A 70,158-nucleotide genomic window follows, 5' to 3' on the forward strand; every position below is an offset into this window, starting at 1 on the left:
CCTGGAGATCACTGGGCTCAGGCTAAGGGGCCGTTTAATTGTGGTGTAGGCGTTTCACCATTCGGGCTGCAGCCCTAGCTCTGGGACGTTCCCATCTCGCAGGGTCCTAGAGCCCGGGCGCCAGCGTGAGCCTGAATGTCTGCACTGCAATTAAACAGCCCCTTAGGCCAAGTCAGCTGGCACTGGCCAGCTGCAGGTTTTTAATGGCAGTGTAGACATACCCGCAGGTGCGGTTTAAACGTGGCTTCAGCACCATTCCAGCTCACTCTTAAGAACCGTTAAGAAGGACACGTTGCCTGGCTAACCGTGATTTGGTAAACTTTGGTTTCTTTTGGTCAGTCCCTGCCTCTGTGCCCTTCAAAACTGGGCAAGGGTTCGCTCCCACTGGATCAGTCAAGATAGAGATGTAACGCTGGTCAAGGTGATCAGATGCAGCTAGGTCTTGGGAGAGCTGTCTCGCTTCTCAGTCAAGATAACTGGCCATATTGTCAATGTCAGACAATGGTTTCTTGAGCAATTGGCCCATCCAGGCCTCTGAGTGTGCTGACGTCTTGATCTCCTTAATGGCGAACCTGGTCAATTCTACCAGTAATGGATCCAGCAGGGTGGGACGTGGCTCTGGAACACAGCCTTGTGCTACAGAAGTCACCAGTGTGGCCCCTCCCCGTCCCCCCCCGTACTTCATTGAGCAATGTAGTCTGAAACTTCAGCAGCAGGATGGTTGTGGTGGCGGGGGAATCCTCTGCAATAGAGCTGGTTGATAAATGGAAACCCATTTCACAAAAACTCTTGGAATGTCAGCATTGTTTTCCTTGTGAAATGTTTGAAATGAGACCCATTTCTTTTAACGTTTAGCGAAATATTTGATTTTTGTTGTTGTTGAAAAATTAGCAAAGTGGTTATAGAAATTTTACATTTTACCATAATCTGCTTTTCATCCTCCCTCTTTCCCCCCCTCCCCCATATACACACACTAATTTAGATAACCATTTTTGGAAAACACCTTAAAAAAAGACTGTTTTTAATGAAAAAAACAAGTGTTAACAATTGTGGGGGGGGGAGTCATTTTCAAAACAGACCTTTTTTGACACACCCATTTTGTTTGAAGAATGTTAACCAGCTTTATTCGAAATAAATAAAATATTTTATTTAAAATCGGTGGCCCAGGAGATGCACAGTGTGTCTTCAGCTCTTGCCGTGCAGTCTGTGGGATTTCTAGAAAACTTGGTCCAGCAGCAGCACTTCATGTGAATAATCGTATTAGTAACTTCTGAATGTGCCTTACCAATAGGACCTGGTATTAAAATGGAGGGGAAATAGTCAGCTAGAGCTGAAAAATGCAGGGGAGATTTCTGCTAAAATCCCCAGTGGATGAAATACTGTAGATTTTGAATAAATTCTGCATGGATTTTGTCGGTATTCCTTGCTGGCTTCTATTTCCCCAGCTACAACTTGATTTGTTCACAGCTGGAATGGGCACAACATTACAGGCAGGGTCACAATGCTATTAGAAAAGGAGACAGTTGACCCCACCTACCCTTGAAAAGGGCCCTACTAGCTGTGATATTGAAACTGAATTTTTTTCCTGCAAATGCACACCAGGGTCAAGTACAGCCTCTTATACCCTTCAGCAGACAGCAATGGAAATCCCTCTCCAGGGAGAAGCAGCCAAGGAGATGGTAAACGTGTAGGTGGCTTGCAGCTTCTGTTGGATGTTTTACTAACTCATAGAGTCCATGCGACAATACCTGGCGCTTCTGTGGTGTCTTCCATCCAGGGATCTGAATGCACCTTACACACATTAATTAAATAGTGCTCACAACAGGCCTGTGATGCAGGTAAACGATCTCCCCGATAAGCTGTGGTGTGGAGGCCAAGACTTTCAAAGTGACTTTGGGTATCGTGGCTGGAGAGTTTGAGACCTGGGCTACACTAGAAAGCTTTACCAACCTAGCTCTGTCTGTTAGGAGTGTGACAAATACACCTCTACCAGACCGAGCTGTGCCTGCAAAAGCCATAATGCAGATGCAGTTACACCAGTGTAAAAGTCTGTTTGCTGGTTTAGCTTGGGAAACTGGTTTAAGCTATGCTGGCAAAAAACCTGTTTTGTGGGTACAAACTGGGTCCCAGTGGAGCAGGGGGCGTTGCCAGTCTAGCTGTACTAGTTTATCTATATTGGCAAACCCTGTTAAATGTAGACAAAGCCTAAGTAACTTGCCCTAGGGCACGTCGTGGGTCCTGACTCCACGTCCTATGCCTTCACTCCAAGGTCACCTTTTCCTGTAACCAAAGAAAACACATTAATTCATTTTCCCTTTACGCCTTTTGGGTAGCAGGCACAGAAAACCACCCTCCCGCATAGGCATGGGAAATAGGGTTGCACCCCCAGGTTTTATGTGGAGCTGTTGGTCCCACGCCCAGGGCTCCACTCTCTGTTTTGGGTCCTGGGGGCCAGCCCCGCTCCCCAGCCACTGGCTCCGTGCATAAAACCTGGGGGTGCTTCCCGCGCCTATGCCCTGCCCCAGCCCTCCGCCCACACTCTGCTTCCCAACCCCTCACCTGGGGCTCGGGTCCCGGCAGCTAGCCCCACTCCCTGGCCGCTGGCCTGGGGCCTGTGCCCAGGGCCCCACTCCCAGCCCCGCTCCCAGGCCTCCGCTCTTGGCCCCGGCATGTGGGGTTCCGTCTGCCGGCCCCTGCCTGGGGCTCCGCTCCTGGCCCCACACCCGCCCCCAGCTGTGGCCTCGGCCCCTTTACCCCGTTCCGGGTCCCTCCCTCCCAGAGACACAGCCCTGCTTGCAGCCTCAGCTGGGGGGCAGGGGAAGCGCAGACCGGGTTAAGGGGGCTGGCTTTCAGCACCCCCGTTACTAAAAATGTTCCAGCACCACTGTTCTCCCGTCCTTCATAAAAGCACCCTAGCAGTTGTTTGTTTTATCCTTTGACTTGGGATAGCTATTGTTTGCTCAGCAATTAAGAAGTCCAAGTAATCTCTGGCCAAGACGCTCCTTTTCTGCCGTTGGGGAGTGGGCAGTCCGATTGCCTTGGCGAGTGTTCCCGAGAGGGTGGGTTTACTGGTGAGGAGGGCAGAAATTAGCTGTTAATGTTTCCTTCCCCTTTGAGTACACCGGATATGTAACTGTAGCCTAGTAAAGCACTTCTCCTCTTCCCGGGGCTTTCCAAACATTAGCTGCGGTGTGCACTGATTATAATACTGCCCAGGAGAGGATGTCACTTGGGGATTGCACGCCACCACCTAGAATTTAAATCTCTCTCTAAAATGTGACGCGGGGGATTTAAAGGCCTGTGTGGATTAGCCTGGAGACCCAACTCCACGGCACCCGGCCTTGTCTATGGAGTGCTCTCTGGGCTTATGGAGGCTAGAGACCTCTCCTTTGGTTATGTTCTGGCAGACTATTGGAGGTGCTGAGCAGTGTTGGCATCAGCCATGCTTCACTGCGCGTGCTGGGCGAGCGTGTCAACTTCCACCCTGTGATGGAGATCTTTCCCAGGCTGGCTGACAGCAAAACACCTAGCAGAGACCAGATTAAGCATCTTTTGGGGGTGGGGGGAAGGAAGGAGGAGTCAGCATTTGGAGCAAATTGTTTGTTCTGCAGGGGCCTTTTTCTCTTCCGAGCTGTCTGTACGTGGCAACTAGCCATGGAATTGGTGGTGGGTCTGAGAGTTGCTCCTGATGCTGTACGTGTGGATTGTACAATTACGGGTGGCAAATGGCTATCTCCCGCAGCCCATCTGCATCTGGGAGTAGCTGACAACTTCCGATTTGCTGGTTTCACTTCCCCTCCCCAGAGATTGCTGGCTGGGAGGGGAAGAGGCTGGAACGGGCCATCAGCATGCTGAGCCATGGCCTTCGAGTTCTTGACATAGGACAGGAAGGGACCTCCTGGGTCATCGGGTCCCATTCCCTGCTATCACAGACAACCCTGCATATCATCCTCTTCGTAAACTTCTCATGCTGCATCTTAAAACTGTCAGGTTGTTTGCCCTCGTTGGGAGGCTGCTCCAGAACCTCACTCCTCTGATGGTTAGCAACCGCCTCCTGGTTTGCAGTCTGCATTCATTCATTCATTCATTTAGCCCCGTTTGTTCTGGTGCCAACCTCGCCCTGTTTCTTAGATAGCTCTTCACCCACCCTAGGGTTTACTCCCTCTGGGTAAGTGTTTTTTCTGAACGTTTCACATTCCCAAAGCCACAGTCTCCTGCTCCCAGCCCTCTTAGGAACCTCTCCTCCGGCACTTGGGGGCTAGAGCATTTACCTCATGGTTAAATGGCACAATGAAGGTGAGAACCAGCTTTATCAAGAGATTTCCCCCAACCCCTCACGGTAGAGGCATGTGTGGGAGGAGAAGGTGGGGGAAGAATCCCATCACTTCCTAGCCAGTTGTTCGGCAGCACCGTAAAGTACTCGTCAACAAGACAAGTGTTAGGAGGGTGGGGACTTGGACACTAGCCGTAAGCGGGGTGGGTTTGGTGTGAGGACGTATGCACATAAATGCACATTGGGTCACTGTCTCAGGTGCTTGCACCTGCTGCTATGTAACAGTGTGTGCTAGCATCCAGGTAACTGCAAATGCCTACATCTGGCTTAGCACAGGTTTGTTTGAATGTGCCATCATTTAATACTCTTTGTTTACGAATGCTCCCGTAGCATAATGGAGGCCTATATACACATTTGAAAAGGCCCAGGGCTACTAGTCTTGGCCCATGATAGAATGTATTAGGACCATTCTTTACAAATAGGCTTGTTTTTCAGTATGATTTCAACTGGGTTTGGCCATAACCACGCTGACCAACCTTGGAGTGGTAAGAACAGTTTGAGCTGGGCGTGTGTTCAAACCTGGCTCTTGAGCTGTGTTCCCAGCCCAGGGTAGACATGGTAGTGACACTGTGGACAGAGGGCTAGCTACCCAGTGTGCGCTGGAGAATCTGTATCTCCCTTGTAGGTAGATACCCCGTATGCCTTCATGTTCACGGCTCTGGAAAATGAGTGTCTCTCCCTTCTAAAGACATAGCCCTGTGGACTGCAAAATGAGTCTCTTGCAAGATATCCAAGACACAGGTGAACAGACTAAGGTGTGTAACATACAGGGCCAGTCAAGGAGACAGTCTTCCACACACATAGCACGCTGCTGGACTCGTACCATTCAAGAAACAGTCCCAAATTTGGCACTGTTGACAGTCATCAAAGAAGCTTTTTATCTGAAAGGAAAACTAAACTTTCACGGGGTCCGTACTGACTGAAGGGTTGGGTTCTAGTGGTTGCAGAGATGAATTTGTGCCGATGGTCTATGGCCGATGCTGGTCTCTCCAGCTGAACCAAAGACAACCTGGTTATAAAACTGTGTTAGGAACCACGTTACACCTTTTCAGAAGTGACTAGGGATGCCTTAAAGGGGCTTGGTTTTCAGCGGGCGAATGCTCGGCGCTTTCTGAAAACCAGGCTCCTTTAAGGTGTGTCCTGTCGGTCGCCCAAACTCATTAGCTGCTTTTGAAAATCTTGGTCTAGGCTTTATAACAGAATTGTCCACTCCACACTACAAACAAGAAACCCTGTTTGCACACAGGCACCCCATTAATGCCAGAAAATCCTGCTGCTCCGGCCCTTTCTCTTGCTCCTTTCTACTGTGCACGCGCTAAAGGGAGGAGGAGGAGGAAAGAGAGAATTATAAGCTCATTGTTGAGGGCAGAGACCAATCCAAACCTAGCATCTCTGGGTTGATTTCCCACAGCAGTAGCGATAATGGCCCAGATTCTGTCTGGCCTGCTGGAAGGCTCAGCTCTGAAATCTCCCCTGGAGTTGTTTTTTTTATCCTGGCAGTGAAAAAAACACCTCCAGGTTCTTGCTTTTCAAATAAAAACCAGCTTTCTTCTACTTTCCCTAGTTGTCTTGGGGCTGTGTGTTGTGATGCGAGGTGGCTGGAATCTGCTCCAAGCTGCAGCCAGGGTATGTAATGGAATCGGGGGTGGTGGTTCTGAATTATTTATTAAGAACAACTTACAGAGTGACGGCCTAGCTGTTAGCGAACAGCAGAGCGCTCTGAACAAGGGGGGGATGAGGGACTTGTACCTGCCCTCTCTGTGGAGGATGTTGTTGTCTGGTATGGATTAGTGTCAGTGGGAGCATCGTGAAGCGCTTATTTGATACATGCAGGAAGTGCAGCCTGCTGTGGTCAAAGCTCCTTTGTGTTTATGGCCATAGCGCTTGCTGTCATGGCCTTCCTGTGGGCTAGGGACTAGGAACTGAGCACTAGGCTTGGCTTTGCTGTGACTCCCTTTGTGGGCTGGAGCGTCTATTTGCAAAGTGGCGGTAATAAATGACCTCTTCAAAGTACTGTGCAAAGATACCAGTGCCTCATGACCCCCACCCCACCCCCCCGCTGGATAGGGGGCAGGGTCTGAGTACCCCCACTCCAGCTAACTAAAGGGTGGTTTGTGCCCCAGGGTTCCACTTCGGGACTTAGAAAAAATCCTTATCTAGGAGCTTCCCATGAGCATTTCTCATTTCTTCCTAAAGGCTGGCTGGTTAAGCAGGACAGATTTCCATGCAGACTGGAGGTTTGTGGACACTGCAGCTGTGCCACCGTAGCGTAGCTGTTTCCTGCATCGATGGAAGGGTTTTTCGTCAGTGTCGTTAATCCATCGCTCCAAGAGGCGGTAGCTAGGTCGACGGAAGAATCCTTTCATCGACCTTGCCACATCTATACGGAGGGCTTGGTCAAACTAACTTCAGCACTCTGGGTGCAAAATTTTCCCCAGCCCTGAGCGACGTAGCTAGGTCAATTTTATTTTTTTAAGTGTAGTACAGGCCTGAGGCCCACACATCCACTCTGTTGGGGCCATCTTGACTCTTAAAAAAGCTTTTGGTGCCTCTTCGCCCACTGTAACTGTGGGTTTCCATTGCATTCGTTGAGCATTACTACAGCCTACGTTTTTATGCTGTCCTTCATCGCCATGATATCTGATTGCACAGGGAAGTTGTGGGGATGTACCGATTGTCTGAAGAATGCTTTGGAGATGGAAAAGCTGTCTGTAAGCATGAGGACGGCGATGCTTTATTACCCATCGACTCACACACTCTTCAGACTTTAGGGTTTTGTTCCAATAATAATTCTTAGCAGTGCTGTGCATCTTGAAACTTCTCCACAAACATGCAGTAAAACAAATGAACTCTTCTTCCCTCGATGGCTTTGCTTGACCAGCAAAGCAAAAAAACAGAGATAATGTAGTGATCGGAGGTCATGCACTCCATCCACACATCTGCCCAGCATTTGCACTTTGTAATGGTGCTTCCTCTTAGATGCTTGTACTTTCTTTGAATATGTTTCCAGTTGCCGCTTCGATTGCAGCTTTTGAGTGTTAGTCCTACACATCCATTACCCTTTTTGTAAAGAAGTTTCTCTCTAGACTCTTAAGTGCTTGGTCCTTTCTTAGCTTCAGTTTTTAAGCCTCTTTGGTTTTGAGCCCGTGGTTCTCTCTTGAGTGATATGGTGGCATCAACTTTTAACTGGCGGTTGGATGTTTTTCTAAAGGATCTGCTCTAGGAATTATTGTGGGGAAGCTCTCTGGCATGTGCTATGCAGGGGGTCAGACTAGATGATCATAATGGTCCCTTCGGGCCTTAAAAATCTATCACTCTTCTCCCAAAGCCTTGTTTAGACTAATGTTGTCGGAACGTAGTAGCTACAAAGTCCTAACATGTTTGAGATGTGCAGTGCACACGAGGCACGTGGCCTTCAACACATGCCAAGCTGGTTGAGTTAAGGTGTAGAGGGGACCTTAGTCTTTAACTCAACCAGTTTAGTGCATGTTCAAGTTGACCCTGTCGTGTTTGCACTGGTGTTTTCCAAGATGTTAACTGGCCTGTTAGCTAACACTTACTAACATCGCTCCTTAAATCCTACTCTAGATAAGACTTTCTGGTCTAGGAATGAAAGGAGTGGTGTCAAATCGTGTTTAAACCTTCTAACGCTCTAGTCAAGACAAGGTAGAGTGTGTACTTTTAACTCAACCATCTTAGCATGTGCTAAAGCCCAGGTGCCTTGACAGCAGTTTTAGAAAATGTTGGTTAATTCAAGCGAGCTAACCATCTAACATCACATCTCTAAATCAAGGTGTAACACTGATGAAACATGTCTGTCATGTCTCAATCTTGCATCTCCTCCTTTTCTGCTAAATATACCTGCAGTTGCTGACCTGCATCATTACAGTTCCTGAGATCTTTAATCATTCATGTTACTATCTTCTCTGCCTCGTCAGGATCCAGTTACTGTTTATTTCTGTGTAATGGAAGCATCAGAAAGAGATGAAACAAAGGAATCCTATTCTTTCCACTTGCCCTACTGCATTTTGGCTCCCAGCACCTCAGTCACACCTCCGGGGTTCAGCATATTTCAGTGTCTACCTTCAGCTTTTTAAAAATGAGTCAATATGTGGTTCTCTTGGGACCCCCTCCCCCACCGAGTGCTAGTCCAGACAAGACTCCCCTGCTGTCTCCTAGAACAGATTTATAGCTGGCAGGGGGAGGAGGAAGGGACACATGAAGGGCAGCGTGCAAGTTTGAGAGGAATTCTTTTCGTATTAAAAAAACCACAGGCAAAATTCACTTATGAGAAGGAGCGAAGAGGGCTGTAGCCTTGGAGGAGAGAGATGAAGGAATTTTGGAGGGAGGGGGATGTGGGAGGAACATATTTGGGTGAGTCTGACAGTGACACGCTTCTTGAGGGGGAAGGAGGAGTCACCGTTACTTTCCCCTTCCTTGGGGAGTGGTGCCCACCGCCATCCCACTTCCCATATGCCGGTTTCAAGCCAGCAGGATTGGAATCCGTACAGTGAGAGCCAAATTGCAATGGGAGATTGCAGGGTGCGAGGGATGGCAGCGGTGGAGCTGGGAAGTAGGGGAGACAGGAGGAGAAAGGGTCACTTGGATCAACTAGGGGTTACCTCCAGGGGAAAGAGCGTCAGTGGCATAAAAGTGGCCTCTTGAGTTGTCTGGCACAGGTGGCAGGGTTCTGTGCCTGCCTGGGATGAACACTGGGTGCAGATGCTGATTTCCCCCCGAAGTTGAGTAAGATTTGGAGACCCAGTTCCCTAAACTGAATGGAACTGGACCTCCAGCTCGACTAGATGGCTTTGAAAATCCCAGCCCAAAGAACCGGGACTAGACTTCTGTGGCCATCTCCCATGGATTCGTGTCCCACCCCCGGCATGGTGATCCTTGGATTGGCTTCGTTTACAGTCCCAGCCTTGTAAACCCGCCGAGCTCGCTGATTCCACCTGTAACTTTGGTTAATTATGCCCCCCGCCCCCCAAATCAAATATTTCCCCAGACGGTTGGATTCTGCTGCAGACTTCCAGTGAGATTCACCAGCCTTAACCCCCTGCACGCCCTGATTTATATTTAATCCCATCCTGAAAGGTGGGCACCATCCGGTTTAAGATGGAGGGGAAGCCCCGCAGCCAGACGAAGGATTTGGTTTCATACTTTCTGTCCCCTTTGTTGTGCCGCTAGCTCTTGAAGCTGGGAAGCGCCAGCGGCTCTCGCATGCTTTCAGCTGAGCAGGTCTCCAGTGAAGGCTGTGCGCGCGTTGGGGAAGTCAGGGTTTTCAAATGACGTTTCTCCCCTTTTCACTCTGGAAGAGCAGAATAAACCGATCCCATGTGGCCAATTAATGCAGTCAGAGCTGTTCTCCTGTTCGGTCTCCCTTTGAGGTGCAACCGCTGAGAGCAGGGCATGTGTGGACGTAAGGGAAGATTGGGGGGGGTGGGGCAGGGGGCTGGCTGAATGGGGCCATCCCCTGGGATTTGATTAAAGCGGAGGAAATGGTACCGTGCGGGCCCCACTCCTGGAGGATTCCTTGGAACAGGGCCGCTGATGTAGCGTGGCCGGGGGGAGGGGGGGATATTTTTAGGTGCTTTGGGCTATCTTCATTTCTACCCCTGCTTTCCTGGGGATGGTTGAGCTCCTGCACTGTTGTGGAAGGAGATGGCACAGCTTGGCTCATAAAGGAAAAGCCACTGGTCCCCTCTGGAGGCTTGTGGGTCTGGCCAGCCTGAGATCAGACGCATGCAGAGCAGACTTGGCAGTCGGGTGGGGGGGTGGGGAGGGGAGTTCCTGTGGCTCACTAATGGCGTGGTTCATTCACGTCCTGCACACCCACCCCAGCTGAGCCTCGCCCTGGGACTGTAGCAGCTCAGCTCTGCTGTGAGCAAAATCCTCACCTGAGCACCCAGCAGGAGCTGTACCAAGCTTTCCTCAGCTGAACATTGTCCTTGCCGTAGGAGCAACCTCTGGCTCCTCTGATAGCAGCCGCTCACACGTGGCCATGGCAAGTGGCAATAGCATACCCTCAGTGGTGCTGGCTGGGACCGCAGTCTGTCTCCTCAGTGGCAGTCTCCTTCTCCAGCAAACACCCACCCTGCCCCGTGCGCCCTAACTCCAATGACCTTCCTAGAACCCTTAATTTTTCTCAGTGGCTCTTGACTAATGGCCAGGCCCAGTTGAAAAGCACAGGCCCCAAACCACCTGGGCTGCTGGAGGATTCCAAAGGTTCCTGTTTTTTCCAGTGGGATGATCGATTGAATTGTGATCACTAATTTAAGTTTCAGAGGTGGAGCTGAGCAGCCAGGGAGTTCAGTGCCTGTTGTGGGTTGCTCGACACTTTGGAAAATCAGGCCCTATGTCCCGCCCTTCCCCCCCCAATGTTTGCAGCGACTGCCTTGTTCATTTGGCGCCTGTCCACACTACATATTGAATCCTGCCAGCATGCCATCTGTCTGGCACCTGTAGTGGGGTCTGGGTAGGACAGTATTAAGCCAGGCTGTTACATGGCTCCCCAACGTGGCTTTATAACGGGCTGACCCGGCCATAGTACAAACTAAATGCCGCCCCCTGCGCCCAGATTACCAGACAATTGTATGCTCGCCCAGTAGGACTTGCAGCCTAGATGTATGCTAGCCCAGTGGGACTTTGCAGTGTAAATGGGCCATTATGCCACCGCATTTTATGTTAAAGCATCCCCGTCCGCACCAGCCAGCCGCATCCTGTCGGAAACCATTTCAGGTGGAATCATATTTTAAAAGGGTTAATTACACCTCCTTCCCTTGGTTTGGAACCAACAGGCTCTGAGTTATTCTGGGACCTGGTTCCAGCCTGGCTAAGGGTTGTTACAATGTAGCTGGGACCCAGCTGTGTCCTCATAATTTGGCCCACGTGCAAAGTAGGTGTGAAAACACCGTGCAATTAGAAGGGCTGTGGCTTTCCCGAATTTCACAGTACAAAACCGTGGGAAATCAAATGGAGCCAGCAGCTTCATTTCGCTTTGCTTACGGTCTTCCCCAGCGGGGTTCCCATTCATGTTGCTCAGGCTAACGGGACATCGGGGTTTTCGCTCCTCTGCCCTCCTTGGGATGTTGACGTTATGCCCCAATCTCTTCTCCAGGTAGAAAGGACCGGGTGGGTGTCTGGCCATGTGGCCTCTGATTGAAAACTGCTGCTGCACAGGGGCTGTGCTGAGCCCTGCTCCTTCCCCTGCCCTGGGGACTGGGCAGAAAGACCTTTGCAGCACGCAGGCCTGGGGAGAGTTCAGAGCCAGTTGGTGGGGTCACTGTCTTTGTGGGCACATGAAGACGCCTTCCCGCTGCTCTGGGGAGACTGCTTTTGCATGGCTATGCCTGCTTATTTCCTTTTCTTGAACGCCATTTTTAAAGAGACAGTAGCGGTCGATTCAGGGGAGTAACTCTGGGCAGGGTGTGAGTGGCAGGCAAAGAGGAGGCAGCTGCTTTTCATTCTTTTTGTTTAATTTCCCGCAAAACCGGGAGAGTTTTCTGTCTCTGCCATCAGTAGTTTTCCACTCTCCCCCGCCCTCCCCATCCCTTTAACCCTAGCGTGGCACATCCCCCACCCCTTTTCTCTTTACTGTGAGCCTGAGTTCCCTGAGAGAGCAGTTGCCCCAGATCGCGAGGGAAGAAGACAAAGCAGGAGTGAGTTTGGAGCTGCTGTGTTAGTTTCATGATGACTGGCACACTGACGTTGGCTGGCAGTGCTGCGGGGGAGGGAGGGTATGCCTGGAAAGCCGGCGTGATGGTAATGCTGTTTGTCAGGGCTCTCAGCTTAGGAGTGGCTGCGTTAAGTACAGTGGCGAACCGCCAGCCTTCAGGGTACCAAATTGGGGCAGTGGGAAAGGTGCTTCCCTGCATGCTGGGGCGTGCGTGTGGGATTTTTTTTTTCTTCCCCCTTTTAATCCAACTTTCTGGCACTTTGCTCTCGCTTTATAATCTCCCCAGGAGCAAAACTTGGCTGCGTTTTGAAAGAGTTCCTCGCTTTGGCCGCGAAGCTGTAAAGACTAGAGATTTCCTGCCCTGTGATCTGTAACGTGAGTGGAGATGGGTTTGGTAAACGTACAGGTTTTACCACCAGCACATGCTGAGCAAGGCAGAAAGCAGGGGAGAGGGATACAATCAAAGGAATGAATGGACTGTTCCACTGGGCATTGAATGGGTGTCTGCCCAGAGGATGAATGGGAAATGGCTTTCAGTTACTTCTTTCCACAGCAGCATGTGTAATCCAGGTCCCGACATTGGGTGTATATTACAAACCTACCAGATGTCTGTGAAATTTAATGTCACTGTGGTTTGATCCCCACAGATAATATTTAGATCCTAATTTTCAATCATGTGTATTTAATAACCAGCTGTTGTTTGAAAGGACACCTGAGCCGGTTAAAAAAATGAGGTTAAAGTATTTTCAGGTGCTGCACCGACCCCGGCATCCGCCTGCCAGCTTTTGTGGTTGTAAAACCACAATTTCCTTTTTTAAAAAAAAAATGTTTTCTTCTTCCCTGCCACGTGACAAAGACCCATACAAACAGGAGACACTGACTAGACCCCAGTGTTGTCAAATGCACAGAGTAAACAGACTGAAAGAAATATTTGGTATTCCTCAGTAATTTTAGGGGTTACACAAAATAGCAGAAAGTAAAACTTTGCAGAGAAAAGGGTGATTTTTAAGGTGACTTTGTCTCTTTAAGAAAAAGGGTGACATGCAGCCCCTTGAAATCAGTGACAAAATTCCCATTGACTTCAGTGGAATCAGGATTTCACCCTTACAATCCTTGTTAAATCTAGAGTTGCAAGTTATTTAACTACCAATTGACCAGCAGAAATAGCTTCATTGTGACGGTTGGCAGACTTGGCAAATGCACCTTCTCGGACCTCGATGTGTGTCTGATCATCTGTGGTTATAGGCAGTAGGGTAATTGCTTTATTAAATCTAACGGCGCGGACGGCATCTGAGTTGGCGAGTTTACTCCTGTACCTAGCATACCGGCTTGTTTTTGGCAGGCACACCTGCCTAGTGCTGCGTTCCTGCTCAGTTATTAATGGCAGGCAGGGTGTATCGAAACGCACCAGACTCTCACTCCCTGAGGCCCTGCCTACGTTAGGAAAATCGTGCTCCATAATTCATCGCCGCTGCAGTTCTATCAGCAGGGAAAGCTGTAGTGTAGACTGGCTGTAGAGAGCAGAGTGCTAAAAACATCAGGGCTTTGTTTGTGCTACAGCTTCGCCTTTCGCTACCCCCCAGCAGAGAAACGAGTCCAAATTTTGCCCTCCTAAATGAACCGGTAGAGCAGGATTCTTGTATATTTTAGAGCTCGCTGCCTGGCTCCTGGGACCAGAGGTGGGGGAGAGGCTGTGCAGTCTGCTCTCTCTCGCCCCATTCGCACACCTGTCTGTGGGTGCCCCAGGAGCCCCGGTTCTCCGAGTTTGTGGCTGGTGGGCTGCCTCGGGAAGTGGTGTGTGAGCGCTGTAATAAGGTGGCAGCCTCCCTAGGGAGGAGCAGAGAGATTTCAGGAGGAGATTGAAAAGAAGCTGTTTTTAGCAGTAGTGGAATTTTGGGCCTATCAACCTTGATGGTCCCTTTTAAACAGACCCCTTGCCTTGTCCCCTCCTGTGTCACTTAGGGAGGTACTGGTACCGTATCGACTTCCTGCCAGAGGCGAAATGTGATGGTGGAGGGAGGTGCTCAGTGAGTCGGGCACAACATCAATAAACCAGCCGAGGGCCCTTCGGACTCTAGTCTCCTGCAGGGAGCAGTTCTGGGGTAGTGCATGGCATGGAGGTGGCGTGCTCTGGCACGTGTGTTCGACGGCGCATTGGGGGCTTGGAAAAGCTCACCAGGGTATTAAGCAGGGAGCTGCCGCGTCGTCCCCGCTGGTGGAGAACTATTGCCACTTGCTTCCGGAAGGCCGTGTCACGAGCTGGACTAACGCCTGTTGCGCTCGGCACGGCGGACCGTGAGCGTGTTCCAGGCAGTGACATGCAGAGGCCAAAAGCTAAGCGCGAGTTTCTTGCCTTAGTGGCAAGCCGCAGACCGGAAGTTGTGAGTGGAACTAATTTACGCCGAGGGAAAAGGCCTCGACACGTGCAACTGTTTTCCACTGTTCCATGGAGGTGGGGAAAAACGGATATTGAACTGTCCCGTGCTGCTCTGCTCGGAATCCGACCGCCCTTCGCTGGTAGTTTTCTTTCCCCTTCGCTGGGTCCGTGGAAATTCTTCTGTGAGAGGCGCTTCGGTTCCCTTTTCCACATGGAATCAATGGCGGCAGCCCATTGGATTGAGCCACCCTACAGTACTATTAGTTTTAATTGCACCTAGAGGCCCCAATCGCAACTGGGGCTCCTTTGTGCTAGCTGCTGTATGAACACAATGAGACAGGCCCTGCCCCAAAGAGCTCACAATCTAAATGGACAGGACCGAGGGTGGGAGGGGAAACTGAGGCACGGAGGGGAACTGGCTTGACTAAGGTCACCCAGCAGACTAGTGGCAGAGACTGGACTAGGAGGCTGATTTCCAAACTGCCTAGCTACTGTCTCATACTGTGCTCCTCAGTAGTGCCTGCCAGGTGAGGCTCTCAAAAGCACAGATGAACACTAATGCGTTTCACTCCAGGACAGCCCTCTGAGGTAGGGAAAGTACCGCGTTTTACAAATGGTGAAACCGAGGCACGAAGACGCTAGGGCCCGCGTCTTCAAATGTGGGCCCTAATTGCCTGTAGAGGCCTCAGTTTTTGGGTGGCTCACTTTGCAACACCCATCTTGGGGCTGATTTTCAGAGGGGCTGAGCACCCACCTTGAGGCGCCTTGAGCAGCCCGCTTGGCTTCCATGGGAGCAACCAGTACTCGCACCTCTGAAAATCAGGCCTGAGGGGTGTTGAGTTTGGCACCTACAACCCAGAGGCATCCAAAGCTCATGGAGACGTTTGAAAAGGTGACTCACAGGGAAAGCCAGGACTAGAGCCCAGTTCGCTTGACTCCCAGTTACGTGGTGCCTTAAAAGACCTCCCAAGGATAAGCCGATGGGCCAGATGGAGAGTTCTGCTCCCACTTGCGCCCACGTACCAGAGAGCCAGTCCGGCCTCTTGTCGCGAGCCAGCCACTCGTGAGCTACGCTAACGGTACGATGACCAACCCAGTGCATCTCCCCAGCTACTTGTGAGGAGCCCTAGGGGAGCCGACTTGTGTGTGCATGTGCAGTGAGGAGATGGAAAATTCCAGCGAGGAAGCAGCTCTCTGTGTCAAGATTCCAGTGGCTGATTGTTACAAACTGTGAATTAAAAAAAACCCCAACAAGTTCTTAACGTGCTGTGCGTAATGGGAGCTCCCTCGGAAAGCCCTGGCTGATTTGAATGTAACACTTCCTTACTCCCCACCCTTTCCCCCGGTCTCTCTCTTGCAGGTGATTAAAGACAAATGCATAATCTCTTCCTGTCAGTAACTGTCTCCTTTTCTGCCTCTCTGTGCATCGACATTCAATCGGTTGGCTGTCACTGCTCAGCCTGTAGCCATGGGAACTCTGATGTCACTAACAAGGGCTTGTGACTTTATTCCATGCAGGAGGAAGGATTGGTGGTGGCAGAAGGAGGCTGGTTGGAATGGTACGATCTGAAATGATGAAAGAAATAAGAAATCGAGGAGGAAATCGCTAGCGGGTCCAAGATGTGTGACTTGATAAATTATTCCATCTCTCTCTCTCTCTCTCTCTAGATAAATATAGATCTAGAGATACTCGGTGTGTGCGTGTGTACATATTTCCCATCAAAATAAAGTGCTGGAGTACATTGCCAGGAGTGAGGGAGTTTAATGGTTAACTAATATCTGATAAGCACTTGGGAGATTAAAAGTGCTAAGTATTATTATTGTGCTTCTGCGGAGGAATTTGTTCAAACGTGGCAGCACTCTTGTTACTCAAACAGCTGTCGCCCTGGGAAACCCTGTCTGACTGGCTGAATGGAGCTGCTAAGCGGGAGTTGCTGAGCTGGGCTTAAGGGACTGAGATCTGTTGTGAGTGATTGGAATGGGAGAGGTTGCAAAGAAGTTAACCTGCAAAGAACTTTTGCGGTCTGCCCTGACTCTGTGTTTGAAAACCCCCTGCTCTGAGGTGACCGGCCGTGTCTGCAGGTTGTATACCAAACGGGTATGTAATGGGCCTCAGTGAACACAAGTGAAGCCCGTGCCCTTGGAGGAAGTGTTGTCTAATGGTTAAAGCACAGGGTTGGTAGTCAGGAGATCTGGATTCTGTCCCTGGCTTCGCAACTGGTCTTGCCTTGGGTAAGTTACCTAGCCTCTCTGTGCCTTCATATCCCCATTAGTTACTTGGGGGTGATAATATCCACCTCATGGGGGGGGGAGGGGGGCTTCATTGTTTTTATTATGATGCTTTGAGATCCATTCAGGGACGACAATAAGTGAATTATAACCCAGGAAGCCTATGGAGCAGGACTGGAGCTGCTAGGCAAAATCATAGTGGGGTTAAGCAAGGAAAGCTGTAGGCTGGGTCCAGAAGGCCTGTAGGGAAGAAGAGCTTCTGGCTTCTCCCTGCCGTTGTTTGTCTCATTCTTCCTTTTAACATCTCCCGTTCGGTGCAGCTCTGCCTCTCACATAAGGGAAGGGCTGAGTGTATCGTCATCTCTCTGCGTTTATATCTGAGTCACCTCCTGTCAATGCAACCCAAAGCGTGTGGCATCTCTGCAGCCAGCCTTGGGAGCTCTGCTTGTCTGTGCTGTGTCGTGCCAGGGATGCATGATGCTTTACACACCGGTAAGAAGACCAGGCACCTGCTCTGAAGAGGCTTTGACCTAAACACAGGCAGGCAGGAAGAGCCAAGTGATGGGTTGCTAACAGATTGCACCTGTCTGGTTCGTTCCAGTTTTTTTGAAGATGAAAATGTACCTTGACGTGGTGATCAAAGCTAACTGTAAGGGCTCACGAGGCGTGGTAGGACGGTCTCTTGTGCCTGTCTAGCCTCACTCCTCCTCTTGGTCCTGTATCAGGATCACTGCACGCTGTCTGCATTGCACTGGAGTGCGCAGCTGGGCTGGCCTCGCCCAGGTGTGAGCGGCCCCACTGCAAAGCCCGACCTGCGTAGCCATGTCTGCAGTGTTTCTGCACTTGTGTGTCTGGGGACGTATCCCAGGATCCTTTGTTCTGAGATGCTCTAGGATTCTTTCCCAGTCAGTTGTGGGAACGCTTGACTGTCCTTGAGGGGGAATGGTGGGAAGGCATTGGAGGACTCTCACTATTTGAGTGGCCTTTTTGCCTGCATCCTTGCCGGAAAGTGGGTGGCTTCCAGCCTGAGTTAAAGCAGAGCCCGGCTTCTCGCCTGCACCACCCTGCTCGCCAGGTCAGCTAGCCCAGGCTTAAAGCGCCACCACCCCCAGGTCAGAGACTTTGCTCTGTGGATGGTAGGGGGCTAAGGACTGAAACCGTGGGCAAGAGCCTGAGTTAATGGGGCAGTGTAAACGCACTTTGGGAGCCTAAACGGGAGTGTTCACTCCTAAGCCAGTGGGCAGCTGTGAACTCCAGCAGGAGTGGAAAGTAGCCTCATTAGATCTGAATTTTCTATTGTAGAGACTGTGATTGTGTGATTTCTTCTGAACGCTCCCAGACTTGACACAGGCTCTATTGCATAGCAGGGATCGTGGCCAGCTGTTTCCTTTCCTTACTGTCTGTCCTCCGGCTAGTGGTGATCTTGCACTCCAGCCCAGAAGAAACTGGGCCTTGCCCTTCTCTTGAAAAGGGCAATGAGCCACAGGTGGGTGCATACACCGTCCTCCCCTCTCCCCTGCCCCTTCCCCACCAGTTTGCAAAGTGGAGAAGAGGAGGGTTGTTTTAGTGCAGGGTGTTGACTTTAACCTACAGTCAGTGAGGATGGGTATAGTAGTGTTTCCCAATAGTGTGATGTTGCCATGGTATCTCCATGGCCACTGGAGCATCTCATTCATTATCACCAGCACCTTGGCAGGGAGTGCTTGGTCTGCAGTCAGCTTAGGCTAACGCGAGGCGGTACTGTGCCATGGGGAGCTGCAGCCTGGGGGTTCCTAGAAAGCATAAGCAGGGTAGAGAGAGAAATGCAACTGGCTGGCCTGTCCTTGCCCTGCTGGGGCCCAGAGGGACATGCACACTGCGTTCTCACTCAGGGATAGTGGGGGATGGAAGGACTGCCCAGGTGTGTTTCAGAAAATGCCCTGCCTGTATATGAGGAAGCAGGCGAAAGGAATACTGATACAACATCGGACAGTTAAAATAACAGCTATGATTAAAACACATCTGTAGGGGAATCAGAGTTAAAAACTATTCTATAGAACAGCAAAAAAAGGGGGGTCTGAAAAGAATTTCTGTTGGCCCAGGGTAATGGTGGCCTGCTTCTGGGGTGTCTGGCTGTGGGGTGTTGGGGTTCTCTTTAACCACCACGTGCTGTTTTGTTTACTTGTATGGGTATAATCTATAGAGAGCCGTTATGCCTAAAAAGATACCTAGTCAGAGAGAGATTGAGGCAGAACAGACATCCCTGGTGAGTGAGAATTGCACCACAGTAGACAATTAGCATTTCTCAAAGATCTCACTCCTGTCCATTCAGCTGAACGGACTGAGTGCGGCCATCTGCAAGTAGCACATGAGATGACTCCCCAAAACGATGTATGTTCTACCTAAAAAGAACAGGAGTACTTGTGGCACCTTAGAGACTAACAAATTTATTAGAGCATAAGCTTTCGTGGGCTACAGCCCACTTCTTCAGATGCATATAGAGTGAAACATATATTGAGGAGATATATATATACACACATACAGAGAGCATGAACAGGTGGGAGTTGTCTTACCAACTCTGAGAGGCCAATTAAGTAAGAGAGAAAAACTTTTGAAGTGATAATCAAGCTAGCTCAGTACAGACAGTTTGATAAGAAGTGTGAGAATACTTACAAGGGGAGATAGATTCAATGTTTGTAATGGCTCAGCCATTCCCAGTCCTTATTCAATCCTGAGTTGATCGTATCTAGTTTGCATATCAATTCCAGCTCAGCGGTCTCTCGTTGGAGTCTGATTTTGAAGTTTTTCTGTTGTAAGATAGCCACCCGCAGGTCTGTCATTGAATGGCCAGACAGGTTAAAGTGTTCTCCCACTGGTTTTTGAGTATTATGATTCCTGATGTCAGATTTGTGTCCATTAATTCTTTTGCGTAGAGACTGTCCGGTTTGGCCAATGTACATGGCAGAGGGGCATTGCTGGCACATGATGGCATATATCACATTGGTAGATGTGCAGGTGAACGAGCCCCTGATGGTATGGCTGATGTGATTAGGCCCTGTGATGATGTCACTTGAATAGATATGTGGACAGAGTTGGCATCAGGCTTTGTTACAAGGATAGGTTCCTGGGTCAGTGTTTTTGTTCAGTGATGTGTGGTTGCTGGTGATGTTCTACCTGGCTTGCAGGGTGTAGGGGGTTTGGTTTTCTTCAGGGATTAAGTTTTGCAACTAAAGCTCAAAATGCAAGCTTAAAATAGCGAGGGAACATGAACTGTTTATGCTTTTGTTTTCCTTGCATGGAGATTGAGTGGGGATGGTCTGATTCTTCATACCAAGGTTGCTTGTCTATTACAAATAGAGTTGATTGAACTCAAATTTTTGAGCAAAAAAAGGGACATGCTTTTCACACAAATATTTGAAAAGTATTTGTTTTGTGACCGGCTGGGATTACAAGTGACTGGTCACTTTCTCATTGCTGGAGAGATGAGCCGCAGGTGACAAATTCCTCACCAACTCTGGATTTTCCCAGAGTTCGGGTGTGTCTGACCCAGGCCCCTCTTTAGACCTGGCGGACTGTGTCTGTATCATTCAGGTCTGGGAATTAGAGATGCCGAAACTCATCCTGCCTAACTTCCACCCTCCCACCCCGATCACGATGACTCTGATGATGTTTGGGCTCCTGCGCTGCTTAGGAGAAATGGCGAAAGGCAGAGCGGAGAGGGGGCCAAAAATAGGCTGAGGCTGGGGTGGAGTGAAAGACCAGTACCATACGTGCTGGGTGAGCAAAGCGTGCCTTCTCCGAACCTGGGTCGGGCACCCCAGCAGCTCTGAACTGCATTGGGAATTCCATCAGTATTCTGAAGTCTTGATATTCAGTATGAAGGCTGCACGGTGCAGAGAGACCAAGAAAAGGAGTGGGGGCAGGGAGGGGGTGTATAAATGTGAATGGGAAAAGCCGCATTTGTCTCTGTATCTAGTTCATTGTAATTGGGTAGGGGGGCAGAGGAGTGTCCCTCATTGATAAGGGGTGAGAATTCTCCCCTTTTATTTTCTACCAAGTTGGCTCTATTTCTAGTTGCTCTGTTCTGCCCCCAGAGCCAGGAGTGGGCGTTGCTGGTGGGTAGGGCAGAATTCAATTTATTTTGACGTCTCATGACTTGCCAGGGCACCTGTGGCTTCACCGGCTCTCGGGGCTCAGTTCTGGTCTATTTCTGACTCCGGTCTCCTGCGCGTGTCACATAGGAAGAGCCAAATTCAGAGGCGATGTGGAAGGTGGTGCAGCTCTGACTGCCCTAGATCGGCCTGTGCCCACTTCCCGATGAGTAAGGAAATCCAGGCTGGTGTCACTGACACGCTGGGAAGCCTGAAGAGGGGGTAGGGGTTGCTGTATTTTACATCCTTAGCTACTTATCCTGCTCCGCTCTTCTCTTCTGGCCCCTTGGCATGTGAGTCCCACTTAGTCCGGCTTGCTGGGCTGAATCCCGCGGTGATGCGTAAGGAAGGGGGGTACATTCCCCGTTGGTAGGTGGATGGGGGTCTAAGGGGATGTCTGTGCTGCAATCAGGACTTGTTATTGCAGTAGGTGTGGACGTACCTGAGCTAGCTCTGATCTAGCTAGATCAAAGCTAGCTTGAGGAACAACAGGAGCGTAGTGAACCAGTTGCCCGAGTATGTACGTGGGGTTCTGGGCTGGCAGGGCTAACCTGGGCAGGTGCCGGAGTTTCCCTGCTCTTGTTACTCAAGCTACCTTACGCGTGCTGAATCACGCCCGCAGTGCAGTGTTGACATGGCCAAATCCAGACAGCATCTGGATTAGCGCAATACACTTGTTAAAGGGGCAGGATGTCGACTCCCCTCTGAATTTGGCCCAGCGGCTGTGGCAGTGGCGGGCCTGTGATCGCCTGGCTCCAGGCTAAAGACAGGAATGACAGGATTACCAGGCAAAGTCGCAACGTATAATCCATGTTATTTTTCAGCCAACAAAAACTTAATCCCATTATTTCTCTGGATTATATTTTTAAAGCAACCATTCGCTCGCTCAGCGCGGAGTCCTCCACGCTGGATCCCAGGCTGCAGAGTGCGTGGAGCCGGCTTCCCTGGAGGTCTCTGCTCCTCCGGTCCCTGCGGGGGTGGGGGCCCGCGGCATCTGTCTGTGTGCTGCAGACGTCGGTTGTGTTTGCGAGCGCTGGGGGGGGATGGGGCGGAGAGCTGGAGGCAAGCAGCCTCCGAGTGATTTACATGGAAGATGGGGTTGTTCAGCCTTTGGAAAAGCCTTCCCTGTAATGCTGGTGACTCATCAGAGTCTATTAATAGCCCGATCCACCTGCTAAGGTGTGAAACCCGAGGAGAGCCACTGACCTAGTTCTCTGTCCTCTCCGGCTGTCTCTGGGCAGGTTTGATCCATACAGAGCAGGGCTGGGGGCACCCCGGGGAGTGAGAGACGAGTGCGGTCCGCTGCACGCCGCAGCTAAGCCAGCACAGACGCCGCTTGGCTCTGTAGATCTCTGCCAGATCCTGTGTGATGCTGCGGTCTCGCAAGAGAGACAGGCTGAGGCCCAGGTTCTGCAAGGCCCTCCAGCGTGTGCCTGGCTTGAAGCACATGAGCAGGCTGACTCGAGGCCTAGGACAGTAAGCAGGAGCACTGGTTGAGTGTATCGGTCAGTACGTACACACGCCCCTTGTGTGGACGTCCGGGAAGCACAGATTTCCCGTCCCTGTGGGGTTGATGCTTCCTCCCTCTGAGGTGCAGAGTTCCCTGCAGGTGTCTTTCAAAAGTAGATCTTTAAACGCCGAGGCCCTTTCTGCTGCCTGGACATGAACGATCCTGCCGTCCTCTCCATCAGGGGACGCGCTCCCTCCCTTCTCAAGCCTGTGTTCTAGTTCTTAAATAAACCGGGGGGGGCAGATGCGGAGGTTGGTATAAATTCAGAATAACTCTTGGTTTCAGTAGTAGATTTGCCCCAGTGTCAATGAGATTGGAGCCGGGCCCAGAGTATTGGAAAAGCATTTCTCTGCACTGCGCTTTTTTTTCTGCATTTTCAGTCATTTATGATTCTTTTAAAAATAGCTGAACTTTGGGGATCTATAAGTATCTGCGGTGTCAGCCCCTTCATGTGACTCCTCACCGCTCCCCAGTGGAGGCAGGGGGTGGCTGGGGCTGGCACCGAACAGGTGCTCGAACGCTTCGTGGACATGCTTTGTCTTCCCAGCACCTCAGTGTATTGCTGACCTCAGGCTGCTTGAGGCAATTTTTGTAGGTCACCCGAAATCCTGAAAGACCCAGGCCTGGGCTGAGCGTTCAGGGTGAAATACAGCTGGGCTGAGGGCCACTGCAAGGATTAGACACCACTTCGCCCGTCCGTGGCAGTGAAGCACTGCAGCTCGGCAGGCAGAGCTGAGAAAATGGGGCCAGACTGGTTTTTAAATGGCACCACGTGTGTACGTTTAAATTGCATTTGACTCTGAACGGATTAAACTGGGAGGAGATTCCCACGCTCTTCTCTTACTGTCTCCCTGCAGCTGGTTGGTAGGTAGCTGGTATTATCCCCATTTCACAGATGGTGAAACAGAGGGACAGTGCAATCGTGACCTGCCCAAAGCCAGACAGTGAACCAGCAGCAGAACCGGGATTAGACCCCAGGAATTCCTCATTCGCCACCGTTTGCTCAAACCACAAGACTGTGCTGCCTCTCAGATACACGCACAGACTCCCTGCTCTGTTCCCACAGCTGATGCACCAGCATGTTGGGAGCTTGAAAAGCATTCTGGGTACTGGCATGCAAATGAGCACACGGAGGGATCCGTTAAATGGGATCCACTGTGGCATAAATAGAGGGTTCGGAGCAATGCAGCCTCCATGTTTGTTGCACAAGGATCAGAGTGACGCCCCCGCAGCACCTACTTTTTAGGCAGCCCCCTCTGCGCGTTCTTTCCAGGATTACTTGCTTACACCCCTGTCTCCCCCCTCTCTCTCCAGAGCGCCCGGAGCTGCAGGAGAACTGGGCCACCATGAACGGACCCGGGGAGCCGACGCACCCTTGCGCCCCTTGAAAGAAACGCCCGACCCCGAAGAGGCAGCGAGGTCGATGCCAGGACGTTGCTGGTGTTTCTGCTCTGCCAGGGGACTCTGAATGGATTTGCCATGGTGACATGAAAAAGACAGGGGGATACCCGACTGCCGGCTGGGAGATCCTACACACGCACACGCAGCCTGCTAGTATTTTAATTTATTACTGTGCTTTCCTGTGAAGGGGGTTGAGAGCAGGAGGGGAGGGGGGGGCGGGGGTGGGGGTGGGGGGGAGGAACCTGCAGTGGCTTCTTGGAAGCAAGGATGACCGTGCTGGGGAGGCTCCGGAGGGGTTTCCGACAGGTGTCTCCTCAGGTGGTGCTGCTCCTGCTCTTTGCCTTCTGCCTGCTCAGTGTTTTCATCTCGGCATATTATTTATATGGGTGGAAGAGGGGCCTGGAGCCCTCCGGGGAGGTCCCGGGCCCAGACTGCGATGAACCCAAGATTGCCCCTTCCCGCCTGCTCCCCTTGAAGCCCCTCAAGGTGGCCGATTCATCCCGCACGGACCCCTTGGTGCTGGTGTTCGTGGAAAGCCTGTACTCTCAGCTGGGCCAGGAGATCATTGCCATCTTGGAATCCAGCCGCTTCAAATACCGGACAGAGATTGCCCCCGGGAAGGGGGACATGCCCACCCTGACCGACAAGGATCGGGGACGCTTCGCGCTCATCATTTACGAGAACATCCTCAAGTATGTGAACTTGGACGCCTGGAACCGGGAGCTCTTGGATAAGTACTGCGTGGAGTACGGCGTGGGGGTTGTCGGCTTCTTCAAGGTACATGGGGACCCAGCTCGGGGATGGAACGGGCCATCCGGGGAGACAAAAGGCCAGCCAGGCTCTCCGTGTAGGGCAAGATGGCCAGAGACAAGCTCTTTGGGAGGTATCCAGGGTCTGTTTCTGTGCTGGGTCCCCTGCCTCGCGCAACTGGGAATCTCGGCTGGGGTCCCGTCACATTGCTCTGCAGAGACAAGTCACTGAGGCGTAGTCAATTGATTGGCAGTGGGAGGAGTTAGGTCCAGCCCTGCTAAGCTAGGCAGCTGATGGCAGAGCTCTGAGGGAGAGTGCCTTGCTAAAGGGGTGGGTTAAATAGGTGGAGAAGTAGATGGGGACCTTCTGCGTGAGCTGGGATTGACCCATCAAACTGTTCCACTAGCAGAAGTTCTCCCCAGGCCTTACTGGGCCCTGTGCGTTTGTTGTGTGATTAACAGACTCCCAGCTGACCGGAGATCATTGTGGTTTGCTCACAGGAAGGATCACATGAACAGCAGGCCCCTCTGCTCCGGGCATGCTCCATGAGGACTGCTGCTTTGTTTTAGGTGTCGCCCTCAGGGGCCTAATAAACCTTGGGGTGTGCTTTCAATTGGTGCCAAGTGAATAGCTCCGTTGGTGACGGCACAGGGAGATGGGATAGTCCCTTGGAGCTGTCTGTCCATTTTCTGATCAGAGAGCTGGGAGAGGTGTCTCCTTTTGGTCTGCAAGGGGGTCACGTATCAAGGACAGGTGCAAAGAGTTAGCTGGGTCTGTCCTGTGATCCTTTGAGTGTTGGAGAGGATCACTCTTGCTTTCTGTCTCTTTGGATTTCAGTCAGCTTGGCCAGGTCATGGGCAGGGGCGGGGGACTTGGCCTTCCCAGTAGAAGGGATGTGCTGTTTCCTTCTGTTCCAGATGTTTGGGAAGCACAGCTGGGTTCCCTGGTGGCCAAGTGGCACTGGGAACCCTTTTCTGTTCACACCAAGCTCCGGTTCTGTGGTGCCTCTGGTTTTGTGCTCTTCTGTTTGTAACTAGGATTTCCCAGCTTAAGGCAGTGGGGGGAGCTGGACCCGCTGGAGCAAACTGGGCAGAGTCCAGCCGCTTGGACTGAATTTCAGGACATAATAAATCCCTGTGAGCAGACAGAGAACCCAGCCCTCTGCTGCTGGGAACAAGAGGAGCCTCACTTAAGCTAATGCAGATACACCTAGGGTGACCAGATAGTAATTGTGAAAAATCGGGATGGGAGTGGGGGGAATAGGCACCTATATAAGACAAAGCCCCGAATATTGGGACTGTCCCTGTAACATCAGGACATCTGGTCACTCTGGATTCACCTGTTTACACCAGAGAGAATTTGGTCCAGAATTGACCCCCCAGAAGGTCATAAATAAGTAGCTGATGAGACACGTTTTAAGCAGTGACCCCTGAGATGTAGAGACCCTTCACCCGGGAGTGCTGTAAAGCCTCCAGGCCCTTTGGCCGAGCTGTTGCTGGCCAGAGGAGAGGAATGGGAGCAGACGCTAGACAGTGTATTCAGCCTCAGGGCCAGTGGTAGAGGAAACCCCTTGCTGCCTATGAAACCAATAGGCTAAATATAAAATACCAGCCCCGGGGGCTGCTGGCCTGCGTCCACCGGCGCAGCTGTTTTGGGAGGACTCTGCTGGGCCGGGAGTGCAGGCAGGATGCGGGCGGGCTGGGCCCACCCGTGGAGCGAGGCCATCAGCATTCCAGATGTGCTCCCAGCCCGCGGGGGGACTCTCTGCTCCCCTCACACGCCCAGTGGCCTCCTGTCGACCCCACCGCCCCTTCGATCGAGGAGCCTTCCCCTGCTGAGCAGCGAGGGCCGTTGTTGAGTGGGATGATTGGCGCCCCCGCACCCTAGCAGCAAGGCATGCCCCTTCGTAGCACTCCCAGCCTCTGCTGTCCAAGGACGCCAGGGCTGGGGGACAAACCAGCCCCGCCCGCCCAGCTGGGCAGAGACGCCTCTGGAGCAGCCCTTCAGGCGCGCAGCTATTGGTTTCAGTTAGCAGCTCGTGTGCAGATGGACGGGCTCCAGACCCCGTGTGGGTGTGAATGGTGTGGAACAGGCAGCCCAGCTGCAGGGCTGAGCTGTCCCCAGCGTTCGCATTCCCCAGATCGGACTGTCCAGGAACTCGGCGAGCTGCGCGCTGGAAAACTCCCCCTGCCGAGATCCCGGTGCGGTAGCGGCTGCTGAATCAGTGGGGTTTATCAAACGCCTTGTCCCGCAGTTCTGCTACCTGCTTTCTAATTGTCTGCTGCTCAGTGTGTCTGACGAGCCAATGGGATCCTATTTGGGATCCTCCATCCACATAGAGAGCGCTAAAACCTGGCAAGGGAGAGAAGCTTAAATGTCGGGCAATGTGTCTGTACAACAGCCCTCCCCCTGGAAATCTTCTCTCTGCTCAGAACGGGTGTGTGCGCAGGGGTCAGAGTCCAGCAGGCCTGGGAGGTGCAGGGCGCAGCAGGAAGGGGGCTCTCAGTTTTAGGGGTAGGATAAACACTCTAGGTTTGGTGCCCCAGCGGCGTGACAGGCCATGTCGGCCGTGGTGCCTTATTGCAGGAGAGCACTGGGGAATGCAGACGGCAGAATTCACATGTGGCTGGTGGGGGACAGGCCAGCTCCCTCTTTTGCGGAAGAGGAGATGGCACTTGCTGTGTAGCGTGTGGCTGCTACTGTGCTCAGAGCCTGAGTGTGTGAATCCAGGGGGTTCCCCAAGTGCTGCTTCTAAGGGGGTTGCTGGGAAGCAGCTTGTGATGTGCTGCCTTTCCTGCTTCCCCAGCTTGTGTTCCTTCAGCTTGTCCTGCCCGCCCCCTCTGGATCTGACCAAACCGTCCCCCCACCCTCCCGTTGGCCCTGCATTGCTGCCTCTACCTGTCCAGCTGATGCAGTCTGGGTACGACTTGCTTCTGAGCACAGCAGTGGCCTGGATCAGCCAGAGGGGAGCGTGGGGGAACGGCACGCAGGGTGCTGCATGGGAGGCATGGGGATGTGAGTTGCACACTTTTAAATGCCATGGTGCAGCCTTCCCCTCTCCTCTCCCTCTGAGGCCTTTCTCATTCAGTCCGCGGGCTCTCCCCTGGCAGGCCAACGAGAACAGTTTGCTGAGTGCTCAGCTGAAGGGCTTCCCACTCTTTCTCCACTCCAACCTCGGGCTGAAGGACTGCAGCATCAACCCCAAATCCCCGCTCCTGTACATCACGCGCCCCAGCGAGGTGGAGAAGGGCCTGCTTCCAGGAGAGGACTGGACCGTCTTCCAGTCCAACCATTCCACCTACGAGCCGGTACTCCTGGCCAAGACCAAGTCAGCAGAGTCCATCCCGCACATGAGCGTCGATGCTGCGCTGCACACCACCGTGGTGCAGGACCTGGGCCTGCACGACGGCATCCAGAGAGTTCTCTTCGGGAACAACCTCAACTTCTGGCTGCACAAGCTGGTCTTCGTGGATGCCGTCTCCTTCCTGACCGGCAAGAGGCTCTCCCTTCCCCTCGACCGCTACCTCCTGGTGGACATCGATGACATCTTCGTGGGCAAGGAGGGCACTCGCATGAAGGTTGAAGACGTAAAGGTACCACTGTCCCAGCTCAGCCAGTCAGTGCTCTCGGGGCGGGATTCTGATGTGACTAGGGATCCCTGGCCTTGGTGCACTTGGGCACAGATCCCATTGTGCTCAGAGCAGGGGCTGGGGGGGTGTCTGGGACGCTGGTGCACAAATCCCATTCTTCTCGGAGCAAGGGCTGGGGGTGTGTCTGGGATGCTGGTGCACAGAGCAAGGGCTGGGGGTGTGTCTGGGGCACTGGTGCATGGAGCAAGGGCTGGGGGTGTGTCTGGGATGCTGGTGCACGAGCTCGGCGCAAGGGCTGGGGGTGTGTCTGGGATGCTGGTGCACAAATCCCATTCTGTTTGGAGCAAGGGCTGGGGGTGTGTCTAGGACGCTGGTGCACGATTTGTGGCCCTAGTGAACTGACGTGTAGGCTCTAGTGCCCTCAGAGCATCAGCTGGGGGTGTGAGCCCTTCCATGGGAGTGCTGTTGCTAGAGTACACGAAGCAGAAGTCGCACGCGTGACTCCCGACCCCAGTGCGCCGAAGGTGCGGGTTACTGCGTGATGATGTGTGTCGGGTACCAATGATGTCTCTCTCTCCACGCCACAGGCTCTGTTTGACACTCAGAATGAACTGCGCACCCACATCCCCAACTTCACCTTCAACCTGGGCTACTCAGGGAAATTCTTCCACACAGGTGAGGCAGGGCAGCTTTGCCTCCATAGGCCCTCGCTGGCCCTCTCCATTTCGGAGCTTGCTGAGCTGCGGTATCTATCCGGCGCAGCTTAAAAACCCCTCCGCCCCCGGCCGTCCGGGACTACGGAGACGGCAGCTGTAGAATGCCCCTTCCCAGAGCGCTCTCTGTCTCAGAGATGCAGGCCTCTGCAGTGTTGTATCATGGGAGGAGCTTGAGAGAAGGGGCTCTGCCCCTTTAGTCTCTCCTCTGGAAAACCAAACGAGCAGAACTTGAGGCATTAGCTGGCAAAGGCGTTTGCTGGGCTTGGCCAATAAGAATCCCTAGGGCTGCTCTGGTGTTGTCGAGCCGCAGATGGCAGAGTACTTCCCACCATTAGCCCCGTTTTACAGCCCGAGAGAGAGCAAGTACCTTGGCCAGTGGCAGGGTGAGAAGCCAGGCCCGCCCCGCTGGGCTCCGGCTCTCTTGCCTTCTTGGCACTTCTGGCACGTGTATTGCTGAGGTTACAGGCCGTGTGAGTACAGTCGCAGAGTCACCATGTTCAGCAGTAGTTTCCCCTGGGCAGCGGGCAGCTGAACGTGAAACCTAAACAGAGGCTTCGATAGAGGCTCGAACCTGTTAACAGTATCCCATCTTCAGCAATGTAACAATATGAAGCCGATCCATCTTGGGGGCTGGGGACTCGTGCTCCGCTCTAGTGGCTTATGCCATCCATCATGACCTTCCGAGCTACTTGGGTGACTGAAGAGCTAGCTTTCTCCCTGCTCTCAGAGGCAGGGCTAGCAAAGGTGGCCAAGCCCCAAACACACCTTTGGTCACTGGTAAAGATAAGGATCCACTCCAGAATGACAGCAGTGCCCTGGGGGTTCTCCCGCGGCTGCTCCTTTCCACTGGTCCTCCAGGGGTCCGAGCGGCAGCAGAGAGCACGTGTGAGGCAGTGTAAGGTCCTGTCTCTGAGCTTTTCGCTGCCTGTTGGATTTCAGGATGGCAGTCCGAGACACACACCCCCCCCTTTGCGATCCCGTACCCCACCTGAGCCAGGCATTCAGGCTCTCGCGTGAGCCGGGCTTGAGTTCTTTGGCTTTAGCGCGGTAGGGCTGCTGCTGCTGATGGTGGTTTGGCCCCGGCAGGCACGGATGCTGAAGACGAAGGAGACGACCTGTTGCTGTCTTACGTGAAGGAGTTCTGGTGGTTCCCACACATGTGGAGTCACATGCAGCCTCACCTCTTCCACAACCAGTCGGTGCTAGCGGAGCAAATGACCATGAACAAGAAATTCGCTGTCGTGAGTAAGATGCCAGCTGCGGGGGATGCTTGCTGGGCTAGGGAGTTAAAGATGGCATCTTAAACCCTCTCCCCACCCAGTCTCGTGCCTCTCCACCTGCCTTCTCAGACTGAGCGCTCATTCTGTGGGGAGCAGCAGGAGTTTGCTACGTCATCTCTCTCTCTCCTCCAGTTTTCACCCCCTGTCCTCCCCCTTCATCCATCCTCTGGAACCTCTTTAAAAGACCCCCAAGTGTCTTTGAATAAAGCTTTGTTTGACCTTTAGTTCTCCATCTCCTACCAGAAACGCAGTTTAACTGGCTCCCTAGGCGGGATGCTAAGATAGGTTTCCTCGTACTTCTCTCTCTCTCTCTGCTCCTGCGTTGGAGGCTGAGTAGCAGCAGGAAGAGACTAAAAAGATCAGGTCAAAGATGATCTGAAATGTGAGTGGCCTCAGGAAGGCTGCCCCTGTGTTTTTTAACCCCATACATAACTATCATGTGGCAGAGAGTTCCATAGGTGCTTACTTAAGCCAAAGGACATGTCTGCAGACAAGTTGTACTACTTTAACTATGCCAATATAGTTACACCAGAATAAACCCCGTCCCAGTGTGGACGCATTTATATTGATATAAAGGTGCCTCGTACCAGTATAGCTAATTTCCAGGGAACAAGCCATAGTGCCTAGTGTAAGCACTTTTATAGTGGTATAACTGCATCTACAGTATGGGTTGACACACACACACACACACACACACACACACACACACACACACACACACACACACACACACACACACACACACACACACACACACACACACACACACACACACACACACGATACCGATACAAAGCTGTGTAGCGCCATAGTGTAAGTGCTTCCTACAGCGGTGAAAGGGTTTTTTCCTTCCCTGCAGTAAATCCACCCCCTCAAGAGGCGGTTGAGGGCTGAATTCTTCCGTTGCCCTCGCTGGGTCTACAGCGGGGGTTAGGTTAACCAAACCATGTCGCACAAGTCCGACGTTTTTCCCACCCTGAGTGAGGCAGTTAGGTGGATCTAAATGTGAAGTATAGCCCTGGCCCAGTGCTAAGGCAAAGGGTGTGTCTTCACTAGAGTTTTAACTGGAGTTAATGAACTGGGGGCAGCTACCACATTGGCAAAGGCTACTCGGGACCTGCCCCAAATGTTTGTTCCAGACTACAAACACTGGTGCTTGATTGCCAGGAACAAATGTGTGGAATGTCCAGAGTCTCTAATCCAACGGGTTCGCTACGGCCAGTGAACAGGAAATCACGTGGGAAGTCTAGTGTAGACACAGCCACGGGCCTTGTCTTCCCTAGGTGAAAGGATACGCTCTTCCCTTGACGGCACTAACACCAGGTACAAGCCCAGTGAAGACAAGGCAGGCTGTTGTGTTCAGGTGAGTTAGTCTTTATCTTGACCTGGGAGCTGGGGGTTTATCTCGACCTGCTAATTCAGATGAAAACGACAACCTGCCAGGCCTTCGCTAGGCTTTTACCTTGTGTTAGTTAACTCAGCTTAGCAATCCACCTTTTTTCCATCTGCAGAGGCTGGTAGAATTAAAAAGCTGATTATTCAGGTTACATGAATAATAAGGTCCCGTTCTCCCCCCCCCCCCCCCCCCCTCCCCAGGTGGTATGATCTGGGAAAAGCCTGTCTGTGCATCCTCAGGCTTCAGGGCATCAGCCACCCACTAAGGGTACATCTGCACAGCAAAAGGGTGAGCTAACTCGGGTTAAAACATAGCAACTCAGCTTTGAACTTGGGTTAGCAGCTTGACTTCAAGCCTAGAGGGGAGCCAGCAATAGCCAGGTGTATTCTGGGTATTTTATATCTTCCTCTGGAGCATCTGGCCACTGTCACAGACAGGATCCTGGGCTAGATGGACCATGGGTCTGATCCAGTCTGGTAGTGCCTGTGTTCTGTGTTTGGAGAACTTCTGCAACATATAAAACATCGACACCCTTTTGTGTTAGTGGAAGGAGGCATGTGGTGAGAAGCGACAAATAACATTGTATGTGGGGAGTTAATACACCTCCACCCCCAAAGGGTTCTAAAGTTTCCAGTGGCCCATTGTGTTAACACGCTAGCCTTTCTGCTTCTGCTGTTCTGGATCCAAACTAAGGCTGGTCACACTGGTTCTGATAACTAGCAAACCACCTCTCATGCCTCAGCTGAACCTGAACCTTGTGCCAAAACCCAAGGGGTTCAGCTAAGCACTGTGCTCTCCCACCCAACGGGAGTTTTGCCTGTCACTGTTCCAGCCCAGCTTGGATCATCAGTGCGATGACTTGGCAGCCCCAGCCTGGGGGATACTTGTCGCATTGCTCAGTGTGGCCCAGCTGACAGCCTTGGAGTAGCAGGACATGACTGAGGTGCATTGGCAGGGCCGTGTACGGTCGGACCGTGCAGTGCCTCCCTGCAGCGTACCTGGCTCTCGCTGGGGCTGGCTCTCCCCTTCATGGATACTCACCTCCACCGTTCTGGACACAGCAAGGAACCATGCTCCCCAGGCGCTAGAACTGAGAATTCGGCCTCTCTTTCTTGCTAATCCAACCCTATTAAAGCAAAACCCGGAGTGATGCATCTGTCCATGGAAGAGCTCCACTGAGCCCCGTTAGGTTTCCGCTGGGTCGTTTGTAGCTCACCGATTCTGTAGCTTAGCGCAGTCACCTTCCCTCTCCTCTCCCATCAGGAGCATGGCATTCCCACCGACATGGGGTACGCCGTGGCACCCCACCACTCCGGCGTGTACCCCGTCCACGTGCAGCTGTACGAAGCGTGGAAGCAGGTTTGGGCGATCAAAGTCACGAGCACGGAGGAGTATCCCCACCTGAAACCAGCCCGCTACCGCCGAGGCTTTGTCCACAATGGGATCATGGTAGGTGAAACGGGGCATTGGGGCTATTCCTTGGGCCCGTCTCTGCCCTAAATCTCCCACAATCAGCTGGGCTGCCAGCACGGCTGGCTCAGAGGATTCCCGCTAAGACATGGAACTCTACGCCACTAAGTCACCGGTTTGAACGTTGCCCAGCAGTGACTCTCAGCTGTGAGCATCTCTTTGGGCTGCATGAAATGGGATTGCTGCATCTCAGCCCCAGCCTAATCCATCGCCACTGTCGCAAAGCACTCCCTCCATGGCTGTTTCAGCACCGAGGCCGGTGCAGGTGGATTTGGCAGGGTGGGCTAAATGGACCGGTGTGGCTCAGTCAGCAGGAGAAACAAGACCCACCTGACTGCTGCTGACCGAGTCACCTCTGCAGTGTCCCCAGCATCCTGCTAGGTGTGGCGGCAGCTGCTGCTGCTGCTAAGTCCCTTTGCTACAGAGCCGCCCTTTCTTTCGGGAGATCATGGTCATGATTTCCCAGCATCCCTGGAAGATCGAGGGGTATCCGATCCCAAAAGACCCCCCCGGAAATATGTGCGTGTGTGGTTCAGAGGTCAGGAGAATTTCCCCCTCCCCAAAGGGGGTTGGAGCAGCCCAGCTCCGTCCCTCCTGAGTAGAAGAATCTCGTCGGGGGGTTCCCAGGTGATATTGAGACCAGTGCTAATACCTGGCAGATTGACACCGGCGGATCGTCCCTTTAGTTTGGCATGGTGAGGAAGGAGCACCATGGATTTCTGGAGCAGGCTGCGCGATTCCTTCCTGCTCTGACTCCTCTCTGTCCCCAGGTACTCCCGCGGCAGACCTGTGGCTTGTTCACGCACACCATCTTCTATAACGAATACCCTGGTGGCTCCAGTGAACTGGACAAGATCATCAATGGAGGGGAGCTGTTCCTGACTGTGCTACTTAACCCTGTGAGTGCTGCCCTCCGAGTACTCTGCAGGGCTTGGAACGGCCCCTTGGCGCACTCGGGCTGTCCCCTCGGCTGGGGCAGATGTGTTTCCCTGTGACTCCAATGGCCAGGGGCTCTCAGCCTGCGGTCGAGGAGGATGGGCAGGGTCTCCTCCAAGTGCCTAGTATGTTGGCCCTCGAATTGGGCTGGCCACAGAGTGATGTAAAGGCTGCCTCTGCAGCACTCCCAGACACTCCTGGTCTCAAAAGTGAGAGTCAGAGACCAGACAGAGTCCAAGTCTCCTGCATGCCTTTTCCTCCCCAAATTGGGGGGCTCAGGTCCATCCGTAACTGGCCCTGCTTGGGCTGGCAGCAGGGTCTGACCCAGGGACGTTCAGTACTAAAAGCACGAAATGCTGCTGCTTGAGCTAAGGCTGGTAGGTGTGATGTGAAGCAGCCACGAGAGGAGGACAGAGACCCTTGCTCTCCTAATGGGTGTGTTACACGTCCGGGGTCCCGCGACTTTTTCATCTGCACCAGTCCCTGTTTGTTCCTCCCAGTTCAGAGCTGGGCCCAGGACTCCCCAGTGTTGAGAGCCGCACCAAAGTGCAAACTACAGATGTCCTGAGATGGACTCAGAGCGCTGACTAACGCCTGTCCTGTCCTCTTGCTGCTCTATTCCAGATCAGTATCTTCATGACCCACCTGTCCAATTACGGCAACGACCGCCTGGGTTTGTACACCTTCAAACACCTGGTCCGCTTCCTCGGCTCCTGGACCAACCTGAAGCTGCAGACGCTGCCGCCCATGCAGCTGGCGCAGAAATACTTCCAGATCTTCTCCGAGGAGAAGGATCCACTGTGGCAGGTACAGAGCTCCACTGCCAGGCTGTCTGGCTTGAATGGGGGACAGGAGGCCCAGGCCTGCCAGGGAATTGGGGACCGCACCAGGCGCAAACAGGGCTGGATTTGGTTCTATTGTGAGTGAATTTGGCAAGGTTCTGCTCACCTACTGCCTTCCTCCTAAGTGAGAATCCATGCCAGGGTGGACAAGACACCGTCCTGCTCATGACCATATCCCTGTCCCAGGGCTCACAACATGGGTGCAGAAAAGGGGCTGTGATAGTAACACTCAGATTCTATGTATCCACGGAGCTCAAAGCTCTTTACAAAGGAGGGTAACCCCATTTTACGGCAGGGAAACTGAGGCATAGAGCAGGGAAGTCACTCGACCAAGGTCACCCAGCAGGCCAGTGGCAGAGATGGGAGTAGAGGCCAGAACTCCTGACTCCTAGTCCAATGCCCTACCTGCTGGACAACGCTTGCCTGCTTGTTAGCTGTAGGGGTTTCAGCTCCGTGCTGACCTTCCAGCAGCCGCTGGCTCTCCCTCCTCATTACAGCCTTGGCACCCATCATCAGTGAGAACAGGTAGTCTTCACTGTATTTATTAAAGGCATATGGGGCATCGAGGCCTCTCCTCCCAGACACCCCCAGGTTGCACTTCCTCAATCCTCTTACTCCTGTGTTTCAGGATCCCTGTGAGGACAAGCGGCATAAGGACATTTGGTCCAAAGAAAAGACATGTGACCGGTTCCCAAAGCTTCTCATCATCGGACCTCAGAAAACAGGTACTCCAGTTCCCCTCCATCGAGCTGCGCAGCTCAGAACCAGTGAAAGACAACGCAGCCGATACCAGCACGCGCATCGCCATTTCAGCTGTGCTATCGCACCAGTTGTGTCATTTCTCTTTATTCAGGGGATTGTCTGGTTCTCCATCCGGTGCCTCCCTGCACTCTGCCTACCAGGGCAGATCTGAGCTGGTATTGTTCCTCTAGCTGGGTCCTAGAACCTCCATCTCTTCCTTGGAGGTCGGCAAACCCTACCTATGCCGGGCTGGAGTGGGAACCTGAACTGGATGCCCCGAACGGCCATTCATGGGGCAGCCTGTGGCAAAGAAGGGAGGGAACATTGTCTGGTTTGCTAAGGCGCAGGGTGGTCACTGCTGTGCCCCCAACCTTGGCTCTGCTGCCTTTCCATTTAAAGGGACGACAGCCCTCTATCTGTTCCTGGGGATGCACCCGGACCTGAGCAGCAACTACCCCAGCTCGGAGACTTTTGAGGAGATCCAGTTCTTCAACGGACACAATTATCACAAGGGCATTGACTGGTAGGCCTTCTTTCATGCTACCCCCCGCCGGGGTCCCCGGGTGTACTGGGCGTGGGGGAAGCTGCAAGCTTAGTGAAGAGCTGTGTATGGGGTTTGCCATGTGACTCCGGCTCCTGGGACCAACATGTGAGGGCAGGAGTCCAGAATTCCCCTAGCAGACTGTCCGTTGCCACTAGACACCTAATCAGTAAGGTGACTAGATGCTGAGCAAAGAAAGTGCCTGTCTAGACCCCTCTGCAGAGCATCTTAACAAACACGCCCAGTTATCCGTGTAGGCTGGGCCTGCTACCGGCACGTACTCGAACCTCTGCCCCCTTCTGAATTGTGCAGTGGCCAGTGAGTGGTGGAAGAGGGCCCGGTGCCCGGTGCCAAGATACCATCACAGAGGGCAGTTAAACTGCGTTTTATGGCCGGACCCCTTCCAGGGAGCCCTCGTTCCATTGTGTGAGGCTCCGAGCTGCACTTGGCGGGGGGGCTGATCTACACATGTACAGTAGAGCCCCGGGTCCTGGTCACAGCACACTTGTCCCCTGAACCAGTTCCATCACTGTTCCGATCTGTAGTGTAGACAGGATCTTCCCCACATGCTGGAGCCGGAGCCCTAGACTGCTGGTGGTCAGACATGAGGTGGCTGTTCGGGGCAGCTGCGGGAGGTGATCGGTAGCGTGTGCTGGATCTTGACTATAGAACGCTTGATATACAATAGTTGGCCTCCATTGTCTCCAGGGCAGGGGGCCAGGTGTATTTCTCTGTCGCCCTCCCCGGGTGCCCTCTCTTCCCCCGCCTCATGCAGCGACCTCCCTGCAGGTACATGGAATTCTTCCCCATCCCCTCCAACACCACCTCCGACTTCTACTTCGAGAAGAGCGCCAATTACTTTGACTCGGAAACGGCCCCCAGGCGGGCGGCCGCGCTGCTCTCCAAGGCCAAGGTCATCACCATCCTCATCAACCCTGCAGACCGGGCCTACTCCTGGTACCAGGTGAGCTGCTCGGCTGTCACCGCTTCTCCCAAGGCGGCTCCTTATGCTCCGGCTTGGGGTTGACTCGGGCCGAGGCGCGGCATTGTGCGCTGAGCGAACAGAGAATCTGCTGTCCCGTGCTGGGTCAGGCAAGCTCTGCACTGCCCTGCGGGATGGCCGTGGGTTGGCAGCCATGGCAGGGGTCCTGGCCTGCACCGGAGGAGATTGGCGTCCTCAGGCCAATGCCCGAGGAAGAGGTGATCCAATGCTGTGTTGAGTTAGGTGTGGGATGGCGTAAGCTGTTACCTACAGAACAGGGTGTGGTATATGCAGCATATCCCACCGTTCTGTGCAAAGCAACAAGCTAGACGCTGGTAGCCCAGTGACTGCACTGGTGCTCAGAAACCTCCCAGGAGCTCACACGCAGCCTTGGACTCAGATCCCGGTAGCACTGGCCACGCCACTGGGGTTTTGTTGTGCTGCCTGAGAAACTAAACCGGTTTGCTGCTGTTAACAGCACCAGCGAGCTCACGATGATCCAGTCGCTCTGAAATTCACCTTCCACGAGGTGATCACAGCTGGGCCTGAGGCTTCTCAGAAGCTCCGGACGCTACAGAGCCGCTGCCTGGTACCGGGCTGGTACGCCACCCACATTGAGCGCTGGCTGAACAGCTATCATGCCAACCAGGTAGGAAGGACAAAAACCGGGCGGTGTTCTTATTGCAAACAGCAGTGTGGAGAGCACTCCCTCTGTGGGGGGAGAAAACAGCCATACACCGCTTGGGCATAGAGTCCATTGTCAAAGTGCTACCGTGGAATTCATGGACCATGAATAACGTCCTCTCTCTACCCAGCCCTGCTTAGGGGAAGCTGTGGTCCGGAACTCAGCGTAACAGGATGTCTTTGGGACCTGTGACTGTTTATGGCCCAGAGCACAAAACCATCCTCTTCGCCCAACTCCCAGTTTCCGTGGTTGTTTCTCAGATCGTGGGGGTGGAGTTGGCAGGGAATTTATTAGTCTCTTCTCCTCTCATATCCATTGCATTGGAGCAGGGGTGTGTGTTTGTGCAATGGGAGTGTGAGCGCATAAGTGTGCAGAGAGGTGTCAACCCATCAGAGACACATCTGGCTCCAGGAGCTCGGCCTTCAGTCCCACTTTTGAGCTCTGACAATCGGAAAGGGATTAAAAGACTGGAATTATGTCACAGAAAATGGATTTCTGAAACTTGTCCAGAGCAGGAAGGAACCAGAGTCAGTGTGGTCATGGGAGGGTGATGATTATGTACCACTGGTGGACTATTATGCCAGGCTGCCAAGTGTGTACCGTATGCTATGCCAAACAAACTGCAGGGCTCCCTTTTAAAGAGCTTCTAACCAAAGGGCATAGAGAGTACACCACAATACAGAAGAAGTGCACAGCAGAATGTATGGTGTTGAAAGTTTTATGGGACTGTTTCATGTCCTTGAATGCCCTTCAAACACTTTCTGGCTGTGACTGCAGCATCAAAGTGCATGACAAAAATAACACAAGCTCTGTACTTCATAGCGCTCTCTGTAGCGGATTTATCTCTTGTGATCGGGCAGCTCTCGATGTAGTTACAGCACACTGGTCACCCTACCATCTCTGCACCGCGTACAAGAGTTAGTGGTTCTGGAAAGGATGTGTTGGCACACCACTGTACACTTGATGTGCCCGTGCAAACGGAGGATTTGTGCGTGCACACGGCTAGTTGGGCACCTAAATGACCATGTGTGTGCACGTTTTATGCTCTTAACTTGGACACCTGCAGTTGTAAATGTGCAGGTCTTTGCGCACAAGTGTGAGAATTTGGGCCAGATTCTGGTTCCCCGTCGGTGGGGTTGTGGCCCTGAAGTCTCTGTTCGTCAGAGAAAAGTGTCTGGCCTGAAAGTCACTGCGGGTGAAAGAGCTCATGCAGATTTGTGCCTCGCCTTGTGCGCTAAAGGAGGAAAGCCATGAATTCCTCCTGCAGCAGGGAGCTCTGTAGGTGGGCACTCTTCATTGACGGTGCCTTGTCCTCTGCTGCATCAGTGCTGCTGACAGGGGTATTCTGGGAGTGGGACAGAGAGGGGCCATCTGAACGGTAGTTCGCTCCTAGCTCACTGAAGGCTCTGAATGGAGAATCAGCATCGCGCTTGGTGAACTGGTGTGACGTGTTTCACTTGCTGCATATTCAGCCACCGGCAGCTTCCGAGTGGCTTCCATGGCCAGGCTAGCGCTGAGGAAAGTGGAGTCAGTTGCAGGGGAGAGAGGAAGGATTGTGTCTAGTGGTTAGGGTGGTAGTCTGGGGCTGGAGAAGCCTGGGTTGAATTCTCTGCTCTGCCACGGACGCCCCGTGTGACCTTGAGCAAATCACTTTGCCTCTCTGTGCTTCAGCTCCCCATCTGTAACATGTGGGGGGGAGAAGGGGGCAGAAATAGCCCTGTCCCACCTGTCAGGGGCATTGAGGGTAAAGATGGTGGGGTGCTCGCTCGGACACTGGGGGGCTATAGAAGTACCTAAGGCAGATTGTAGCAGCCCAAGGCACCTGTCTGTTCTCGGGGGCGGGGACGGATCCAATTTGAAGCCAGCATGGAGCTGGTACCAGACTAGACCCCCCCCTCCCCCAGCTCTCTTTTTATTCTTGCAGATCCTTGTTCTGGATGGCAAGCTGCTCCGAACAGAACCAGCCAAAGTGATGGATACAGTCCAGAAGTTCCTTGGCGTGACGAACTTCATCGATTACCATAAAACCCTGGCGTGAGTTCTCCTCGTGCCCTCCTCTTCCTCCTTCAGCCGGCGCGGCCCTCAGGGCTGCGGCCTGTCATTCCAAGCACTGGGCTTTCTCTCCCTTTCCCCGTGGCAGGTTTTCCATCAAGGGGATGTTTTGGGAATGCGAGTGGAGCCGGATAAGCGCCACGGTAGAGAGGAAATCCTGGCCCCGCTGACATCAACAACAAAGCTTCCATTGATTTCAGTGGGGCAAGATTTTGCCCCAGGACTCAAAGCCATATTTGCTTGGGACCAGAACCAGCACCTGAGCCTCCTTCCATGGAGGCTTGGATGGCTTTTCTGAACACGGTTCCTTTGTGAGCTCCCTCCCTGCAGGCCAGAAGCTTGCAGCAGAGGAAGGGAAGTCGGCTCCTTCCTTGCCAAGATGCTGGACGTCCGTTTGCGCTTCTTGTTTGTAACCTCGACAGAGGGTCTGTCATTCTCCGTTTGGCCAGTGCAGTATTTAGCACTGGAAATACAACAATGCAATAGAAACCACTGTTGGCAGAAGAAACATCTGTGACCATCCGGACCCATGCACAAGTTCTAGACACACAAACTGAGCAGTTCGCTGCCTGCACCAGGGCCAGAAATGGGGTAGGGAGGCGGTTTGGTGGATCACACTGAAGTTGCATCTGGCAACTTTCCTTGTACCAAAGGGAATGCTTGGTAGGGTTGGGTTATTATTGTCTTTTCCCTCCTCTGCTGCTTAGAATCGACAGAATATTCCTCCCCAGCTTATGACAGCTTTTTTTTAAAATATATTTTTCTTAGGAGAGCCCTTCATTAAGAGTTTAAGAAATTAAAACACGCCATTACAAACATAAGGGTACGTCTTCACTACCCGCCGGATCGGCGGGTAGCGATCGATCTATCGGGGATCGATTTTTATCGCGTCTCGTCTAGACGCAATAAATCGATCCCCGAACGCGCTCCCCGTCGACTCTGGAACTCCACCAGGGCGAGAGGCAGAAGCGGAGTCGACGGGGGAACCGCGGCCGTCGATCCCGTGCCGTGAGGACGGGAGGTAAGTCGATCTAAGATACGTCGCTATTCTCGTAGCTGAAGTTGCGTATCTTAGATCGATCCCCCTCCCCCCCTAGTGTAGACCAGGCCTTTGTTACCATGGGCAATGCTCCTGTAAAAATCTATACTTAACCCCAGGCCTGGCTTGCTGTCTACACAAACTGCTGTGTCCTGTAAAGCGCTGTGAAACATTACAAAACAAAGTGCAGTGACGGTCTGCAAGAAGGATGAGGCTTCCCCTTGATTGCCAGAAGCTGGGAATGGGCGACAGGAGATGGATCACTTGATGATGACCTGTTCTGTTCATTCCCTCTGGGGCACCTGGAATTGGCCACTGTCAGAAGACTGGATACTGGGCTAGATGGACCCTTGGTCTAACCCAGTATGGCCGTTCTTATGCCAGCATCTCACAGAATCCTAGAAATGTAGGGTTGGAAGGGATCTCAAGAGGTCATTTAGGCCAATCCCACACACATCTGACAGGTGTTTGTTCAACCTGTTCTTAGAAACCTCCAGTGATGGAGATTCCATACCCTCCCTTGGTAACCTATTCTAGTACTTAACTATCCTTATCGTTAGAAAGTTGTTTTTTTTTTAAATATCTAACCCAAATCTCCCTTGCTGCAAACTAAGCCGATTACTTCTCCGTGTCCACTGAAGATAGGACAAGAACAATCATTCAACGTCCTCTGTATAAACTACCTTTTACATATTTGGAGACATATTCATGTGCCCCCACAGCCTTCTCTTCTAAAGGCTAAACATGCCTAATTCTTTCAATCTTTCCTCCTAGGTCAGGTTTTCTAAACCTCTTATCATTTTTGTTGCGCTCCTTTGGACACTCTCCAGTTTGTCCATATCTTTCTTAAAGTGTGGTGCCCAGAATGGGATGCTATATTCCAGCGGAGGCCTCATCCGTGCTGAATAGAGCAGGACAATTACCTTCCATGTCTTACATATGAAACTCCTATTAATACAGCCCTGAGCGGCAACTTGCCTTTTTTGCCGCAGTATCACCCAGTTGACTCGTATTCAATTTGTGACCCACTGTAGCCCCCAGATCCTTTTCAGCAGCACTGCTGCCTAGCCGGTTATTCCCCATTTTGTAGCTGTGCATTTGATTTTTTTTTTTTTTTTTTCCCTAACTGTAGTACTTTACACTTGTCTTTATTGAATTTCATCTGGTTGATTTGAGACCAATTCTCCAATTTGTCATGGTCATTTTGAATTCTGATCCTGGGCTCCAAAGTGCTTGCAACCCCTCCCAGCTTGGTGTCATCTGCAGATTCTATAAGCACGCTCGGCACTCCATTATCCAAGTCATCAATGAATGCATTAATAGTACCAGACCCATGTCCTGGAGAGCTGTCCGTCCCTGAGGATCTTGGAACAAAGCCGTTCCATGGGCATGTTCTGATAAATGTTGCTGACTTCTCCCCTCTTGTTGTAGGTTTGATCCAAAGAAAGGATTCTGGTGCCAACTGCTGGAGGGAGGGAAAACCAAGTGCTTGGGGAAAAGCAAAGGGAGGAAATACCCAGAGATGGATTCAGATGTAAGTATGGGAAACCTCGCATGATTGCCACTAAATGAGCCTTGCTTTTGCTATTTTTGCTGCTACTGAGGACCACAGTTTCTCAGCAACAGTAGAACAGCTGTGTGTCTCAGCAGAACACCGGCTTGGGGGGAGGGCGTGTACGTCAGAGTGCACTAGAAAACCGCATTTACATGCGTGAGTCTGGTTTGGTACTGAGCACGCAAGGGCGGGGTTGGTGGGTGGATAGTGAAAAGCTGGTCTGGTTCACATCCCAGAGCGCTGGAGCACTCTAATGCATTGACTGCAGCAAGTTCCTGGCACACGCTAATGATTACCATTAATGATGATCTCTGTCCTCTCTTACTGTTGCAGTCACGAGCCTTCCTGAGGGATTATTACCGGGACCACAATATAGAGCTGTCCAAGCTGCTGTACAAAATGGGTCAGACGTTGCCAACCTGGCTGCGGGAGGAACTCCAGAACGCTAGGTAGCTGCTGCTATCATCGCCTTACTGAGCAATAGTGACGCGAGCCCACGAAGAAGATCCCAAATCTAACACCGAGCCAAACAGACAGGAGCGGGAGGGAAAGGCCACCAGGGAAAAGCATTTCTGAGCAATATTCAGCCAAGGTCTTTGAGCGAGAACCCATGTGGTGATCAGTATGGCGTACGGGAGCAAACTGTCTCTTCTGAGGGCCCTTAAAGTTGTGTGACTGCCTGACTCTGCAAACCCAGTGCAAATTCCCCAAGAGCTGTTGTCTTCTGAGGTCTATGTCAATGAGGTCACTTCCTGGGTTGTGATGTCATTTCCTGATGAGGGGGGGATTCCCCAAAGATTCCCTGCTTCTCCGTACCTGGATGGGGTTAACTTCTCCATGTCTAAGATAGTATTACAGCAACTCTGAGACTCTCCTCATCAGATAATGGAGCTGAGCACCCTTCCAAGATGTGGACAACTCTGCAAAGCTGGCTTGGAGAACAGGAGCACGATGTGCTGTTTGAGGTCAGAGGCACAAAGGGGCCGGCCAGAAACACCGACCCAAGTCTGCAATCAAGTTTCAAACAAAGTGAAGTGAGACAGCATAAAAGAATGGGATGTCCTGGGTTCCCACAAGACCTAGCGCTAAGCACTGGAAGAGGTCTGTGGATTTTTTTAAAGAAGACTTTAAGACTTGGCAATGTTTAGTTTGTCACCAATGAATTCTCCCCCTCCCCCCAGCCTTTTATTTTATTGTATTTTATTTTATTGAAGGGTGGGAGCTTGACAGATGACTATCTGTCTCATCTGGTAAGAGAACTGAACTGAGAACTGGTTCCAGAGTGGTTACAAAGGAAAAATGTGCCCCCTGCCCCCCTTCCTGCGTGGCAACGTTTTATATACGTGGTGTTTTCTGTGGTAAAAGACTGAGGTTGTCCAGTAGCCTGCTCACTGGAACGTGCTTCGATATACGAGCCACCAGCTCAGAAGGGGGCAGACGTCGGGCAGGGCAGACGTTGGACTAACAGCGGCTGAAAGGATTCTGAGCACGTTGGACCTCTTGGATACTAAAAGCTAAAGTATTTTAATAATTTTGTTCTGTTTTTCTGGTGCCACAAGTTTGTACCTGAGATACTACGGTTTTATTTTGTCTCGTTCACTGTTACACGTGAAGGTGGGCAGCCGGTGCGGTTGGCTGGTCTATCTACTGACCAGTGATGAACAATTCTTTTTCTAATGACGGGATAAGTACCTTGCTGCTCCATCTCTGTCTCTCTCTCAGTTCTATTCACTGCCAGTGTTTCAGTATTGAGGTTTCCTGCGAGTTTCTGCCCCCAACTGTCCCGGCGTGTGTGGGGCCGGTAGCAATGCTAACCAAGAACGGTTGCCGTTGGTTCCTGGGCGAAGGCCCTGGATCCCTAAGCAGGCTGGTGTATCGCTCACTTAGGAGTGGAGGTGGCCCAGGGTCAGGGAAGACCAGCTGGAAGAACCCCAAAAGAGTTGATCTGACAGTGCTGTTGGCTGAATGAGCTGCTTGCGTGGTGGGCCAGGAGAGCCTGGGTGTAGTAGTTTGGGGAGGAGAAGTGAGATGGGGCGAGTTTTTATCTCGCTGCTCCAGAGAGGTTGGGAAAAGAGGACTGGGAAGCCTAGGCTGGGGAAGGTCCAACAAGGAATGAAGAGAGGAGACCGTAGAAGAAGATGTGAATGCCAGAGTCTCATGGAGCAGGTACCAAGGGCTCGCGCAGGGTTCTTGGACCCAGTACTCTTGAGAGCTAAGAATTGCCTAAGATTAATTCATCGGGTATCTCCCCAGCTGGACGTCGCTGCGTTAGCAACTGAGTACATTCACATTGAAGAGGGCCTAGCAAGGAGATTGGGTGGGAGGGGAAAAGCAAGGAGGGTTCCCCTATAGGCCCTCAGGCTTCCCCCATGCCAGTCCCTGAGTTCCATGTCGTCTTCCTCTCATGGTGCCATGCTGGAATGGTGGGGAGTGAGAGATCCACACAGATCTAGTCCCTGGGCCATGCTAATGGTCTTGCATTGTCCTCTGCCACCAGCTAGGCTCTGATTCTATGAGTCTGCCCCGTCCTGGGACAGCCCCTTTCTCTGGGGGCGCATTCCTAATGCTGTTTAAAACATCAGTGCCACGCGTCCCCTCTGGCACTTGCAGTAACGCGAAAGCTTCCTCCTCTCCTCAGACACTAACCTCCCCCGAGAGAAGTCAGGGGCCTCCCTTTGCAGCCCCTGTTCAATGACAGTATTCTACATATGCAGTGTTGTTGCAGCCGTGTTAGTCCCAGGATATTAGAGAGACAAGGTGGGAGAGGCGATATCTTTTCTTGGACCAGCTTCTGCTGATGAGAGAGACCAACTTTCGAGCTTACAAACGCCGCCCTTGTCTCGGTATTATATGTGGCCTTTTCCTTTGCACCGAGCCGCCTTCCCACCACCGTTAAGCGGCGTTGGGTACGTCCGCACTGGAGCGGAAGGTGTTGTTTCTGGCTCAGGCAGACATTGAGCTATACTCACAAGTGGCAGGGTGGGCTGAGTCCGATCCCACCCAGGCCCCAGGCTGGCGAGCTCCTCCCACAGCTTCTCTTTTTAGCACGCTAAGAGCGCTCACGCGGGTATGACTGCTTGGGCTGAAAATGACACCTTCGGCTCCAGTGCAGACGTACCCTTGGAACAACCGGAGTAGGAGCCGTGGGCAGTCCAGGATCGGCCATTCCCCTCTAGTTTTGGGGGGGGAGGTGTCGGTGAAATGCAGCGTGATTCTTATGCAGCCTGTTGCAGTTTCCAGCCGCTGGAGCTCTGCTGCGGAGAAGCAGCATGTTCTGCTCCATTGCTTGTTGCAGTTACAGCAGAAGAGTCCAGGACATCTTCCCCTGCCCGCATGTGTCTTCTTCTGGCTTCTCCTTGCTGCAGTGGTGGGCGTTGAGTTGAGGCGAGCAGGCTGCTCTCTGTCATTGAGCACGGTAAGAAGGAGGGAGTGAAGCCAGGCCCATACGCCAGCAGCCACTGAGGCCGGTTTCTCGCCCCGTCCTGTGCGTGTGGATTAGGTACATACCGTGCTGCGGCTTGGGGAGCGTTGATCCCAAAGTACAGTCTGCAGGAGGTTTCGGGATACCGTGACGACACGAACAGTGTCACTGCCATCTTGGATTCCCGCCTTCTCCGCTCAAACAGGCGTTTTAAGGTTAGAGCAAAGCTTCCGCGGTGGTCGTGGGGTGAGACGGGGACTCGCTGCTTGGGGGCATGAGTCCGAAACGGCAGGCGGGGCTGGTGCCTGGGGGCGCTCTGTGGGCCCCACCAGGTAGCGTATTTGAAATCACTAGTGCCATGGGTCGGTCTAAGCCCCTGCGTGTGCTCGCAGACACACACATGCTAATCTCTTTCTGTTATGAGTGCTGGAATCCCAGCCATGTGAGAGCTTCCTGCTCTAAGGGTCTCTCCTCCTCCTCCTCGATGTGCGTGTGCAGTGCCCACCAATGCATAGTATCGCCCCCTTGGGCCGTGGGGTTTAACAAACGAGACCCGTTCCCATTGCTTTCTCCCAAGATAACCGCTAGCTCCAGCAGCTGGCCCTGTAGTGCTGATCCGCCGGCTTGTTGCTGCTCTGCCACATGTGGACAAACATTGGGCTATGCAGAGACAGAGACTGCCTGGCGCAGCTCCCCCCCCTCCCCCCCCGCACCCTACAACTGCCCAGTCCTACCTAGTCTCTCTCCTTTAGTCACCGTTCTGCAAGCACCCAACCCAGGCTTGTATAAAGAGCAGCCTGCAACTTCTGCCCCTGCTCTGATTCATTCCGCGACGCTGCAGTCTCGGGCTGGGAGCGACCACGGCAGCAAACGGTGACCTTCCCGGGTGGAACGGAGCGGGGTAGGCGTGGGCCGGCTGGAAGGGGGGAAGCAGCACTGACAGCCCGAAGAGCCCATGCTCCTCTTGGCACCTAGGCAGCCCCTATCGCAGCTGTCGGCTCTGCAGGAGCCAGGGGGGAACTGGACTCCCCGACCCCTTGGTGACTGGCAACAGCAGGAAGGAAAAGGCAGCAAAAATATCAGTGCAAAAATATCTTGGCCTTTCAAGAGGGAGGGAGGCTCACTCCCATGGTGTCTGTAAAGCCAGGATCCCACAATAGGGCCTCAGTTCCCCACCTGCATGCCCAGGATCATGGTCCCTAGAGGGATGTTGCGAGGCTAGAATGGATGAACGTAAAGTGCTTTCTCCAGCCACTGATGCAAGTCTGTCCCGATTGCGTCTGGGTGTCTTAGGCTCAGCTTAGCTCACGAGGACGTGTGTCTGAGCGCTCCTGCCCACCAGCAGCCAATGGGGCGGAGACGGGTACCCTAGGAACGAACCACCTCACCGTGTGCGTATTGACAAAAGCAGCCATCGGAATGGTCCCCAAGTGCTGCCGCGGCTTTGCCTGCACTTTACGAGAGGAGAATGGTACCTGCTCTGTCGATCACTAGCGCGGTCACTGGGCGGCGCTGGAGAGCGAGTGGGGAGAGAGATTCCCCATAGCTGGGCTTTTTAAACCCTTCTTTTACCTTTTGTTATTGACAAAAGAGGGAGCCCCCTGGGGGTTCCCGTTTTTTATTTTTGCATGAAATTCTGTATAATTTCCCAGGGGTCGGGGGTGGGAGAAGTGGGTATTTCCTGGGGGAGGGGGAGTTGGAGGAGGGGATATTTCAGAGTTGTCTTTGCCCCTCCTTTCAATCTTGTTGAACCCAGCCGTTTTGGGTGGTATTCAAAGATTCTTTATCACTAATAATGTACGGTCCTGTTGAACTAACTGCTAATAAAATGGGGCTCTCTGTTCGTAGTCACTTGCCTTGCCTCCACGTCTGAACAATATCTCGGCAAGAAAACAATGTCAGGGTTAAAGAGATCGGCCTGCTCCCTAAGGGGGTTTACACACACACCCCGACCGCCTTGTCAAAGCATGTCACCGGGATAGTTCAACCCGCCCAGCCTGGCCACAGCTATGTGGTATAACGGTACGGGAAGGAAAGTCAGCTATCCCGGGCTCAGGTACCTGTATAGTGGTATAACTGTGTCCACATGACAGATGGGACAAGTATAACTATTGGTAAAAATCACCCCCTAACTCACATAGTTACACAGCTACCTAAACTGCGCAGACCAGGCCCGAGGTACAGCCGTTCTCAGCTCACATAGATGCACCTGCGCTAGCTTGAGACGGGGTAGCAAGGGCAGCGGCTCAGCAAGCTACCCCAGTACGTACCCAAGGGGTCCAGGCAGGTACATTCCTGATCAAGCTGCCCCCGCTCCCCTGTTCTTGGTAGTGCGTTCGCTTGCGGAGAGCTGGGAATCACGCCTCCCTGTTCGAATGCAGATGTTCCCTTTTGGGAGTACAAGTGCCATTGGCTTTTGAGACTGGTTCTTGGACTTCCTTTCAATGGGACTCGTGCTGCCTGGCACACTGGGCTTCTCCATGCACACACGTTGTACCCTACACACACTCGTTCACGCTCCTGTTGGTGCATCAGTGCCCTCCACGTGCACTCAGCTCGGGAACGTCCCTGTTCGTTCCATGCTGCTGTGGTACCAGCAGGGTAAGCAAAAAAGAACAGCACATTAGCTTTTGGGTGGTTTGGTTAATGATTTTCAATTCCCAGAGTCAATGACCGGGAAGTACATAACACTGAAACTCACTGAGGAGATTCAACACTAGATTGAGTCCTTGTGGTTAAAGCCCAGTTTGCAGGCAAATGGTCACAGCTGAGAAGAAAAGAGATTAGATATGCGTGTGGTTTACTCTTGGTTTTCAGGTGTTTTCTCTCTCTCTCCCCGTTGAAATAACCTGTTCTGTTACACAAAACTGAAGGCCAATGAAGCCCAGATCCGTATTTCGCAAGCCCTAATTTGAAGCACTCCGTTTGGTTTCTTGGTGCAGTGTTCCTGTCACAAGCCATGGTTTCAAGTAGTCAGACTCCTGGATCCCAGTTCTGGTATAAGTACAGGCCCCAATGCCTGATTATAGTCATTTTCCATCCTATTGGTGAGGGCCTAATTGAATAAGTTTTAAATCACAAGGTTTCAGTGTTTTCGAAGCTGCGTTCAATGTTCTAAGCTCCCTGTCTGTGAATTGCCGATGCCCCTGGTTTCTGCACGAGGAGCATTGCACAACAACGTGAAGCTGATGCGGACACTTCTTGGACTAGCAATCACCCGTTTGTCTGAAAACGGTGCTGCTGGTCCATGCCAACAACCCTGGAGATGACTGTCACTGAAAGACTGGACATGTTTTTCTCTCGCCATGCCTTTGACAGCACGGTGTATCAAACTTATGCAGATTAACTGCTCCCCAGCTAGTCTCTTCCCCTCTTCTCTGTGGCCGGCTCTCGTGGAGAAGAGAAACGGAGCAGAATGAGATCGTAAAATCCCAATAATTGGCAGGGAGACTCAGGCACAGAACCAGAAACGACCTCTACTTTAACTCCATTTAATTTTAACTAGGTTTTCAGTTAGCGGTGCCCCCTTTTGAAATAAGCCCCAAGTAATAAACGATGGGAGACCCAACCTTGCCTTCCAAACCTGACTGATCCAGCCCCCGAGTTCCTAGCTGGGGAAGCCTGGATTTCAACCAGTTGCAACGAGATGGGGGTGTACAGTAAATCTGCGTCCACAGGCATCCCAGTGGGCTGTTGCTAGGCTACTGCACATCCTGCTAGCTCAGTGTCATGGCGACAGCAGGGATAGACCTGGGATTCTGCTCCACAATCGCGCGTCCCTGCCCCTCCACCCACAAGGGAATCGGGGGTAGTGAAATAGGGCTTCTGGCCTACCCAGCACCAGAGGGACATGCACAAGCCCCGGTATATTGCAGCATCATGATAAACAATGGTGTCAATGGGGACAGAGGGGAGCTAGCGCCAATGAAACACCTGCTCCGCTAGACAATGCCTGTCCTATTTCTACTGTGTTAGCGCCCACAGGCCCCGTGCACAATGCTAGGTGGTGTACCAACACCTAGTACTGCCACCAAGAGCCTGCAGTGTAACAGGATTTAAGAGATCTCTTTATAGTGATTGCATTACACTTGGGATTGTATTGGCCAGGGTGACCAGACAGCAAATGTGAAAAATTGGGACAGAGGGTGGGGGGTAATCAGAGCCTATATATGACAAAGACCCAAAAATCGGGACTGTCCCTACAAAATCAGGACATCTGGTCACCCTAGTATTGGCACACTCTGACTTTGGGTTAAAGACACAGCAACTGATTCTTACCTGTCCTTGGGGGCGATTTCAGCCCAAGTTTCTCTGGACTAGTAAAACCAGATAAAGTCTCTTAATTCTTTTACTGGGTATGTTCCAGCCGGATGACTTCCTCTTGTGTATTTGCCCTTCTTTTTTTTTTATTGGTGCTGCTGAGATACCGTGGTTACCGACATATCGTTTTCACTAGTTTTCTGTTGCTCGAGTTGATTGCTGATTAACTCGAGGTTCTTCACACATTTGCATAGGCCAGTGAGGGCCCTCCCCTGTGTACGTCTGCCCCAGGCTACAAACTTCTGCTCTTCCCCCTGGGGCTCAGATCAAATGTGGGGCGTGTCCATGCTAGCCTTTACAAACATGAGAGGTAAGGTCCAGAGAAGATAAGCTCGTTATTCAGGTGGAAGATAACCTGCTAGAGATCCAGGGCCTTTCTGGGTAGCCATGGCAGGCCAGCGAGGGAGAGCTATACAACAGCCGTGAACTAAGGTCTTCATCGAGACAAGATCAGCAATCATCGCCAAGAGCGCCTAGCTGCACAGCCTGCTGGCTGGGCACTTGGTTGTTGTCTTGCCATGTGCCACGGGGTCCAGGGCTTGGCGTGTGGTGACCCCAGGGGGTGAGATGTTCCTTCCCTGTATGGCAGGGATGCAAGGGGTAGTACTCCCAAGGGTCCTGTGAAATGCGAAGGGGGCGTGATCCCACACCAGTCTCTTCCCCTCACATGTAGTGATGGAGCTTGTTCACAAGGTGGCAGCATCCACCCAGCACAAGGCTCTATCCCCGGGTAGTGCTTGAGGACAAGTGCCTGCTGTGAGCAGCTAGGAGTCGGTTGTTTCTGTCTCTCCCCCCAACTAGTTGGAGGGACAGGGACGATTCTGACTCTTCCTTTCTTGAACTGTTAGGGAGAACTTGCGGCTTCTCTTTCTCCACCCGTTGTTCGAGGCTGGCAGTGCAGATCTGGCACTGCCCGATGCTGTCACAGCCGGCCCTGCCGGCTACTCAGGCTGCTTTGCCAATGCACCTCGAGCCCCCACTAGCCACTGCTGCATTTCCCAAGGCCTGGTTCCGCCTCCCCAGAACTAATGCATCATCCCCTGCTGCTCTAGCCAAGGAACCCAGCACCTGACTTGTACCATCCCAGCTGTGCTAGTCCTGAGTGCAGAGCTCCGGCCGTACAGGAGAACAGGCCCTGCTTCTTTGGCTTGTGCTATGCAGGACATTGAATGAGATGATCATAATGGTCCCTGCTGGCCTTAAAACTACGACTCTACAGACCAAGGATCCAAAACACGGGCGGTTTTGTGACTGGCGCTAAACTGAGACGTGCTGCAATTGCTCCACTTGTGATCGGACAGGCCCCAGAGATATGGAGGCCTGGCCATTTAGCCCACTGCACCCCTGATCCCTCATCGACCCAGTGGTAACATGGGGGCAGAAGGGCTTACAACGAGCAGACTGCACCCGTTGCTGGCGGGTGAGCCTGAGGCCGGGTCAGTCCTGCCAGCCCTGGGCACTCAGAAATCACGAGTCAGGCCTCAAAGTCATGAAGTTGCCTTAAATATCTTGAGATGAAGAAAGAGGAATAAAATCTGGGCTGCTTTTCTTTGGGCAGCCCTGGTGCAAAGCATGCTGATTCCAGCACGGGGCATGCGTGTGGGGCACCACGGTGGGCAAGGAGGGTGTTAAAACACTGGGAAGAGCTAGCCCCCTGCTGCCCAGAAAAGGCTGCTGCCTCTCCCTCCGTGGCATGTTCAGGCCGAGGGCTCAGAGCTTAAGGAGCTGCCAGCATGAGCCACCCGCCTCCCGTCAGGGTGGGAAATGCTGTCCCTGAGTGATGTCCCGGAAACTGCGGCAAGCATGGTTCCAAAGCCAACGGATTTCCCTCGACGTTGACGCACCGGGGCCCGTTTTAGGCTCGGGTCTCCACAACAGACTTCAAAGCCCTCGCCCGTGTGAGGAAGGAAGCGCTTAACTTGGCGGGCTCCCGCCCCTTGGAGTGACCTGCTCAGAGATCTCAGCCCCGAGCTGCTGCTGCCTTAATGACTGTGCTAGGCAAGGACGGTCTGCAAAGCCAAGCCATTGCAGGGCCTCTCTCCTGTTACAGGGTGCTCATGGGCGGCATGGGGCAGCTAGCTCCGGCGTAAGAAGGAATAACAAGTTTCTACCGCCTTGCTCGACCAATGCCTCCCCCCCCCTTGCTATCTCAGTCCCATGCAGAGCTAATGTCGCCGCCAGTGGTGCTGCCCCTAAAAAAGAGGAAGACGCTTGTCGCTCAGCTGCTAAGTGCAAGGCAGGGAGATGCCCAAGGCTAGGAATCTCAGGACAGTCTGACTGGACATGCTCTCTCTGGCCTGGCTCTGTCTCATCCGCTCCCAACAAGCACCGAGGACAGCGTGTGGGTTCTTAGATCTCTGCGCTGAAGGATCTGGCAGCGATGCTGTGGGGACATCGGCAGCTATCCTGGGTCATAAGATAACTGGGGAGTTGGATGTGGTTAGTCGTGCTGGCCTCTTTCCAAGTCCAGGGAGATTCTGGCCCTGTAGTGAGCCGAGATGGCTAGTGAGCCATGATGCATGGCGTAGTGTTGTGCCTCAAGCTATTGGGAGCCTTTCATGCGCTCAGACTTGGGGCATGATCATGATAGGTTGGAGCCAGGGAATTTGAATCTAGTGTCACTCTGAAGCCAAACTTCCCTAAAGTTTAGGGTGTTCAGCTGTGGGGAAGTGGTGGCTTGGCCTGTCACATTATCCCTATTCAGCCTCAGAGTCCAGAGACGGGCCCGATACAGAACTGAGGCCGGGGAGGAATTTCGAGATGAGATGTTTTGGATCAGGCCCATCTCTCTTCTTAAAGAACACTGAACGCACCCAGTGTGGCTGCCTGTAAGTCACCCCCCTCCTGTCCCAGCCTTTGGGTGAGGCCTTGAATGATTTCTTCGCGCTCTGTCTTCACCAGATTCCCCGGTGTAGAGCATGGAGGGGATGCTACCGAGGGTGTAATGCTGATGGGGACTTGGACCTGCCATGGACAGATTGCCTGCCACAGGCAGACAGGAGCTCAACTCCAGGACACTTCTCCGAGAGCCGCCATCTTCCCCGTGGAGGTCAGAGCACCAGGTGTCCAAAGGGACAGGGCTGCATTTTGGGAAGAATGTGACAGGGCAGGGCGCTGAGCCTCAAGCTCGGTAATCTTGAAGCAGGGGTGTGCACAGGATCTGACTGAGTGCTCTCCCCGCCCACTGGCTGGCCATGGACTCAAACAGCCACCAAAGCACTGTTTGGATGAAGGGGGGGTGGTGCTTGTCAGCCTTTGGGTCCTGCTGTTCCTTTGTGGAATGCTTTGCAAAGAGATCCAATAACACAGAGACAAAAACATTCCCCAGAACCTCTGGGGTTGTGTTTTCGGCTCCTGTGTTGGGTTTCCTGTTTGTTGTGCAACACAGCTGGTGCCTGTAATTGACTCCGAGCGCCATGGAAGCAAACGGGCTGGGTACTTAATCTTCCCTCTGCCTCTCGCCGGCTCCACCTTCACACCCGTGCAGGGCTGTGTGCAAGGATGCAGGTGTCTGCGCAGCCATGAAAGCCCACAGACGTGCCCAGGCTCATGTCCAACCCTGCATGGTTGTTTGCCCGCTAATGTACCTGAAGGGCCTCGCTCCAGCATGCATTACTGCAGACGGGCCCCAGCACATGTCAATACAGATACCCTCACATGAATGCACAGGCTCACTTGCAATTAGCAGGAACGTGCCCCAGTGCATGTACGCAGGTACAAGGACATGCTTGAAACACAAGCCGTACACACAGAGGAGCATATACATACAGACACAAGCATGTACACATGCAAACCTATCCCTGTGCACCCAGCCACAGTGACAAAAACAACAAGGAGGCCGGTGGCACCTTAAAGACTAACAGATTTATTTGTGCATAAGCTTTCGTGGGTAAAAAACCTCACTTCTTCAGCTGCATGGAGTGAAAGTTACAGCTGCAGGCATTATATAATGACACATGAGGAGAAGGGAGTTATCTCGCAAGTGGAGAACCAGGGTTGACAGGGCCAATTCGATCAGGGTGGATGTAGTCCACTCCCAATACAACATGCTTGTTTAACCTCCCATGCAAGCATGGATGGACCCATCGCCCATGCCATGCACGCAAGTTCAAATCCCCCATCTGATCCTGCTGGCATACATGTGCCTACGCTGTACGACTTCTTTTTCTCCTGCGACAGCTCCAGGAAGACCCACTCTGGGGCAGGGGAGGGAAATCTGCAGTAAGAACAAATGTTTCCTGACCTCAGGTTTAAGTTTCCCTGGAGGAGATGCGTTGGGTTGGTGGGCTGCAGCCTGCAGTCCTTTGGCTGGGGGTGGGGGGCACGGTGGGACTCGTACTTTCTCTTCTTTCTGAGGCTAGAGGTCCGGCTGCCTCAGCTCCTGTGTATCAGCCAGGGCTGCGACTGGCCTTTGCCTCCCTGGGGCTGCCTCGCAGCCTAGTAAACACGTTTCAAATGAACGCTGCCAGACGCGGCACTTGCTATGCAATCAATCAGCCCCTAAGTGCTTTTTGCAGCGTTCCGTTCCAAGGCACCCGGTCCTGCCAGTCACAGCCTGGGGTGCCAATGGACTCGCTGCAGCAGCATCCCTGCCTGGGCCAAGGCATGCCGGAGGTGGAAGGGAACGCAGCTCCCGTTGCCAAGGAATCTGCTGCAAGTACAGTAGTACCCCCCTCCTCCATTGCTGAATAGCACCCTGGGGAGATTTGCCAAGGGTGACTTTTAGCTGAGACAAGATGCCACTGGCTTTGCCCATGCCAAAGCTCCTTGTTGGCCCTCGGGAATGGGAGGGCCTGGTCTGGAGCTGTGGCTGCAGTACTGAATGCGCTGGGCGCGTCCAGCCCAGTAGTAACACTGCAGTTACACTGGGGTGGGGTGGGATGAATTTGGCCCTCTAGTGCCCCTCGGCCCCCAGCAGGCAGACATAACCGCCTTCAGGAATACAGAAAATTCCTGATCCCCGTGTGGGTGTGCGAGCCTGGCGCTCCCAGCAGCATGCACCCCCCCCCCCGCCCCGTCCTGCTCTTCTCCCCTCTCCGAGTGCCACCCTCGCCAGGTGGCACAGAGTGAATAGTGCCCCTCGCTTTCTGCTGCCCAAGGAGAGTGAGCAGAGCGACGGGGGGAATCCAGAAACGCCTCCAATTAGAGAGGGAGCCGTCGTTTCTGGGCCTGGAACGAGGGTCTGATGAGAACTGGGCGCTGCCAAGTGATTTTTCATAAGTGTAGACCTTGCTCCCTTCCTCCCCGCGTTGTTGAGAAATCCCTGGGCAGCCTGGAAGAATTAACAGCTGTTTTCTTACCAACCTCCCACCCGCTGCCGGACGGACGGGCCCCTGGACGGACACCCGCTCATGGTGTTGTAGCGGTCGCCTGTGTGCCCCATTTGCGGTGTCGGCAGGCTCAGGGGGGAGAGCTGAGCGGTCCTAAAACCCCAGCGGTTGTGGAGGCGTCTCAGGAGCTACCCGGCTGTTGCTAAGAGATCCAAAGGGGGATCCCAGGTATAAGTGCATCACAGGCTGAGCTGCCCCTGGAACACGCATCCCTTGGCATGGTTGGCCAGGAGCAAAGGCTGCTGGGTATTTGGAGGGAGGGAGCTTGGGGGATGGGTATCCATGCTAGCGTTTGTCCCTGGGGCACTCTCATCCACAGCTGCTGAGTTTTCTAGTGGGTGACAGAAGGCGACGGAGGTTTCCCCGTGCCCTGGCCGGCCGGCCATTGGTACATGAACTCAACCCACCCGGAGGAATGTTCAGATGCTGTGTTCAGTCTGGGGTCTCCTCTAGCTAAAAAACCAGAAATCGACCGAAGGAGCCAGCCGGGCCTGCCCCCTCCTGCCTCCCCATCTCAGCCTTATGGAAAATGCGTGAGGAAATGAAGACTAAGCCTAATGAATACCAGACAGGGCATCAGCCAGGTTTGTTTTAACCTGTCGCAGTGAAAAATGAAGTGCTGTTCAGTGGGGGCTGCTGGAATGAGGAGGTGCTGGGGGCCGGGGAAGAGAGGGGAGAGGGCGCTGGGTAGCAGCAGGGCCTGGAGAGGCCATGCATCCTGCTGCACGCAAGGAGAAAAACTCGGTACATCTGCAGCAAGCTGGGCTCCTGGCCCTGGTAGTGCTGAGTGATGGAGCTGCTTTGCTGCTCTGTGGCTCGAGGAGGAAGGGGTTGGCAAGAAGCCAAGCTCTGTGGCCTAGCTGAATCCCAGGCTGCATGCTGAGGCCATGCCACTTTGCCAGGCCATCAACTACCTTCCCTCCCCAAGGAATATCCCACTTCTGCCACCATTGCTTGCTGAGCTCCTCGCCTGGCTGGTAAACAGTCAGGGGGTTGTTTGGGGTGGTGATTGTTTTTTGTTGTTGTTTTTTTTGTTTGGCTGGACATATTTTAAATTATAACCCACCAGGCAAAAAGACAGAGCAGTGACCAGGCATGCTGATATGCATCTCAACAGGCCAGGCCAGTCTCTGCCACTCGGGGCCAGGGCTGGGGGGAGGCAGAGTTTGGATTCAGAACTGAGCCTTCCCCACACCCAAAGAGTGCTTCGCTCTGGGGCATGGTTTGGCCCTGCCCCTGCTCAGCTCTGGGATGTAGACTGACTGCTGTCCTCTGGAGGCAGTGTAAACCCAGAGCCCCCTCCCACACTCCAAAACCCTCGGCCCCAGCCCGGAGCCCGCACCCCCTCTCACACCCCAAGCCCCTGCCATCCCAGTGCAAGTGAGTGAGGGTGGAGGAGAGCGAGCAACAGACGGAGGGGGGAATGGAGTGAGTGGGGACGGAGCCTTGGGGCAGAGGGTGGGGCAAAGGTGTGCGGGTTGTGTGATTCGACAGCCCTAGAGCAGCACAAGCCCTGGTCCTACTCACCAGCGCCTCCCCCAGCCTGGCCCCCGCATTGCTGGGCTGCTGTGAAGCCCTCGAGGTCACGCCGGAGCCACCGCTTCTGGGCAGGTCTGGCCGGTGCTGCCTGGGGGTGGTGGAAGTGCGAGGAAGGAGATGGGGGGGCGGTGGGGAGAAAGCGAGCTGGATTGAGGGCAGCCGGGCTCTGGGTGTCCCTTACGGAGGGAGCTGAAGGCTGCTTGCAGGGAGAATGGCCGCCCTGTGTGGCTGAGCGCGGTAGAGCCTGTGGCGTCTCTGTGGCCCGCTGTGCTCATTGGCTCTGGCCTCTCGGTGCTGGAACAGCACACGGGTGTTGCTCCTGGCGTCGATCGGCCTCTCCGGCCCTCGCAAGGCAGGTATGAAGGGCAGCTTTGAGTCCGCAGGGCCCGAGCCGTCCCCAGCCCCTGGCTCACAGCCAGCGGCGTTTTCTAGCTTCTGCCTCTGTGGAAAATCTGCAAACTAAGCAAAACCAAGACGGGCTGGGTAAGGGCCAGGGGCTCAAACAACTGCGGCCGCCAGGGCTCTCCGACAGGAAGGGAGAGCCCCAGCCAACATTCCAGCGCTTGGGCCTTTAACTCCCCTGCTCCCGAGCCCTGCTGCGGGGAATCGCTGCCCCTTGACCACCCCTGCCCGTGATAGCCTACCCCAGCACCGGCAGCCCTAGCTACTGCCTCAGCCTAGGTCCAGTTAGGGGAACCCTAACGCGGCCTGGCCAATGGGAGTTACAATCAGCTGCTCTGGGTTCAAAAGTCCATGTAGTTAGTTCTGGCTGAAGCTGCCGGGGAGGGTCCTATCCTAACCAAGCAAGTGCCCAGATGCTATGGGGAGAAACCTGGTGTAAGGGCCTAAGTAGGCAGCAATGGGGCACAGGCTGGTGGACTCCTGCGTGCTGGCACGCTCTGTGGGACTGACAATATGACCAGGCTGCCCTAAACCAGGCTGTGCAGCAATCAACAGACGTGCCTTTCATCAGCGCCTTCGCTCGGCCGCAATGTGGCTGCCCCAGCAGGGGAGCGGCCCCGTGACCGCACAGCCCCACGGTGTCCCCTGCCCAGCGTGGCCGGGAGGCGGGTTGTGCAGGCAGAGGGGCACAGCGCAGAAGAGAAGGGGAGCCTGGGGGAGGCCCTGTGCAGGGAGCTGCATCCTGCTCAGGGCTGGGGTCTCTGGTGCTCAGCGCGTTGCGTGTTAACCAGGTGCTCCTGGAAAGCGGAGTCTTGGCATGGGGCTCGGAGGGGCCCATGGAGACCCGCCCAGAGCTTGGAGCCATGGCCCAGCCCAGAACTTGGCTCCGATAGAGCGCCTGGCACCCTCCAGGTGTCAGCCCAGCCCTGTGGCAGAGGGGGTGGCCCAGGTGCTAAGCGTCTCTGTTGCCAGGAAGTTCTGCCCCCGGCGAGCGCTCCCTGCCTGGGCCACGTGTTGCAGTGCGCGGGAGAGGCCGGCTCCTTGGCATCTGGCCACTGCTCCTGTCAGGGTGCTGGCCTTGGCCAAGCCCCCTTGCAAGGGGGCAGGATTCAGCATTCATCCCTCCCAGCCCCAGCTCTACCAGGGCTTCAGCCCAGATGTGCAGGGAGGGAAGGAGCAGCGATGCGGCCCCTTGCTTTTGTCCCAGCTCCGCCGGCTCCAGGGCCCGGCGTGTTGTCAGCCCTTCTCTCCCCCAGAAGGGGGGCCTGGGCCGGGGTAGGTGTGAGGCTCTCCCTGGGCCCGCGTGGGCTCAGCCGTGACCCGGCCGTGGCGCCGAGGGAAAGGAACGGGCAGGCCAGCCGCGAGGGAAGGAGGTTACACAAACATTCCTGGTTCCTGGAAAGGAAGTGGAGATTAACCAGCCCCACTTGGGGCCTGACTGGAGGTGCGGGATGGCCGGTACTCTGCCTCTCGCCGGGCCGTTCCCAAACCTGCCAGGGCCCGGTGCTCCCAGAAGGGCCCCGGTCCTGCACAGGTGGAAGGCAAAGGGGGTGAGAGTGCGAGGCGGGTGCCTGAGCCCTGCAGAGCCTGGCTGGAGGGAACACAGCAAGGCTGGGGGGAGAGGAGCTTGTCGGGGCAGGAAAGAGCTGGGCTGAGGGGCCCTCTGTTTGTGGGAAGGCAGGTACCAGCCCTGCTGCTGCAGGGGGCAGCTGGAGGCTGCTGGCCAGAGGAGTGAGGGGAGCAGGGGCCCCAGAACATCAGGGGTTCTGGAGCGTAGATAGCCTTGGATTCCTGCCCCACCCTTCCCAGGGTGCCCCCATTAGCAGCTCTTCTCCAAAGCTCTTAGGCCTTAGCCTCCCCTCGGAGTGACCCCCAGGTCCTGATGCCGGGGGCTGGGCCGGATAACCCCACCCTCCCCACTGCAAAACTAAAGGCAGGGAAGAACACGCTGGGACTGGAGGGAGAGCCGAAGCCAGCGTGACTGATGGAGGGAGAGCCAGCCCTGCTGGCTGGAGGGGTGGAGTGAGCCCGCGCGAGGACTGGTGGAGGGGAGAGAGGCGAATGCCCCGGAGCAGGAGTTCCCTGTCACCCTCACTCGGGTTGGCTAACTTGGCTTTGAGAGGAGCTCCCATCCTAGGGTGAGGCCCCTGCGTTTGCATGCGTAGCCTCATGCAGACGGGAACCTAGCTCGGCAGGGCATTAGCTTCCCGCGCCGCCTCGCCTCCTGCGGCCCCGCTCCCCAGGCCCGATGCCTCCCTCGGAAGGAGGGGAGCACGATGGAGAGGCAAGACCAGGATGGGGACTCCTGACTCAGACACATCCCGGCTTTGCTTGCTGCTGTGCTCTTCCCCCTCAGTCCCGCTCCTTCCCAGCCCGCTTTTCTTGCTGGCCTGTTCTGTCCTTGCGGTCTAGGGCATGCAGGGTCCCTGGGCTGGGGGCTGGGAACTGGGCCAGGATGATTAATTCCCATCTGTGGAGTTCCAGTAAGTGCTCAGGAAATGGGGTACAGGGAGGAGCCAGCTAGGGTCACGTCTGAGCCCAGCTGTCCTAAACCAAAGGGAGTGGGAGTGGGGAGCCCACACAGCCCCATACCTGGGGGGGGGGGGCGGCCTATGCTAGCGCTGTAACCCACCAACAAGGCGGCTCCACCCTGGGTCAGACCCCACAGTGGTATGAACAATTGAGCCGGATCTGCGTTGCAGCCTACACCAGGGCTCGCCCCAGTGGTGAATTGTGGGACTCATTGGCCTCTGGGGGGTCAGAGAGCCTAGCAGGAGGAGACCCAGGAAGTAGAGCCAGGAGCTGGGGTTTGCAGGGAGCTGCCCTGTGACTGTATTGCAGCCTTTGTGTGAGCGGCTTTCGTGGCGGGACTGAGTGTATAGCCTGGAGCGAGACGGGGGCCGTGTTCGCTTCACCCAGGCAGCTCTGCTACTGCAGCGTCGCTGCTGTTCCAGCCCCGTGCTCCTGCCTCTGCCAAGGGGGCTCACTCCGTTCCTGTCGTGCTCCTGGCACTTCCCCCGGGGCCTCCACAGCTCTGCCAGCAATAACAAGGGGCTCTGCGCTGCCAGGAACAACACTCGTTTGCAATTCTCCTAGCACCTGCCAGCCCAGCTCCTCCAGGGCCCCTGTGTGTGGGAATAGCGTTGGCTCTGTAGCTCTGGCACCGAGGTTAAGGGCCCACTATGTTCGTGGGAGTCTTCACATTGACTCCAGTGGGCTTTGGATCGGGCCCCGTTACCATCCTTCCCCAGCATGCACCTCACTCCTGACCGGCAGCTCCCTCGTAACCCAGGCTGGGCGTCCCAAAGTGGCCTACAAGAGGAAAGCCCCCAAACCCTGTTGACTTTTGCTGGGCATTGAGTGCCTAATTCCCTTATGCCGCTTAAAAAAAACACCAGCCTTGACTCTAACTTGCAGCATCCCCATCTGTTGCGGTCCTGGCCCCCCTCCCTACCCTGTCCATGCACTTCAACCCTGATCTGCAGTCCCCCTCCCTCCCTGGCCTCCTTTCTTGGGCACAGTTGGTTCCAAAACGTCCCGGATTGCATTGGTGATACTGGGGACGGTTTCCCTCAGGCCCAACCTCATTTCACTTGTAACCAAAGGGGGAGGGGGGGGTATTGAACCTGTGTCTCCAGAGGCACAAGAGCAGTGCTGGGTCTGAATCTTCTTTCTGATACCCTTGGGCCTTCCTCAACCCCCAGAGCTGGCTGTGTGAGGGGGCTGCCCTGCTCTCTGGGAACTGTGTCTTTCAAGCGCCGTGTTGAGCCTCTCTCTGCATCTTCAGGCCTGCACATGGGCAAAGTAGCCAGCATGCGAGATTAGGAGCTGGAGTCCTGGGCAGATAGTGAATTGTAGCATGAGGCCCATGGGTCAGCCCAGCATCTCTTGCTAGCAGGCACCATCTCTCTCAGAGCCCTGTATTTAACCAAGAGGGACACGTCTCCCCTTCCCCTCCCCCCATATGGCTCCCGTATGACAAGCCCTGACATTTGCTCACAGTGATCCTATCCTACCTGGGATGCTGTGGCAGAGGCTGTGCTGTCAGAAGGCAGGTGAGAGACAGTATTCTAGACTCTGTCCTCGTGGGCAGCGGGGAAAGGTGGGGTTTTTAGATTGACCTGGCTCTCTTGATGTGAAACGCTAGAGGCAAGGCGCTATCGTTTTTACCTGGATGTAGCTAACCAAGATCAACCCTGTACAACCCGCCCCCCGGGCTATACCTTGATGTAAACCACACTTTTTTTTTGCAGTGACGACATGGCCTTAGAGATACAATCGAGGGTGAGGTGGGTAAGCCAATTCCTGGCGATGAGCAGGGCGGGCCAGGCTCCCTGCAGCACAGAAAAAGCCCCTTTTCTCTTCGAGGGAAAAGGCAGTGCCACATGTCGCTGGTGTTTCACACCACAGGGTGCAATCACACGTGCACAAGAGGGGAATACTCCGCTTTAGCCAAAGGAAGCTCCTACCCTAGCCGCCTGCTTTTCGTTAGAGATGTATAATCTGTATTCGAGCAGGCAGCATGGGTCACTGAGTAGGGCTACCGGCTGGGAGGCCTGAGCTCTGTTTCTGGCTCTGGCACTATGTTGCAGCATGACCTTGGGTAAAACATGTAAACAGCCCCCGCCTCAGTTTCCCCACTTGCAAAAAGAAAGTGATGCTGCTTGCCTGGCTACGGAGCCATGAGGTCTATGCATTGGCAGTGCTGGCTGAGCATTGTTCTGTTAGAAATCGCTGCCTCCTTTCTTTGCGCTGCAGATTGTGAATGTCAGAGACGGCGAGGGGCTGGAAAGGCGTGTCACGCGCCGAGAGCTGAGCTGCCGTTTCGGCACTTGCCTTCTAGAGTTTGCCAGAGCAAAGACTTTGGCAGGAGGCTGTTGGAAGAGAGGCGGGAGGGACTCGACACTTGCTCCAAGAGCTCCTGTTGGAAGATTCTTGAGAGGGAAAAGGGAAGCAGTAGGAAGAGAGAAGTGAGAACAAAGCTGTGAGATTCCAGGGTTCCTGCAGGGATCATTGCTGGGGAATTACAGGCCTGGAAAGGAAGATGATTTATGGCCACTCAGTTCCCCTGAAAGGTCCATCTGCTACTAGAAAGTGCTGTTCAGCCACACAATGAGCAAGCTCCAGGAGGTGGGGCGGGGGGGGGCAGTGTACGAACATAATGCTCATAAAACTGGGGGACTGGAGCGAAGTTCACACTTTAAAACACTCGCTTTATTTAAAAAAAAAAAAACCCATAAGCATTTCTCCCTGAGGCTGAGGAGATGGTGTCAGGATCTGCAGTGCATGTAGTGAAGGGCGTTAATGGGACCAGAGATAGGCAGAGAATAGAATAGCCGTTGATGGTACCACCTAGGTGTGCCAGGATTCTATACCCACCTATCTCCACCAGCAGCAAGCCAAGGTGCTAACTCTGGGACCGCATAGGCCATATAGGGGTCTTAGCTCTGTGTTCAGACATGTAGCTTGTGTTTGAGAGACTCTCTCTTAGGACTGCCCTGTCTGGCTCTTGCACCAGCTAGTGAGCAGAGCTGCTTGGAGGGAAACAGAAATATCGTGAACGTTTGGAAAACTGTCTCCGTTAGCTGTGTTTCCCAATGAACGGATCTATTTGTGTGTTGACATTTTCAGGGCAATTTCCCCCCCGTCCAAATGTTTTCTCTTTTTGAAAATTGTAGCTCTCAAATGAAATGTTTTGATCTTCTGAAATCTAGAAAAAATAAATGTTTGTCTTTGAAAATGTTTGATTTTTGTAAAAATTACCATTGGGAACAAAATGCCAAGGGAAGAGGTGGATTCTCCATCTCTTGATGTCTTCAGATCAGGATTGGATGCCTTCTGGAAGATATGTATTAGTCAAACACAAGTAACTGGGCTCAGTACAGGAGTAACTGGAAGAAATTCAGTGTCCTGTGATAGACAGGGGGTCAGATTAGATGATCTAATGGTCCCTTCTGGCCTGGGGCCCTGTCTACGTCAGCACTACCACCGATGGAATTGCAGTGGTGAGCCATTTTTCATAACAAAGACTAATGCAGACACAGCCTTCATCTGACCCAAATCATAGCACTGAGCCAGCAATCTCTCAAACCCCAGATGCTAAGCATCTACAATGCCATCTGCTTTCCCCACTCTGCCCTTCTCCGGTTTTAGCTGTTTTGGGAGAGGGCAGCTTTCTGCCAGCTCCATCATCATGGTCGCAGCTGTACAGTATATGGGAAATACTTCTCTTGTCTGCCCTAACTGACCCCCCAGTACCACTTCGTTTAGGATGGATTAGTTTCTCTAACAGATATATTTATTGCATTTTTGTTGTGGGAAGCCAGAGTCTTGGGAATTTGAGGGAGGCAATGTCTAGACAATGCGGTGAGACAATAAAAAGTCAACAAGAAGGAGAAGAATGTTGACGTTGCTGAGATTCTTAAGAAGAACTGTGGAGAGACATTTTTTGGAATTTACGATTGCAATTGTCTGGGAAGACCCCACTTGAAGGTTTGAATTATGTGTGTATGGCATATGTGGGGATATAACGGTATGAATCCATAAAAAAAAAATCTCCTTTTGTCCTCTTATTTGATTGGAGGAAACAGCATCATGTGATCTTTATAATTGTGCACGATTGTCCAGGAAACTCAGACAATATATCTCACAGATCTAGGCACCATTTTCCTGCACATGTTCAAGAACGCCACGCTTTCAAGAAACAAGATGGCCAACACAACAGAATTGCTGAGCATTTCCAAGTAGTTTGTACCATTCATATTTATTTTGAAAATATCATTTAAAAAATAGTGACTGTTTCCTTGAGTAAAAGGCATGCAAAATATTTCTTTTAATTTCTCTCCCTGATGGAACAATACTCAATTTCAGTACCCTTTCTAACCGTAGGGTAATATTACACCCTTGCTGGGTGTTTATATAGGCATATAGTGTGTAATATATATAAACCTGATGCAGTCATATGCAATTTATATATTTTCCTTTAACCCTGTTTATTATATAAATATCTTATTTTGTAGATGTTATAAATTATATATTACCATAAGTTTATATATGACTAATATATTTTCCAAAATATGACTGTAAATATGAGTCATACATTTGCATGATATCCCATTGAGTTTAAATATAAAAATGATCTAAGAAGTAAAATAGATTTTAAATGTCAAAATATGGATTTCAAAAATTCGTTTCTGACATATGGGGATTATTGCCTTCAAACTGGATTTACATTAATGGTGACTTTACAATGGCTGGAATTAACAAAGTTTTCTACATTTTGTTTTTAAACAAGAAAAACGAAGAAGAAAAAAAGAATGAAATAATTGGCTCCTGATCGTGTGTGTAACTTTACTCATGTGAGTATCTGAGTTTTGGGTACTGTAGCACCACTCTAATAGAATTTGGGTTTGTCAACTAATTTTCATAAAGCGCAGTTCTACACCAATAAATGACTCTGCCGAAGTTGTATTGTAGGGTCCCATGTTTGTTATCTCCTCATGACTTCCAAATCATTTAGGAAAAACATCATTTTACTTATATCTCCCAGCCCTTCCCAGGAGTAAGAGGACTAAGATAATAGTGACATATTTCTACTCGGCATATCTGCCGAAGGTTGCTGATTAGGTGATTTAAGAAGGCTTCATGTTTGCACAGTCATTTTTCAGATCTTTAAGAGTGCCCTTTTACACCATAGTGTTCCTATACCCAGTGCTGGCTGGTTCTTATATGAGCAAACTTTCTAATGATTTCCCTGCCTCCCTTTTTACAAGGCTTTCATGACTTCCTGAAAGCGTGAGCCTGCAAAAACTTGCACATTTGATTAACTTTATTCACGAGAGTCGTTCTACTGGATTCATTGATTAGCCAGATCTGGAAAGTGAGGTGAATTTTGTGGGTGCTGCTAAACGAGGCGCTATTGCAAATAACTGGGAGCAATGGAGAAGGGGAGAATTTGGGTAGGAAATCAAGGAAAACTTCACGCCAAGGAGATGTACTGAGCTGTGGAATACTCTCTAAGGGAAATGGTGGAAGGCTGATTGCTCTGGTCATTGAAACCTAGGCATGGTCTACGCTTATAATTTAGCCCAACATAGCGACAGCACGCCGGGGTGAGAAAACTCTATCCCCTGAGCACCGTAGCTTGGAGCCTGGCGGCCCAAACCTGATGGGGACCCAGCCACAAGTGCCAGGTCTGAGTCAGGTGGGAAAACAACTGACCCTCTTGAGCTCAGGTCAGTTTGGGATCAGGCCTCCAGTGGGGTAGGAGACGCGGCAGCTGCCTGACCCGCTCCTGCTGGCCACTGCCACCTCGCTGCGCCATGTGTGCTATGGAGTGTGTGCAAGAAGTCGCAGTGCCTCTCTCTCCATGGCACGTGCCCAGGGCAGCAGGGGACAGCACGTGGGAACAGCAGGCAGTGCAGCCACCGCCCCGACCCCACGGGCAGGAGGAGGGGAGCCAGCCTCACGGGCAGGACGAGGTAGTGCCGCAAACTCAGGTTTGGAGGGAAAGGTCGGGTCAGAAAACAACTCGATCCACTTGGGGTCAGGTCAGGTCAGGTGGGCTTGGGCCCGGGTCAGGCCTAAAAATGAGGCCCGAGCAAATTCTACCATAGCTGCGCCGACCTAACCCTGGTGTGGATGCAGCTAGCGGGTTTCTGTCGACTAGCTACCGTTTGCTGGGGAGGTGGTTTTCCTACAGTGATGTTGCAGTGGGCTGTGTCTACACTACAGGGTTACGCCGGTGTAGCTATGGCGCCGTTGCTAGGCCACTCTACTCCCCATAGCATGGACAGGTCCCTAGACTGGACAAAGTACTAGAACGTGCAGTAGGAAGCAACCTTGCACTGGGAGTGGATGGCTCTAAAGGGCTTTCCCATCAATGAAGGAAAATAGGACTGGAAGGGAAAGGGACCTCCTGGGTCATTGAGTCCAGTCCATTGCTATCACAGGCAAACCTGTCATATTATCCCATTAGCTCCATCTCTTAACTCCCGTGACACTGTGATTCCCCAGGGAGTGTGGGCTCAGGTAGAAGACGTCTCTCTCACCCCCAGGAAGGAGAAGTTTCTTGTGAGGGGTCATCTCTATTGTGAGATGGTCCCAAGTGAGAGAAATCCTTCCAAGTCCCTCCTAAGTCTGGCTTAGACATGATGGTCCCAGCATGTCCATCCCTGAGCATCTATCTGACTCACAATGGGAGTGAGGGGGATGGCAATTGAGTGATGAGTCGGGGGAACTATGGTCTGTTTGCTCGCTGCCCTATGTTTCCTACAGGCCAGTAAATGAAATGATTCAGTCAGAGATGGATGGGCCAATAGGGCTTTTCTATCCCTTCTCCTCGTCAGTGCAGGACGGCTCCCAACAGCACATTTTCTAGTCTTGCTGCCATTATTATTTATTGTTGCTTCAAGAACAAGCAGTGTTCTGGGGCTCCCGGGAGAGTCTCGTAAAGGGCGATGGCAGAAGGTGTGGAGATGCTGCCTTGATTGGGTGTGGAGGTCCCTGCCCGCCCCATGCCTCAGAGCCAGAGAGGCGGTGAGGCCCTTGCCCTGCCGTATTGACATCCTGACAGTCCCCCTGCTGACTGGAAAGAGCAGGGCTGGTTCCCATTAGCAACGTACATAGTACAACATCCTCGCGTTAGCCTGAGGGAGCGTCAGCAGTAATTAAAAGTGCAAGCGCTGCCATAGCACCGTGTAATTTATGGGCTGAAATCTCCTTCCCGCCTCCACCGCTGCCCCCCGTCTAACTCCCACCCTCACCACCTGCCATTCCCTGCTGCTGAGGTGAAACATATGCATCTCTCACAAGAAGCCATTGTCCCTCCCAACGCTGCTTATTAAAGCCACGTGTTGGAATGGACTCCGGACCTGGAGTCGTGCCTGGTCATTAACTCGCCGAAAGCCTGGAAAGAACTGGGGCACAATTTCCTCCTTTCTGTCCTGCCTGGCTCTCATAAACCGCTGCCTGCGGAGGAGTCCCAAGTGGACAGCAGAGACCCCTTCCCCAGACAGGGGCCCATGGCTCCGTTTGGAGCTGGCCTGCTTCTGAGACCTGGAAAGGTCGCAGTAACAAAACATCCCTTCCCTCTGACTCGTCACCTGAAGGCCTCTTCCCTCTTGTATCTTCTCCTGACCCTATTTCGGGTTGTGAGTCTCACTCTGTGGCCCATGTTCCCCCTTTCCCCGGATATAACCCCGGGTTTGGGGCTCCTACTCTGAAAGGCTCTGCCCAGCGGGGTAGTTCACAGGTGCGAGGTGCCTGCAGCACTTGTTCTGTTGGAGGGTCCACAGCTCAGGAACTGGGTGGAGTTGGCCTCGGAAAGCACATGCCCACAGCGCTCAAGAAATGTGCTGGTTCAGAATATCTCCCAGACAGCCTCTGCTGGCTGGGTTCCTAGAGGAACCCCACCTGCCTGCTCTTGGTGGACCCTATTAAGGAGGCGGCGGTACTGGTGTGCACACTGCCAGCCTTCCCCCCACGAGTGACTTGCCCTTGGGGGCCAGTGGCAGCTCTTGTGACACACAGAGCGGGAGTGAGTCAAACCCTTTGTCTTCTCCCCTCACGTTACCGTCCCCTCTTTTGCTGGCTAATTCTCTCTTCCTTCCCTTCCCAGCGTGTCCTTAACCCTTCTGCATAACAAGACAGCGGGGCCAGGTGCATTTCACAAAGTTGGGATCTGCAGGTGGCAGCAAAGCCTGATACTGCTTTCCACAGAGAAGGCCCGAGCCAGAAGCCTGGGTCCAAACACGCCCAAAGCTGGGGAAGTTCAGAGCCGAATCCAAACGTTCCAGCTCTCTCTGTGAGAGGAAGCGGGCTGACCCGTGTTTCGTACCCCCCTACAACATGCCGCACCGAGCGGGCAAGAGCAAACTTGCTTCCTACCGCCCAGCACCCAATGGCTTTGCCATGAGAATGCTCTTGAGGCAAGAACAGGGGAAGAACGAAGGGAGAGAGATTTCCTCTCCCGCCCTGCACAAGCCTGTCCTGGGCACCAGATCAAATAGGAGCAATTCTAAAGCACACCCAGGCCATTCAGGGAAGTGAAGAAGAGTCCTGGGACGAACATGGAGCTGCACTCCGTTGGCTCAGCACCGTTTCTCTCCCAAACAGGGCGTTTATCCTGGGAGTGTGAGCGGTCACTTGTCCGGAAGGGTTGGAGCGATCGACTCCAGTTACAGAACTCTTCCGCCGGAAAGTGGGTCCTTCGGGTGCCCATGAAGAGGGCTCTCTGGAGGTAGCCTTTGAATGGAAAGAACCACTGTTGGGAGCAGCCCCGTAAAAAGCAGTGGGAGAGGCCCTCAGAGCGGCCAGCCAGCCTGGAGCGGACTGGTGGAGAGGGAGAGAACCTGGCAGTTGCTCCTAACAGGTCCTGCTGCAGGATTGAAAAGGGCTTTGAAAGGCTCAGGTCCCTGGATTCCTGCGACGTGCTAGCACCGCTAACTCTCTTCCAGGGGGGAAGCCAGCTTGCGAGGAGGGAAGAAGTGCACAGCAGGGCCAGACGCCACATTCCCACCCCATCTGTAATAACACGGAGCGTCTAGACGCCGGAGCGTGGAACATTGACTGGCATTGTTCATCCAAAACAGCCCAGTTGCCAAGCTGGCAAGAGCTTGTACCAATCACCTGGCTGGGGGGTGCTGGGACAGGAAGGCGGCACAGTGTGGAATGCTGGAGGAGGGGGTTCTCTGGAAGGGGGGGGAGAGAAAAGTGACAGCAGAGTCAGTTTTTTGACGTTTTTGAAGCCTGCTCCATCTGCAGAGCAAACCCTTTACAGAAACGCCCTTTCAATTCTGCAAGAGCAAATTTAGAGGTGGTTTTTTTTTTTTCTCATTGGTGTGATCAAGGGCGTCCTGTGACGTGAGGTGGGCCCCTACAGGGAGAGCTCCTTCTCCAGCTTCCTAGCAGCTGGAGCAGAGAGACAGGCCTTCTGCAAGGCTCCGCTAAGTACACACATATGCTTTCTACAAGCTGCAGCAAGCCAGCAGGATTCTTTTGAGCTCACCATTAACCCTTTCATCAAAGCGGCTCGCCCTTTGGCTGCTGCTCTTTGAAGCCTCACTCCTTTGTCTCCTGGTGAAGTTAGGACCTAAAAGCCTCCCCCCTGCACCATTCCCTCCCATGCTGAACGCATACCTGAGAGCCAAAGCGACCCTTCGGAGTGCACATGGAACTCACTGACCATCAAATAAAAGGCGAATGGGAGAATGATGGATCCGCTCAGTGGCTGCTTTCTCCCATTCAGATCCTTCTGTGATGATGTAGCCCAGCGTTTGTACCCACATGGGAGGGATGGGGGTCACCCCAGGGCAGAATTGTGACACCAATGATGGGTACAGACAGAAGCAAGAGCATCGAACAGAATTCTTGGGGAGCCGAGTGAAAAGGAGTCTCGGAGGGAATCGCAGCGCTAGTTAGAAAAGAATAAGCATGTGATGGATACCTGGGGAAGCAGCCTGGCAGGGAAAGGAAACCCAGGCAGGGAGTAGGGAACAGATCAGTTGGGTTTTGGCAAGTTTTTTTTTTTTTTTTTTTTAAACGACTCCTTGTGTGGCTAGAAGAGGTTAATTTTGGAATCTTTCTTACAGAGCCTAATTAAACCAAAACACTCAATGGGAAAAGAGTAGCGAGCCAAACCCAGAGCTGCTTCCCCACAAGACACACGATCTTCGGTGGTTCAAATAAACCAGAGCCCCAGATCTAACCCGCTGCTGGGTTTCCAAAACAACGCTTGACTGCCCTCATTTGGGATGTGCAAAATCTCTTTTGCTTTTGCCTGGCTCTATGTGATTCAGAGAGGAGCCAAGCCCAGTATCATTTTGAAACCCACCCACTTTCCTCAGTGCTTTGGGGTTTGAATCATATAGATGCTGGAACTGAACTGATGCTGGTTTGGGATTTACACAACAGA

At 53.1% G+C, this 70,158-nt stretch overlaps 1 protein-coding gene across 1 annotated transcript; it reads left to right on the top strand.

Annotated features, from left to right (window-relative positions):
- The first annotated feature begins 23,925 nt into the window (after nt 1-23,925).
- NDST1 (N-deacetylase and N-sulfotransferase 1) lies at nt 23,926-42,686 on the top strand. Its single transcript, XM_065409190.1, has 14 exons — nt 23,926-24,435; nt 27,519-28,001; nt 28,586-28,673; nt 29,801-29,955; nt 32,654-32,839; nt 33,631-33,759; nt 34,421-34,603; nt 35,267-35,363; nt 35,779-35,902; nt 36,710-36,884; nt 37,381-37,551; nt 39,512-39,621; nt 42,110-42,212; nt 42,567-42,686. The coding sequence occupies exons 1-14, from the start codon at nt 23,926-23,928 to the stop codon at nt 42,684-42,686; spliced, it is 2,634 nt and encodes an 877-aa protein (XP_065265262.1).
- Nucleotides 42,687-70,158: the final 27,472 nt, after the last annotated feature.

Source organism: Emys orbicularis, chromosome 8 (genome assembly GCF_028017835.1).
Source record: "Emys orbicularis isolate rEmyOrb1 chromosome 8, rEmyOrb1.hap1, whole genome shotgun sequence".
NCBI classification, from domain to species: Eukaryota; Metazoa; Chordata; order Testudines; family Emydidae; genus Emys; species Emys orbicularis.

Bases quoted from the DNA above. Each gene is read 5' to 3' on its own strand.
- NDST1 (XM_065409190.1), top strand. From the start codon at position 23,926: ATGACCGTGCTGGGGAGGCTCCGGAGGGGTTTCCGACAGGTGTCTCCT. The intron at 36,885-37,380 runs GTGAGCTGCTCG...TGCTGTTAACAG, and splicing joins GGGCCTACTCCTGGTACCAG to CACCAGCGAGCTCACGATGA. The intron at 39,622-42,109 runs GTGAGTTCTCCT...CTCTTGTTGTAG, and splicing joins GATTACCATAAAACCCTGGC to GTTTGATCCAAAGAAAGGAT.